This window comes from Benincasa hispida, chromosome 6 (genome assembly GCF_027475165.1).
Source record: "Benincasa hispida cultivar pf3 chromosome 6, pf3_genome.v1.1, whole genome shotgun sequence".
NCBI classification, from domain to species: domain Eukaryota; kingdom Viridiplantae; phylum Streptophyta; class Magnoliopsida; order Cucurbitales; family Cucurbitaceae; genus Benincasa; species Benincasa hispida.
In genome coordinates, this window is record NC_143483.1 from 40,393,336 (window position 1) to 40,465,424 (window position 72,089).

At 37.0% G+C, this 72,089-nt stretch overlaps 1 protein-coding gene, 1 long non-coding RNA gene and 1 pseudogene across 5 annotated transcripts; all 3 read left to right on the top strand.

Moving 5' to 3' along the window:
* Positions 1-7,606: 7,606 nt before the first annotated feature.
* LOC150035654 (uncharacterized) lies at positions 7,607-7,915 on the top strand. The gene has a single exon (XM_090314386.1). It carries the CDS (start codon positions 7,607-7,609, stop codon positions 7,913-7,915), a length of 309 nt encoding a protein of 102 aa, XP_090170512.1.
* Positions 7,916-28,366: 20,451 nt separating this feature from the next.
* On the top strand, positions 28,367-29,435 carry LOC150035655 (uncharacterized; annotated as a pseudogene).
* Positions 29,436-45,667: 16,232 nt separating this feature from the next.
* On the top strand, positions 45,668-48,160 carry LOC120080434 (uncharacterized). 4 transcript variants are annotated; one of them, XR_016530277.1, is made up of 4 exons: positions 45,668-46,052; positions 46,828-46,980; positions 47,088-47,138; positions 47,626-48,160. It is a non-coding gene; the product is annotated as an uncharacterized LOC120080434 (long non-coding RNA). The 4 variants fall into 4 exon arrangements; XR_016530275.1 differs by having other exon boundaries at positions 47,117-47,138; XR_005482511.2 differs by having other exon boundaries at positions 47,088-48,160.
* The last annotated feature ends 23,929 nt before the right edge of the window (positions 48,161-72,089 follow it).

Below are 72,089 nucleotides of genomic sequence, written 5' to 3' on the forward strand. Positions count from 1 at the left end.
AAGGAAATGTAGTGGGTTAATTGTTGTTCATTACCAAAGAAAGAAAGACAAGTTTTAAAAATTAAAAGAAGAAAATTGTAATTCATATTTTATTCAAACAAAGATGAGTAGAATTATTGAAAAAAAAATTCAAAACAAAAATAGTAAGAGAAATTTTGGACCAATCACAAGTTGTCACGTCATTTACTAAATTAATGACAAAATTTTATATCATTAAATTTGGGTCCAATTAGAAATTGACATATCTCCAAATTGAAGTTGAAGACAAATTTCGGTGATGCCACGTGGTTTTATCATGACCGTTGAATCAGATAAGATTAATTTGGCCCAATTTGATATTATTATTTGGATCAAAGTCCAATTAAGCCCAAAAATAGGTTGAATTTGATCTGAATGTCAAATCAGGTCTAAATCCAATTAATTGGGCCCAAAGGCCATGCCCATGAACCAACCAAGCCCAAACCCATGGGCTAACAAGACCCAAGCCTATGAGGGTCATCAGAGAGCCCTATAAATAGAGGTACTCTTCTCATTTCAGGGGAGGATTTTTCTACATTCAAAGAGCCTAGAGAATTCATCAACAAGCAGAAGACTCCCAAGACCCTTAAAGCTGCACTCCTAGAAAACAGAAGACCTTTGAAGACACAAAGACTTTTCCAAGACTTCTACTTCAAGAACGTTTGGTTTTTTTTCTTCTTCAAGTTAAGCACATTCACCCAATTGAGAGAGAATCAGAGGATCAAGTATTAGAGATCGAACCACATCGCATCAAATCAACTTCAACATCAACACCAACTCAAGTTCAATACCACGAAATGCGTTTCTCAGGAAACCTCGTGTGAACAAATTGGCACACCCAGTGGGACATCTCTACCTCTCATCTCTCTCTCAGCATCCAAACAAGGCAAATGGCACCTAAGAAGATGACATCCAAGGCTTCCTCCACAAACGGCTCATACATAGGACCTGTCACTCGCAATCGCTCAAGAGAAGTCATGCAAGAGCAAGAGCAGAGCTCCCTCATCGCTCACAACATCTTGAGGCAAATGATGGAATCCCCACAAGGCAGGATTGCCATTAAGGAAAACCCCCTATTTGACAACTCCATTTCCGCCTCCAGCAAGCCGAAAAAAGATTCACCACCAGATGTGATCTCTATCATGATGGCAGATGTGACGGCAGAAGCGGTCATATCAAAAATAGAAAGGAAGATTAACTTTCTGATGAAAGTTATCGAGGAGAGATACCATGAGATCGCTGCCATGAGAGAACAAATGCAGTCTCGAGAGGCTACTGAATTGAGCCAAGCACCTACAGTCAAAGCAACTGACAAAGGGAAGACCGTCCTGCAAGAAAACCAACGGCAATAGTCAGACTAGATGGCCTCTCTATCGGTCCATCAACTGCAAGACATAATCATGACCTCTATAAGAGCTCAATATGGAGGGCCGGCTCAAACTTCCTTCATGTATTCCAAGTCATACACCCAGAGGATTGACAATCTGAGAATGCCTGCAGGGTATCAACCCCCAAAGTTTCAGCAATTCGTCGGAAAGGGCAACCCAAAGCAACATATCACCCACTTCGTAGAAACATGAGAGAATGCGGGAACAAGGGGAGATCTACTAGTCAAGCAATTCGTCAGAACCCTCAAAGAAAACGCCTTTGACTGGTACACAGACTTAGAGTCTAAGGTGATTAATAGCTGGGAGCAACTTGAAAGAGAATTCTTGAATCGCTTATACAGCACTAGGTGCACCGTCAGCATGATGGAGTTGAAAAATGCCAAACAACGAAAAGGGGAGCCGGTCGTCGACTATATCAACTGATGGAGATCTTTAAGTCTAGATTACAAAGATCGACTCATTGAATTATCTATTGTAGAAATGTGCACGCAGGGTATGCATTGGGAACTCCGCTATATCCTGTAGGGAATAAAGCCCCGTACCTTTGAAGAATTGGCGACCCGCACTCATAACATGGAGCTAAGTATCGCCAACAGGGGAACGAGGGACTTCTTGGCCACGAACCAAAGAAAGACAAGAAAGAGGTGAAAGGCACCAAGAAAATTGTGAAATGTGCCACAATGGAATCAATGGTCGTTAATACGACCCCGTTGAAGTTATCCTCGAAAGGAAAAAAAAAAAGAAGATAGAAAAGAAAGACGAAGGAGGCGAAAGACGTCGCCTAACCTTGAAGGAGCGATAGGAAAAAGTCTACCCGTTCCTCGACTCTGACGTTGCAGATATGCTTGAGCAACTACTAAAGAACCACCTTATCTAGCTACCAGAATGTAAACGACCGGAACAGGCCGACAAAGTGGATGATGCCAACTACTACAAGTATCACAGGGTCGTTAGCCACCCAATCAAAAAAAATTTTGCATTGAAGAAATTGATCCTCAAATTGGTCCGTAAGAGGAGAAAGAGCTAGATCTAGACGAGGTGGTCCAAACGAATCATGTTGCGGTGACAGTAACTCCAAGCGTGGTGGCACCAATCATATATTATGAAGAAAGGGAGAGTTTGGTCTAGTTTGGGACCTTCGAACCTCTGGTAGTGTGGTTTCAGCAAGAGGTCCAAACTACAGATCCTCGAAACGGAGGAGAGTGCATTGACGATGACGATAACGAAGGCTAGATCCTTATGGTGCGTCGTAAGAAGGAAAGACTAAACTCTACCCAAAAAGAACTACGCTCCCGAAGCTACAAGAGAGGGAGCAAGACACAAAAAAGGAAGGGTAGAAAAAAAGCTTGGAGGCCCAAGGTTGTTGACGAGAGAGATGAGGATGTTCCTCGCCCCAGACGACAGATGGCATTAGCAGATTTCCTCTCGAAGAACTTCTGCAATTGGGGTTCAGAGAAGATACCAGAGGTTGCTGCATGTCATGCTGTCAGTATCAGGGAAGAAGAAGACCATTCCAGGCCTATTAAAGTCGACAGGAAAACCAAAGGGTTCGTCACCATTCAACATAGACGATCTGTTTTCACTCCCGCGAGAAACTAAAATGACCCTTATTGAGGCACTGTTAGAATCCAATGCCTCTTATGCATCGACCTCTGCAACACGTGCTTATGCCTCGTGTTGCACTTCCATAGGCTTCTTAGACGAAGATCTGCTACTGGGATCTAAATTACATAATAGGCCTTTGTACGTCTCTGGATACATTAGAGAATAGAGAGTGGGTTGAATCCTCATCGACAATGGATCCGCCATCAATATAATGCCTAAGACAACTATGAAACAGTTGGGTATACTCATGGAAAAGCTATCAAACAGCAAATTATTAATTCAGAGTTTCAATAAAGGTAGCCAAAGAGTGATAGGCATGATACGCTTGGAGCTCCTCATTGGCGATCTGAAGCCCGACGTGCTATTTCATGTGATAGACTCAAAGACCACCTACAAGCTGCTATTGGGATGCCCTTGGATTCATAGGAATGGTGTGATTACATCGACACTACATCAGTGTTTCAAGTTTTACCAAAAAGGGATTAAAAAAATTGAACCAGATTCTAATCTGTTTTCTGAGGTCGAGTCTCACTTCGCAGATGCAAAGTTTTACCTAAAGAGTGAGAATTTCGGTGAGACTATGCCGACAAAGAGAACTTGCTGGCAAAGAGAGCAGGTGGATCCCGGTCGAGGTCGCCAATAGACACAGAGAAAAGGGCAGGTAGCAAGGTATAAGCCTCCAACCCAAAGAAGAGTAGAATATCCCTCGGCATTGAAGAAACACCCATGGTGAAGGGCGAAAAAGCCTTAAGACCTCTAATTCTATGCTATGTCCCTTTGTCGAGACAAAAAAAGGGTGAGTCACCTTTTACAAAATGCTCAAAAGGTTTACAGGTTAGCGACATAGAAATTCTAAAGAGAGTTTTTTCATACTTCTCATGCCGATAACGAATCATGAAGTCCACAAGCCAGAGGCAGAATTGACGGGGTTAAAGCTGCTCGAGAGGCAAACTGAAGATGGATTCGATCCCAAGGCTTACAAGCTGTTGGTGAAGGCGGGCTACGATTTCACAACTCACACTGAGTTCAAGAGTTTGAAGATTTATGAGCAACCCCGACTCTCGCCAACCCAAAAGAAACCTTTTCAAGAAAGACACGCTATAACCACGTCGAGGGCTGGACTCAGATATGAGCCATCAGAGCCAGTCTGCATAATCAGAAAGGCGAAGAGGAAAGTGGCAAACAATAATCATATCAGTGCAGAAGAAGTCGAAGATACAAGAGAAAATGAGGGCAAATATAAAATAGACTCAGCCTTCGACCATATTGGATCGTCTACCACACAGGCCTTGGTATTCGAAAGATTAAACATGATAGAAGCAAAAAGGGGAAGCCCACATACTATTCCCAGAGCTACTCGATGCTCAGTCTTTCGAAGGTTAACTTTGCCGAATGAAGAAAATAAGGAAATCAGCTATCAATCGCCGGTGGTGGTGCGATCGAAAGACTAGGCACAGTTCCAAAGGAGAGCGAAGGAAAACCCCATGCTCCCATTTTTTATCGCTTGAAGCACAGAAGAGATGAAGATCCCCTCGACCAATATGTTCCTAGTAAGACAAAGAGGAAGGGAAAAGCCTGCGCTGACACCCCCGAAATGACTATAAGAAAGAGGGGGCCGATATCCCGAGCGTCCATCTGGCGACGAATCGCCTTAAAAGCATTGAAGGGTCATCAGGTCAGAAGCCACCAGGAGAGGCAAGAAATGATGGAGAAATAGTACCGTCCCCTCACGCATGAAGAGAAAGGCCTTTGTTACTCTAAACAAAAGTGAGGGCTCGCTCAAAGTAAATAGGTGTGACGTCGTTTTCACCATTCCTCAGAATGGAAATTTAGAGCAGGAGGAAGGCGAAACTTCGTGCCACCACATCACCATCACCGAAGAATCCGAAGAGGGTATGGCCGAAGAAGAAGTGGAGGACACTTCGCAAGGTCTAGAGGAAGATGGTCAATCCACGGTGGACGAGCTAAAAGAGGTGAATCTGGGCACTGTAGAAGAACCGCGTCCGACTTTCATCAGTGATCACTGAATACAGGGATGTTTTTGCCTAGTCATACAAAGAGATGCCGAGACTAGATCTAAAAGTAGCAGTCCACCAACTTGCGATCAAACAGGGGTGTCAACCCGTTAAGCAGGCTCAAAGACGCTTTCGGCCAGAACTTATCCCCCAGATTGAGGTCGAGGTCAATAAGCTGATTGAGGTCGGATTCATTCGCGAAGTTAAATATCCAACATGGATAGCCAAAATTGTCTCAGTTAGAAAAAAGAATGGACAGCTTCGTGTTTTCGTAGACTTTCGCGACTTAAATAGTGCATGCCCGAAAGACGATTTTCCATTGCCCATCATAGAGATCATGGTCGGTGTGAATTGGACATGAGGCCTTATCCTTCATGGACGGATCTTCTTAGTATAACCAGATATGAATGGCCTTCGCAAACGAGGAAATAACGGCATTTCGAACCCCAAAAGGGATATATTGTTACAAGGTAATGCCTTTCGGGTTGAAGAATGTCGGCGCTACTTATCAAAGTGCCATGCAGAAGGTGTTTGACGATATGTTGCACAAACACGTGGAGTGCTATGTGGATGACCTTGTGGTTAAGACCAAGTGACGACAAGACCATTTGAAAGATTTAAGAACCGTGTTCGATCGCCTGAGAAAGTACCAGTTAAAGATAAACCCCCTTAAATGCGCGTTCGGTGTAACTTCAGGAAAGTTTCTGGGCTTCGTTGTGAGACATCGAGGAATAAAGATAGACCAATCCAAGATCGATGCCATCCAAATGATGCCAAGGCCAAGGAATCTACATGACTTGAGAAGTTTGCAGGGACGTCTGGCCTACATCTGGAGATTTATTTCTAACCTGGCAGGGCGATGTCAACCCTTTCAAAGACTGATGAGAAAGGGAGAGAAAATCGAATGTGGTGAGGCTTGCCAGAATGCTTTAGATAGCATAAAGAGGTACCTAATCAGCCCTCCTGTCTTAGGAGCCCCAGTAGCGAGCAAGCCGTTGATGCTGTACAATGCAGCGCAAAAGCGATCACTGGGGGCACTATTGGCACAAGAAAGAGAAAAGGGAAAAGAGCGCGCTCTCTATTACTTGAGTAGGACCCTGAATGAAGCCAAGAGCAATTATTCCCTTATAGAGAATATGTGCCTTGCACTCTTCTTCGTCATAGATAAATCGAGGCACTAACTACAGCCTTTCACAGTCCACTTAATTGCGAAAGGCGATCCATCAAGTACGTCCTGTCTAGGCCAATCATCTTGGGACGTTTAGCCAAGTGGGCAATCATGCTTCAACAGTACGACATTCTTTATATACCGCAAAGGGCAGTTAAAGGGTAGACATTGGCTGACTTCTTGGCAGATCACCCAGTTCCCTCGGATTGGGAGTTAAGTAAAGACTTGCCCGATGACGAAGTTCTCTTCATAGAAACCTCAGGGCTGTGGGTCATGTTCTTTGACGGTGAGGCACGAAAAAGGGGTGCGGGGGAAGGTATCGTCCTCATTTCGCCAGAAAAGCACTTGCTGCCTTATAGCTTCGCACTTTCCGAGTTATGCTCAAACAACGTCGTTGAGTACCAATCCTTGATAATTGATCTCCAAATGGCCTTAGAGATTGGAGTAACTTGTATAGAAATCTTCGGTGACTCAAAGTTGATAATCAATCAACTCTTATGCAAATACGAGGGGAAGCATGACGACTTGAAACCCTACTTCACTTACGCTCGCCAGTTGATGGAGAAGTTCGAAAGCATGGCGTTGGAACATGTCCCGAGAACGAAAAACAAGAAAGCAGATGCCATGGCAAACCTAGCCACTGCCTTAACGAACCTGGATAATGTGCCCCTTAATATATTGCTTTGGCGAAGATGGGTTTTACCTCTGGTTGGGACTACATATGGGGAAACGAATGTTATATCAGTCAACCTAACCGACGAGGAAGACTTGCGATAGCCCATCATAGATTACCTTGAGCATAGAAAGCTCCTGGATGACCCCCGCCATAAAATCGAGGTTCGCAGGAGGGCCGCACATTTCATTTACTACAAAGGGGTCCTATATTGTCGATCCCTTGAAGGAATTTTCCTTCGATGCCTCAGTAAAGAAGAGTCAGCGAAGGCTTTGGAGGAAGCACACTCAAGCGTATGCGACACGTATCAAGCTGGACCAAAGCTACAATTCCAGTTGAAAAGAATGGGTTACAATTAGCCGGGAATGATCCAGGACTCAATGGATTATGCAAAGAAATATGAAGCCTGTCAATATCATGCGAATTTCATTCATCAACCGCTCGAGCCTCTACATCCACCATAGACTCGTGGCCTTTTGAAGCATGGGGGCTTGATCTGGTCGGCACTATAACACCTAAGTCGTCAGCATGGCACTCCTACATCCTTGCAGCCACTGACTACTTACCAAGTTGAGTTAAGGCTGTCGCGCTAAGGGAAGCTAAGAAAGAAAACGTGGTTGATTTTATCCGCACTCATATCATTTATCGATATGGTGTTCCCTATCGGATCGTGACAATTATCCAACAGTTTGATGGACAGGTTGTGTGAAAATTTAAATTCAAGTAGTACAAGTCGTCCATGTATAACGCCGCCGCAAATGGGTTGGCTGAGGAATTTAACAAGACATTGTGCAACCTGTTGAAGAAAATTGTTCCCAAGTCGAAGAGAGATTGGCAGGAGAAGATTGGTGAAGCATTGTGGGTTTATTGCACCATTCACCGTACCCCTACAGGAGTCACCCCGTACTCCCTCGTTTATGGGGTAGAAGATGCCCTTCCTTTGGAAAGAGAAATTTCATCACTAAGAATGGCGGTGCAAGAAGAGCTGACTACAGAGGACAACGTCAAATTGCGGCTCCAAGAGTTGGAAGCATTGGATGAAAAATGATTAGAAGCTCCACAAGCGTTGGAATGTTACCAGGCGCGAATGTCTAAATTCTTTGATAAGCATGTAAAGCCTCGATCCTTTCAAGTCGGTGATCTAGTGCTCGCTGTAAGGAGACCAATTATCACGATGAGACATACGGGGAATAAGTTTGCACCTAAATGGGATGGGCCCTACATCGTCAAAGAAGTCTACACAAAAGAGCGTACAAGATAGTTGATCAAGTTGGGCTAAGAATTGGCCCAATCAACGACAAGTTTCTCAAAAAGTTTTACGCTTAACAAATGTAACTTTGTACAAACTACGTTTTAACTTTATTCATTATAAAGGGTACGTAGGCAGCTTAAAAGAATTTAAGTTCCGTCACATGATAAAAAATATATATATGTGCATGTACATGAGTCCAATGAGAGATAAGAAAATAGAAGAAAAAAAATTTAAAGGAAGAAACTACAAAAAAAAAAAAACTTTCATATAAGAGACTTCAGTGCTACAATAGTTGACTCCGGTAGTTTAAAACAAAACTCCAAGGCCACTTCCTACTGAGGAACGCCTAGTCCAATAGGACAAACAACGTCAAGTTAGGGTACCCAGTTGTAGCTCCCCAGCCCCTGCTGCATGGCTTTTAACACATGACGTAGGGCATCCAAAGCTTTGATGTCCTTGTCAGAAAGGATTGGGATGGTCTCGAGCTCGTTTATCACCCCTCGCATCTTCGAGGCCTCAAGCTTATGCCGAGTCAAAAGGCCTTTGCTCTTGGAAATTAGCCTCGATATTTTGGCCCGTTCGACCCTGATGGCCTCCAACTTGGCGAACAATTTCTCTTCTTCTTGTAAGGCCCGAGAGTCGCGTTCAAGGAATGCCTCTTGTTTAGCAAAAGCAGTACTCTCATCGTACAGTATCTTCTCCAGATCAGACTTGGCCTCCTCCAAACGTTGCTTCTTACTTGTCTGAGTTAATTGAGAGGAATAGGATAACTGGAACTGATTATATTTGTCCACGTTTCAGTAATACTCATCTACAAGTTTTCTAAGAGAAGGGAGGTTGGAACTACAAATGTCAGAAATGGCTTGAAATATCTTATGTGTTTCTTTCACCAAACTAAGAACCTTCTCGAAAGGAGTACGCATGATCTTCTTGTGCATAGTCTCCCACATGGTCGAGGCTGCATGGCGTCAGACGTCAGAAACCACAGTGGCAGCACAGAATTCAAAAATCTCGAGAACAGTCGGAGGTGGTGCCTTATTTGCTCGCCTCGGGAGCCCATTGTCCATTGGAATTGCCAAGGCCCTCGACACTTCTTCGGGTTGGAGAACCCTTCCTGCCATAGGCGCCAAGGGGCAACTACTTTCCTTGGCTACTAAATCTGACATTTCAATGTTCCCGACAACCACCACCTCATTGGCACGAGGGATGTCTCTGGGGATAGCACGCACTTGACAGGACTTAGGCACGGGATCCACTGGCAGCGCTTCAGGGGTACAAACTCCCTTAACAATTGAGTCAACGAAAAAAGGGCCCATTAAAGATTCTTTGCTTTGTGATGCTTCAAGTCCTTGGAAAGAGAGGTTCAGAGGCGACTACAAAAAAGGGGGAGACTGAATGTAAACCGTACAAAAAATAATAATAATAAAAAATAATAATAATAATAATAAAAAGACGTACCAGTGATTTCAGAGCGTTAGAAGCCATCGAATCATTCTGAGCCTGCTAAAAAAAATTGGTATTCGATGCCCTGTGTTTTTTAGAGCATCGCTTCCAATATGTGTCACCGGTACTACTTCGACTGTCCTCCTCAATCGGTTTGGAGCATCTTTTTGTGCGATTGTTGCCGCCCCTTTAGTCAGGCGAAGCTGCTTCCCTCCATGGTTGGTTCCTTTACCTTTGGGTAGTCTTGGTGGCGTTGGGGGAGGGATAGCATTGGTCACTAATAGATGACGATTCTCTTCGAAGTAGTTCCCATGCTTCATTAACCATCAATCCTTGAATCACGGGGTAACATGGGTGTGCGGAACCAATGTACTGGCCGGCAGGAATACCTGAGACAAGGGCTTGCATCTTATACTCACTCTTCAATAATATAAAATATTTTTCGGCGTAAGGGTGGGAGGTATTCCCCCTATATCATTCAGAATATCCTGATGGAAGCCAAATTGTCGACCGAAGCGAAAGGGACTATACGACTCTATAATTCAGACATCCTCACACTGGGAGGATAAGTAACCTGATCGCATGCTGGAAAAATAACTAGACTTCGGGAGAGGTAGGTCTTGTGCCGCTTCTATTGTGAATGCTTGCATGCCACTAAATACTTGCGCCGCTATGATCAATTCCCGCGCCTCGTACTCGTCGAAGTAAATCGAGTCACCTTCACCAGAAAAATGGGCCATCTTGGGACCTCCAACATCTGCAGGAACGGGATAATGGGTATCGAAGTAATAGGCCAGCCAACCATGGACATAATGGATGGGGAAGTGAATGTCCATACGCCCAATGAGGTTTGAAGCCTCTGTTATCAACCCTAGGCCATGATAGATGTTGGCCAGGACTGGAACAGCGAGACTATAAACAGTTCCATGAGCCATCAAACAAGCCATTCTAAAGACCCCGGAGCGAAGATAACCTTCCTTTTGGGAAATACAAAAAGACATAACCAACAGGATAGAAAAACGGCTAGATAGGTCTTGTCCTTCAACCCGTCTCCTACCTCTAGCTTAGCGAATAGCATGTTCTCCCTGCTCGACCAATCTTGTAATGCGATCTGCGTACCGTCAGGATTTTGCGTGGACCGAGACCGGGAGGCTTTCTTTTGCTTCCATGTAACGGGCTTGTGATATTTGCGAGCCCAGGAACCAAAATGAGATCCATAAGCTGATAAACACTAAGGAATCATGTTTCGTGGGAGTCAAGCAATTTTCTCTCTGCGAGCACACTATCAAAAAATATGCCCGAAAAAGGTGTTCGCACGTTTTCGGCAAGTAATTCTCTTTGTCACAGTGACCAGTTAGTTCTTTGAGGGAGGGAATCACTTCTTTTAAAAGCGTTCTTTGATCAGAAGGCCCCTAAAACACCAGAGGTCCCATAAGGAAATTGATGCTTCGCCGGCCATAGTATGAAGAATGTTGGTTGAAGGGCACCAGGCTTCACAGAAAGCTCAAACTATGTCACCATTGTGATCATATGTGTACAGGGAGGAAATCACTACGTCAAGAAAATTAATGTCACGAAGGAATCGCTCGTTTCGACTTACTACAACCTCAAGCCACTCCCAGTAACAGTCAATGAAGCCGAATTCTCCAGTGACTTTTGTCACAACGCTCCAGTAGACCTGACCCTCAATTATGCGATGTCCGAGAGTTCGAACTCGATCTGGGTTAGGATTTTCCTCATGAATAGAAGATCACAGGATCCATGCACGCTCTCCTTGGATCATGGGTACTTCCGTCAATAATTTGGAAAGGATCATGTTGTCATTTAAAGTTGGCCAGCGATCAGTGAAATGATCGGCTAACGATTTTGCCATAGGAAGGTTAAGTCCTTCCTTCATGGGCTGACTCCGATTTTTAAGAATCACGAGGTGCCTCTCATCAGATGAGACGTGCTCGGCAAAGTAAACCATTGTTCTGCAAAAAAAAAAAAAAAAAAAAAAAAAAAAAGGTCACAGAGGAATGAGCTTCAACCATAGGGTTCAAAAAAAAAAAATTCAAATTATTCCTAGGGTGATTAGGATGCTCCCATGACAATCAGGATATATGAACAGTGCTATTAGGTAGACCTTATCGGGATCCTCCCTAGGGTGAAAGCACGAGAGAGCTGTAAACCTTGTAGGGCCCATTCCATGATAATTAGGATATGCGTACGGTGTTACAAGGTAGACCTTATCGGGATCTTCCCTAGGGTGAAAGCATGAGAGAGTTGTAAGCTATGCAGGGCCCCTCCCATGATGATCATGATATGCGAACGGTAGTACAAGGTAGACCTTATCAGGATCCTCCCTAAGGTGAAAGCATGGGAGAGTTATAAGCCTTGCAGGGCTCCTCCGATGAGGATCAGGATATGCATACGGTGCTAAAAGGTAGACCTTATCAGGATCTTCTCAATAGCGAAAGCATGAGAGAGTTGTAAGCTATGCAGGGCCCCTCCCATGATGATCATGATATGCGAACGGTGCTACAAGGTAGACCTTATCGGGATCCTCCCAAGAATGAAAGCATGGAAGAGTTATAAGCCTAGCAAGGCCCCTCCCATGACGATCAGGATATGCGAACGGTACTACAAGGTAGACCTTATCAGGATCCTCCCTAGGGTGAAAGCATGAGAAAGTTGTAAGCCTTGCAGGGCCCATCCCATAACGATCAGGATATGCAAACGGTGCTATAGGGTAGATCTTATCGGGATCCTCCCTAGGTTGAAAGCATGGGGCAGTTGTAAACCTTGCAGAACCCCTCCCATGATGATCAGGATATTCGAATGGTGCTACAAGGTAGACCTTATCATGATCCTCCCTAGGGTGAAAGCATGGGAGAGTTGTAAGACTTGCAGGACCCCACCCATGACGATGATGATATGTGAATGGTGCTACAAGATATACCTTCTCGAGATCCTCCTTAGGATGAAAGCATGGGATAGTTTTAAGCCTTGCAGGGCCCCTCCCATGACGATCAGTATACGCAAACGGTGCTACAGGGTAGACCTTATCGGGATCTTCCCTTGGGTGAAAGCATGGGAGAGTTGTAAGCCTTGCATGACCCCTCCCATGATGACAAGGATATGCGAACGGTGCTACAACGTAGACCTTATCGGGATCCTCCCTAGGGTGAAAGCATGGAAGAGTTGTAAGCCTTGCAGGGCCCCTCCCATGACAATCAGGATATGCGAACGATGCTACAAGGTAGACCTTATCGGGATCCTCCCTAGGGTGAAAGTATGGGCGAGTTATATGCCTTGTAGGGCCCCTCCTATGACGATTAGGATATGCGAATGCTAGTACATGGTAGACCTTATAGGAATCCTCTATAGGGTGAAAGCATGGGAGAGTTTTAAGCCTTGCAAGGCCCCTACCATGACGATCAGGATATGCGAACAGTGCTACAAGGTATACCTTATCGGGATCCTCTCTAGGGTGAAAGCATGAGAGAGTTGTAGGACTTGTAGGGCCCCTCCCATGACGATCAGGATATGCGAATGGTGCTACAAGGTAGACCTTATTGGGATCTTACCTAGGGTGAAAGCATGGGGGAGTTGTAAGCCTTGCAGGGCCCCTCCCATGATGATCAAGATATACGAACGGTGCTACAAGGTAGACTTTATGGGGATCCTCCCTAGGGTTAAAGCATGGGAGAGTTGTAAGCCTTGCAGGCCCCTCCCATGACGATTCGAATATGCATACGGTGCTACAAGGTAGACCCTACCGGGATCCTCCCTTGGGTGAAAGCAAGAGAGAGTTGTAGGCCTTGTAGGGACCCTCCATCGATGATCAGGATATGCAAACGGTGCTACAAGGTAGACCTTATCGGGATCTTCCCTAGAGTGAGAGCATGGGAGATTTGTAAGCCTTGCAAGGTCCCTCCTATGAAGATCAGGATATACGAACGGTGCTACACGGTAGACCTTATCGGGATCCTCACTAGGGTGAAAGCATGAGAGAGTTGTAAGCCTTGCAGGGCCCATTCCATGATGATCAGGATATGCAGACGGTGCTATAAGGTAGACCTTACCGGGATCCTCCTTAGTGTGAAAGCATGCGAGAGTTGTAAACCTTGCGGAGCCCCTCCTATGATGATCAAGATATGCGTACGGTGCTACAAAGTAGACCTTACCGGGATCCTCTCTAGGGTGAAAGCATGAGAGAGTTGTAAACCTTGCAGGGCCCCTCCCATGACGATCAGGATATGCGAACGATGCTACAAGGTAGGCCTTATCGAGATCCTCCCTAGGGTGAAAGCATGGGAGAATTATAAGCCTTGTAGGGCCCCTCCAATGACGATCAGGATATGCGAACAGTGCTAGAAGGTAGACCTTATTGGGATCTCCCTAAGGTGAAAGCATGGGAGAGTTGTAAGCCTTGCAAGGCCCCTCCCATGACGATCAGGATATGCGAACGGTTCTACAAGGTAGATCTTATCGGGATCCTCCTTTGGGTGAAAACATGAGAGAGTTGTAAGCCTTGCAAGGCCGCTCCCATGATGATCAGGATATGGGAATGGTGCTACAAGGTAGACCTGATCAGGATCCTACCTAGGGTGAAAGCATGAGGGTGTTGTAAGCCTTGTAGGGCGCCTCCCATGATGATCAAGATATACGAACAGTACTACAAGGTAGACCTTATGGCGATCCTCCCTAGGGTTAAAGCATGAAAGAGTTGTAAGCCATGCAAGGCCCCTCCCATGACGATCAGGATATGCGTATGGTGCTACAAGGTAGACCTTATCGAGATCCTCCCTACGGTAAAAGCATGAAAGAGTTGTAAGCCTTACTGGGACCCTCTCTGGACGATCAGGATATGGGAACGGTGCTACAAGGTAGACCTTATCGGGATCCTCCTTAGGGTGAAAGCATGGGAGATTTGTAAGCCTTGCAAGGCCCCTCCCATGACGATCAGGATATGCGAACGGTGCTACAAGGTAGACCTTATCGAGATCCTCCCTAGGGTAAAAGCATGGAAGAGTTGTAAGCCTTGCAGGGCCCATCCTATGAGGATTAGAAATGTAAACGGTGCTATAAAGTAGACCTTATCGGGATCCTCTCTAGGGTGAAAGCATGCAAGAGTTGTAAACCTTGCGGAGCCCCTCCCTTGATAATCAGGATATGCGTACAGTGCTACAAGGTAGACCTTATCGGGATCCTCCTTAGGGTGAAATCATGGAACAGTTGTAAGCCTTGCAAGGCCCCTCCCATGACGATCAGGATATATGAACGATGCTACAAGGTAGACCTTATCGGGATCCTCCCTGGGGTGAAAGCATGGGAGAGTTGTAAGCCTTGTAAAGGCCCTCCCATGACGATCAAGATATGCGAACAGTGCTAGAAGGTAGTGCTTATGGGGATCTCCCTAGGGTGAAAGCATGACAGAGTTGTAAGACTTGCAGGGCTCCTCCCAATACGATCAGGATATGCGAACGGTGCTACAAGGTATACCTTATTGGGATCCTCCCTAGGGTGAAAGCATGAGAGATTTATAAGCCTTGCAGGGCCCCTCCTATAACGATCAGGATATGCGAACGGTGCTACAGAGGTAGACCTTATCGGGATCCTACCTATGGTGAAAGCATATGGGAGTTTTAAGCCTTATAGGGCCCCTCCCATAATGATCAGGATATACAAACGGTTCTACAAGTTTGACCTTATAGGGATCCTCCCTAGGGTTAAAGCATGGGAGAGTTGTAAGGCTTGCAGGGCCCCTCCCATGACAATCAGGATATGCGTACGGTGCTACAAGATAGACCTTATCGGGATCCTCCCTAGGGTGAAAGCATGGGAAAGTTGTTAGCCTTGCAGGGTTCTTCCCATGACGATCAGGATATGCGAACAGTGCTACAAGGTAGACCTTATCGGGATCCTCCCTAGGGTGAAAGCATGGGAGAGTTGTAAGCCTTATAGGACATCTCCCATGACGATCATGATATGTGAATGGTGTTATAAGGTAGACCTTATCGAGATATGGGAATCCTCCCATGACGATCAGGATATGCGAACGGTGCTATATTGTAGACCTTATGGGGATCCTCCCTAGTGTGAAAGCATGAGAGAGTTTTAAGCCTTGCAGGGCCCCTCCCATGACGATCAGGATATGCGAACAGTGCTACAAGGTTTACCTTATCGGGATCCTCCCTAGGGTCAAAGTATGGGAGAGTTGTATGCCTTGTAGGGCCCCTCCCATGACGATCAGGATATGCTAACGGTTCTACTAGGTAGACCTTATCGGGATCCTCACTAGGGTGAAATCATGGGAGAGTTGTAAGCCTTGCATGGCCGCTCCCATGATGATCAAGATATGAAAATGGTGCTACAAGGTAGACCTTACCAGGATCCTCCCTAGGGTGAAAGCATGGGAGACTTGTAAGCCTTGCAGAGCCCCTTCCATGACGATCATGATATGTGAATAGTGCTACAAGGTAGACCTTATCGGAATCCTACCTAGGGTGAAAGCATGGGAGAGTTGTAAGCCTTGCAGGGCCCCTCCCATGATGATCAGGATATGCGAACGGTGCTACAAGATAAACCTTATGGGAATTCCCCCTAAGGTTAAAACATGGAAGAGTTGTAAGCCTTGCAGGGTCCCTCCCATGCGAATATGCGAATGGTGCTACAATGCAGACCTTATCGGACTCTTCCCTAGAGTGAAAGCATGGTAGAGTTGTAAGCCTTGTAGGACCCCTCTCATGACGATCAGGATGCCCAAACGGCACTGCAAGATAGTTAGTGATTGAATGAGGGGGTTATAAGCCTTTGTGGATCCCCCTTGACGATTAGGAAGCACGAATAGGCATGCAGTAGATAGACCATACCAAGGTCATCCTTATGTGCGCAAAATTCGATCACGCGGCTGGATATTTCTACAACAAAAAAAAATAGAGAAAGAAAAAGAATTGTTGTTACAAAACTGCCTAGGAAGAAAACGCTGGAAGAAAAGAGGAAAAATAGAAAGGAAAGATTAGAAGATGAGGGAATGAAGATAATGGAGAGATTTGGGGTCTAAAGGTTCCCTACGTTTCATAACAAATTAGGAAATCTAAATCAAATAAAAGATTTGTTTTAAAATATTAGATTTTTTTATCAGATTTCCTAATTTGATTCTATCCTAATTTAAAATTAAATTAAACAAATTTTCTATTTAATTTAATGTTATTAGACTTTGTTCTCAAATTTATCTTCAATTAAGATTTGGACATATTCCAAATTTTATTCAAAGTCAGATTTAAATTGTGGATAAAATCATAAATTAAAATCTGACAATACTCCAAATTTTATTCAAAATCAAAATTGTTCAATATTGAGATTAAATTGTAAATAAAATCTCAAATTAAAATTTGGGCATATTCCAAATTTTATCCCAAATCTAAATTATGAGACTTTTATCCTCAACCAAATTATTAAGGATAAAATCTCAAATTAAAATTTGGACATATTCAAAATTTTATCCCCAATCTAAATTATGAGACTTTTATCCTCAAGCTAAATTATTAAGGATAAAATCTCAAATTAAAATTTGGGCATATTCCAAATTTTATACCACCTAAATCACTAAATCATACTTTTATCCTTAAGTCAAATTAAAATTTGGGCATATTCCAAATTTTATCCCAAATCTAGATCACTAAATCACCCGACTTTTATCTCAAACCAAATTATTAAGAATAAAATTTCAAATTAAAATTTGGGCATATTCCAAATTTTATATCAAATTCATCTAAATTTAGTTCAGTTAAAATTTGGCCATATTCCAAAATTTATTCCAAATTCAAGTTATTTGAGTTTTTATTTTCAATCAAAATCAATTGTGGATAAGGAAAAAATCTCAATTGATCTTTTATTGAAATTTAGGCATATCCCAAATTTTATCTTAAATCCAAATCAAATTAAATTGGGACAAAAAAAAAAAATTTGTTCGTAAACTTGGCCATATCTCAAATTTGATCCCAAACTCAAATTAAACTTATATACTAAACTCATAGTTTGACTGACACATCAATTGAGATCAAATTCAAGAACATATATATTTGGATTTTGATTCCAACTTTATATTCTTTTTTCGATATTCATCACCCATATATGTGCATAAATCTCGGAAGGGGCATTTGTTGAATTAGAAATTTTGGACCAATCACAAGTAGCACGTCATTTATTAAATTAGTGACAAAATTTTAAATCATTAAATTTGGGTCAAATTAGAAATTGACATATGTCCCAAATTGAAGTTGAAGATAAATTTCGGTGACATCATGTAGTTTTATTATGACCGTTCGAATAGATTAATTTGGGCCAATTTAATATTATTATTTGGGTCAAAGTCCAAGCCCAACAATAGGTTGAATTTGACCCAATGTTAAATTAGGCCTAAATCACCCATGGGCTAACCAGGGCCAAGCCCATGAAGCCCATCTGAGAACCTATAAATAGAGACACTCTTCTCATTGAGTCCAGAGAATTCATCAACAAGGAGAAGACTCCCAAAACTCACTCGTAGAAGACAAAAGACCCTTGAAGATACAAAGACTCTTCCAAGACTTCTACTTCAAGAACGTTCGGTTTTTTTTTTCTTCTTCAAGCACATTCACCCAATTGAGAGAGAATCAGATGATCAAGTATTAGATATCGAACCACATCGCATCAAATCAATTTCAACATCAACACCAACTCAAGTTCAACACCACGAAACGCGTTTCTCGAGAAACCTCGTGTGAACAGTAACTATAAAAATAGATTATTTGGAGTTCACAAATCTGCACCAGATATCCCAGACACCCAAACATATGAACTCAACTCTACACCCCAAACACATATATATGAACTCAGACCAAATAACTCTGCACACTAAATGCAGATATATGGACTTCATAGACATATAAACTTTAGACATTTTATCTCAACTCAGCGCCCCAAACAACCCCTAAACCTTTTCATATCTATTCTCTCATGAAATTTTGATTGATTCAAATTTTTATAACAATGATTTTTCTTAAAGTTTTATCCAATAGTTCAAACTAGAAAACGAATTAGCTGCAATGTAAATCATAGAAAATTCTTATATAATTATATTATAATAAATTATATATTAAATATCAATAGCTAACAAAATCACACCAATATTGTATTTATTTACAAAATACTGAAATTAGTATTTTCTAATTTCAAATTAAAATTTATCGAATACTATTTTACTTTATTTCATAGTTGCTTTATCTATATATATATATATATATATATATATATATATATATAAAAGAATACAACTTCTAGAAATTATTTTAAAAATTACAATAATCCTAACCTAAGTTTAAATCAATTTTTATCTAAAACTTGGATAATTTCACTAATGATACAAATGTTAAAAAATTTTGTAAAACTAGTTCTAATTCATGATTATTCTAAAAGAACTATACAAAATAGTCAAGATATAGGATCTAAATATGGATGAAAAACCATAATTATATATGATATTAGAATTACCTAAACTTAGATCAAAACTTGCAAATGAGTTTGTGGTTTTCCTCAACTATGCAACCAAGGGAATAGGAGGCCGAAAGCATAGTATTTTGGGGACCATAACTTTATATTTATAAGTTGATCCTAAAATTTCTATAATTCTATAGAAGCAATAGACTTGCTTCTACTCGGCAAATCAGCAAATCACACTTCTATGTTGGCTTTTTAACTCTTAATCTCAAATTAATTAGTTTTAATAAATTCATTAATTAATATTTTGATGATAAAATACCTACTTTTATTTATCAATAATTTAAGTGTTTTGAAGTGTACATCATGTAGAGCTTGGAACAATGGTTTCAACGCAATTTGGAACACTCAAATTGAGCTTAAATGAAAAAGTGATAGTCAAAACGAACTTAACGGAAAAATTTCGAGCTGATACGTGAAATAATTTTTCTTATCACAGTAGAACATTTGGAAGGTGTCAATTGAAGCAATGGAGGAGTGATATTTGGTGGACTTTTGATTTTTGGATTGATTTTAGAAAGGAAATGAATTTAAAAAGAAAATGAAGTTTGTGCTGATACGTGAAATAATTATTTTATTTTATGTTTGTGCTTAACGCTAGTTTTGAACCCATGTTGTACATTTTTTTTTTGTTAGGTTTTAAAAGTTATATATTATTATATTTTTAGATATATACTATTATATTATTTTTTTTGCTTATTCCTAACAGCTAGTTGAGTTTAAATCTCTACCATTCAATTTTCTTTTACCAATATCCAATGACCCAAATTGAATGTGATTCGTATGAATCTTTTGTCTTCTCCAAATTTTTGACAACAATTACATATTTTTACAATACTCAAAATCACTATTTTATTCTCTCCAAACTCTTAATTTTTTCCTTTTCATCTTATTCTTGAGAGATTTATGTATTGTGAGGATTTATTTGTTGAGTACATAAATTTGTAAAGCTACTATTTAAGAGAATTTTTCTCATCTTGTTCTTCATTTCAAAATCCATTGTAAATTGTTACTCTTGAACCCATAACAAGAGTGTTGCAACGGTTTAATCCTCAACCATAGAAAGGATCGAGTTTGTTCGTCCAGAAAAGAAACGTTGTAGCGGTTCGACTTTAAGTCGTGGAAAGAGTCAAGTTTGTCGTGATATACCCAAGAGGAGCTTGGAAAGTGGATGTAGGTCGATTGTGCCGAACCACTATAAAATTCTCGGTATCAATTTCTCTATCCTTCTTCTATTTAATTTTGCAATTAATTTGTTAACATATTTCATTCCATAAAATTAATTGCTATAGTTTGTTCTTGAATTTGTTTATGTCAATCGCTTGATTATTTTGGGTTGATATTTTATCCTTGAAATTCTTATTTAAATTAATTGCTAGCAAAAAAGTTTATTGATTTATTTAATTGGGTCGATATTTTTTTAAAAAGTTTCATTAGTTTAAATAAACCATATTCACCCTCTTTACGGTTGTCATACTGATCATACAATCTATATGCAAAGTTATGAGCTCATAATTTAAACCACACAATATACTCATTACATAGCCCAAATGTACGTAATTGTTATTTAATTTGTTACTCACATATGAGTTAATTATTAAATTAAGCATAAAAAGCCTTAAATATAGGAGTTTTTTTTTTTTTAAATATTGTGATTAGGAAAATATAGTGGTTCTGAAACTATTTAAAATATATGGTTGTTTTGGAGTTTCTGAGGGGGGGATATTGTGTAAAATATTTTGTTGAGGGTTCAACCCTCGACTTGTCAAAAATTAAAGAAGAGGTCGATGGTTTGACCTTCGACCTAAAAGAAATTAAATAAGACGAAAAAATTGAAGAAATAGTCGAGGGTTCAACCCTCGACCTTTTGAAAATCAAAGAAGAGGTCGAGGATTTGACCCTCGACTTAAAAGAAATTAAAGAAGACGACAAAATTCAAAGAAGAGGTCGAGAGTTCAACCCTTGACCTAAATAGACGACAAAATTTAAACAAAAGGTTGAGGGTTCATGAATATTTTATTTAGTTTCTTTTCCACGTACACCACATTAATCGCACCCAATCGCTTAGTAAGCTATGTGATCGTTTAGTAATTATACACGATCGCACATAATCGCTTAGTAAATTATCCACGATCGTTTAGAAATTATACACGATCGCACACAATCATTTAGTAAATTACTATGTGATTGTTTAGTAATTATATACGATTGCATACAATCGTTTAGTAAATTACTATGCGATTGTTTAGTAATTATACACGATCGTTTAATGCATCATTTGGGAATATTTTATTTAGTAAATTACTATGCGATTGTTTAGTAAATTATACACGATCGCACAAAATCGCTTAGTAAATTATCCACGATCGTTTAGTATAATATACGATCGTTTAATGCGTCATTCGGGAATATTTTATTTAGTAAATTACATGCGATCGTTTAGTAAATTATACACGTTCACACATAGTCACTTAGTAAATTATCCACGATCGTTTAGTAATTATACATGATCACATACAACGTTTAGTAAATTACTATGCGATCGTTTCGTAATTATACAAGATCGTTTAATGCGTCAATCGGGAATATTTTGTTTAGTAAATTACTATGCGATCGTTTAGTAAATTATATACGATCGCACACAATCGCTTAGTAAATTATCCACTATCATTTAGTAATTATACACGATCGCACACAATCATTTAATAAATTACTATGCGATCATTTAGTAATTATACACGATCGTTTAATGCGTCATTCGAAAATATTTTATTTAGTAAATTACTATGCGATCGTTTAATAAATTATACACAATCGCTTAGTAAATTATCCACGGTCGTTTAGTAATTATACACGATCGCACACAATCGTTTAGTAAATTACTATGCGATCGTTTAGTCATTATACATAATCGTTTAATGTGTCATTCGGGAATATTTTATTTAGTAAATTATTATGTGATTGTTTAGTAAGTTATACACGATCACATACAGTCGCTTAGTAAATTATACATGATCGCACACAATCGTTTAGTAAATTACTATGTGATCATTTAGTAATTATACACGATAGTTTAATGCATCATTCGGGAATATTTTATTTAGTAAATTACTATGCGTTCGTTTAGTAAATTATACAGGATCGCACACAATCGCTTAGTAAATTATCCACGATCGTTTAGTAATTATACACGATCTCACATAATCGTTTAGTAAATTATTATGCGATTGTTTAGTAATTATACACGATCGCACACAATCGTTTAGTAAATTACTATGCGATCCTTTACTAATTATACATGATCGTTTAATGCATCATTCAGGAATATTTTATTTAGTAAATTACTATGTGATCGTTTAGTAAATTATACACGATCGCACACAATCGCTTAGTAAATTATCCACGATCGTTTAGTAATTATACAAGATCGCACACAATCGTTTAGTAAATTACTATGCGATCATTTAGTAATTATACACGATCGTTTAATGTGTCATTCGGGAATATTTTATTTAGTAAATTACTATGTGATCGTTTAGTAAATTATACATGATTGCACACAATCGCTTAGTAAATTATCCATGATCGCTTAGTAATTTATACACGATCGCTTAGTAAATTATACATGATCGCTTAGTAATTTATACACGATGGCTTAGTAATCTTTACACGATCGCTTAGTAGTTTATACACAATCGTTCACTTATCAATGATTTGTTTATCCAATTGTAGATCAATGGTGTTACTTCACATCTTTGTACGATTTGGTGGGGATTGGGATGAGTCTAGAAGAAATTATGTTGGTGGTCATATGAAAGGTGTAAAAGTAAAAAATGATATAATAGTCATCTAAATTTATCTACACGATCGCTTAGTTATTTATATTCTGTACAACACTAATTGTATTGTACAATATGTAATTTTAGCACAAATTTATCTAAACAACCGCTTAGTTATTTATTTGCTTAGTTAAATATACAACACCAATTGTATTCTACAAATTTGGCACAAATTTATCTAAATGAAAACTAAACGATCGCATAACAGTTAGGTAAACGATCGCTTAGTATTATCTAAACGATCGTTTAACAAAACCTAAGCGATCGCTTAGTATTACAAATTAGTACACGATCGCATAATGGATATCTAAACGATTGCTAACAGTTAGCTAAATGATCACTTAGTATTAGCTAAACAATCGCTTTGTATTATCTAAACGATCGCTTATTATTAGCCAAACGATCGCATAATGGATATCGAAACGATCGCGGAACAGTTAGCTAAACGATCGCATAGTATTCTCTAAACGATCGCTTAGTATTATCTAAACGATCACTTAGTATTATAAATTAATACAGGATCGCGTAATGGATATCAAAACGATCGCGGAACAGTTAGCTAAACGATCGCATAGTATTCTCTAAACAATCGCTTAGTATTATCGAAAAGATCGCTTATTATTAGCCAAATGATCGCATAATAGATATTGAAACGATCGCGAAACAGTTAGCTAAACGATCACTTAGTATTCTCTAAGGGATCGCTTAGTATTAGCCCCGTACGCCGCATTTTAAAAAAATGAATCTGAATCTCTGCAGTGTGGCAGAGTGAGTTGAACCCTCGACCTCTTTTAAAATGAATCTAAATCTCTGCAGCGTGTCAGCATCTCATCCCGTCTCATCCATTTAATTTTCCCAACGCCGAACGTCCGTAGGTCGAGTTTTCAAAACTCAACCTTTAACCTTATAACCCCCTCCTCTCCTTTCATTTTCTCACATTTTCTCAGTGCCTTCATTCTCTCATTCTCAGTGCCTTTAGCCTACGTTCTCTCGTTCTGCCTTCTTAATTAAAAATCTTACAAATTTTCTTCTGCCTTCTTCATTTCTTCATCAGCAAATCTTCTTCTTATCCCACATTCGTCCATTAAATTGTGAGGTTTGTACCTTTAATATACAAAATTTCATCTTTTTTAAATAACTATAAATTTTGTTTCTATTCTCATACTATTATATATTTTTTTATGGTTTTTGTTGTTGTTTGGGAAACAAAGAACAAAAAGGTAACGTTAACAAAAAAAAAAAAAAAAATCATATATTATCATAATATTTTGTTTTTTTCATAGTTTTTGTTGTAAATCCATATTCAAATAATATTTTATTTTTTCATAGTTTTTGTTGCCGGATAACAGAGAAAAAAAAGACCATTGTCACTTTGGGGGAAAAAAGTAAAACCACTATTAAATTTGTGAGTTTACTATTTATTTATTACTAGTTCTTTTATATTTAGTAGATCTATCATGTTAATTTTTAAGTAGTTGTTGAATTCAATAATATTTACATATTGATGTTAGTAGTTTTTTTCTCTATTACTGTTAATCTTAGTAGTTGTTATTAGTGTTAATCTTATTTATATTATGTCATACCAACATGTTAATCTTATTTATATTTTATTTGTTTTTGTTTGTATTTAAGTATAGTTTATTGTTAGTTTAATACAAAATTATTGTTATTTTTTGTTTAAATTTCTTATGATATTTGAAAAGTTTAATTTGTTCTTATGTGTAAAAATGGTTATAAAAAGTTTAATTTATTGTTATGTTTAAAAAGTTGATGTTCATAAATCTTAAAAAATTGATGTTTATAATTTTAAAAGTTTAACATTTTTAGTTAATACAAAATTATTGTGATTTTTTTAATATACTTCTTATAATATTTTATTTTATTTTTTTGTTTATAATAAATTTGAAAAAATAGTTTTAAAAAGTTTATCTCATTGTAATATTTAAAAAGTTGATGTTTATTTTTTTTTTTTTATCAAAATTATTGTGATTTTTATTATAGTTTATTTTTGTTTAAGTTTGATAATTAGTAGAACAATTAGTAATGTATTGTTTGCCTTTTTTTTTTTTTAAGAAAATGGTGGATAAATACTTGGGATTTATGTTGTTTACAAATGGTAATATGATTAATGGTATTGATGGAATTAACTATGACCAACCACCAAGTGAGGGTTTTAGCATAAATTTGAACAATAGAATTATATTTGAACAATTCATTGAAATGGTTGTGATGTCACTTAGTGTAGATATGGAAACAAATCAGTTAGAAATAATATATAGACATTCTAACCTAGAACCATCAGGATCAATAAGGTTTATGTCATTCCCTATTCCGAATGCCAAGCTATGAACTTGATGTTCTCAATCGCGATGCAACTACCGAATTTAGTGCATTTGTATGTAAATGTTAATAGGATAGGGTTGGATATAAAATTGAATGCACCATTTAGTCAGTTTGAAGATCCAATTGAATATATTGATCCTGATCCGGAGTCAGTTGCATCGTTATGTGATAATGAAGATATGACGGCTAACAACCAGTATAGAGATTTCAGAACTGAAACGGACGATGAATTGGAAGAGTTGGATTTCGATGGTCATAAACATGAGTTATCTTCAGATACATTCAACGATTTGGATATGAATGTACTGGATAGCATTAAAGAACATGACTCAATTGTAGTCCCTGTGGACGTTGACAATACTCAGTTGTATAAATGGATGATTTGTCAAGACAAAGAAATGCTACAACACACATTCAAATTTTTTTTATTAAATGTTACGCACCATTGAGGTTGTGGAATCGACACTAACGATTTGGACAATTCGGTGTAAAAAGTGGGAGAAAGGTTGCAAGTGGAGACTTCGTGCAATAAAGAAAAAATCGCATAGCTTGTTCGAGATCACTAAGTACGATGAGTAGCATACATGTTTTTATTTAGAACTGAGTCAAAGTCATGTGCAATTGGATTCATCAATGATTGCACTATAGTTCTGTGAGGCCATAACAAAAAAACCAATTTGAATATCATGTTTCTTACCATAGGGTATGGGAGGGCAAAAGATAAGTATTGGCTAAAGTGTTCGGTGATTGGGATGAGTCTTACAAATTGTTACCCAGGTGGTTGTATATGGTTAAGCAGACCAATCCCGGAACACGTGTAGAGTGGAGAGTGAAAGAAACGCTTACTGAAGGCCATGTTATCCTAACTTCTATATTTTAGGAATTTGGTCCTTGTATAGAAGCTAATAAATGTCCACACTTGTATGACAAATATCGAGGAAAATTGTTGATTGCTACATCAGTTGACTCGAACGGGCATCTTCTTCCACTTGCATTTGTCATTGCTGATGAAGAGTCCACAGACTCATGGGGATGGTTCCTGAAACAATAAAAATTATAACACATGAAGAGGTATGTTTAATTTCATATCAACATGCTGAACAATCCAGCAAATGGTTGGACAGGACCAAAATGTCACCATCGTTTCTGTTTACAACATATGTCGGAAACTTTAATAAAAAGTACAAATTTAATACATTGAAAAATTATATTTATCGTGTCGGGTGTCAGTTTCAAATTCAAAAGTTCAATAAAGCAATTGAATGTATCAAAGGAATAAATCGGAGCTGACTGAGTTTTTTTGACAATATTAGTTTAGAGCAATGGACTCAAACACATGATGGAGGGTTCAGATATGGGTGGATGACGACAAATCTATGCATAAATAGCATCCTCAAAGGAGCTCGAATGTTGCCTATATATGCTCTTGCTCAAATAACATTCTTCAAGTGCGTGAATTATTTCGAGAAAAGAAGAGAAGAAATAAGGGATGCATTGGAGCATCAAGACAAATACACCCGGTAATATTATTATTATTATTAACAATTTGTTTCAAGCATATTTTATAATACTAAGTGGAGTAAAAATTCAAGTACGCACACGAGAAAATAAATAAATCGACTGCAAGATCTAGTAAACATGAAGTACAATCATACGATCGGTATGAAGGTGTGTTTCATGTGAAGAGCGGACGTCATAGTCTTAATGCTAAATGAGGAAATGTTCAAATATTGAAGCTACACAAGTCCGAATGGTACTGTTCATGTAACAAGTGGCAAACATTCGACATTTCATGCTCGCATTTTATGGAAGTTTGCTCACATTTTAACATGAATTACGAAGACTTTATTGAGGACTACTATAAATTGTCAACGTATGTTGAATGTTACTCTCCTCAATTTCAACCTGTACCACATGAAGATCACGCACCCTAATATGTTTGTCTTACATCCTGATCCATCGTTGTTGAGAAAATCTAGTAGACCAAAAAGTTCACGTTATCATAGCGAGATGGATTGGACAGAACCAGTCACTCGACAACGATGTAGATTTTGTAATCAGTTGGGCATAATCAAAGGAAGATTAAGTTATACATTATTCTTCTAATTGAGAAATAAATATTTTTTTTCTAGATCATGGCTTTAAACCCAGGACCTGTTGATCCTGGTGTTTTGTACGATCAGTCCATTCATCGATCATCTGTTGTATGGCGAGATCATACTATTGGAGAAATATCTCGCAGGCGTTGAGAGTCAGTTCTCCAGCGCACTATCCCACTCCACCCTCGAATACTACCGCTACTCTGCATATCTGGATTCTATGGGATTTCCAGATTGGGATTTATTTAGTTGGACTGACATCTGATCATAACATTGGTCGAGAGATGGAGGCCTGAGACGCATACGTTTCATACATCTGTTGGAGAATGCACTATCACTCTACAAGACATAGAAGTGTTGTTGAGGATACGTGTTGGCGGTGAGCTGGTCACCAGAGTGATGTACGATGACTGGTCACAAGTTTGTCAACTGTACCTCAGTATGACCCCACCTGCCGACAAAATTAAAGGATCAAGGTTAAGTTTGATATAGTTTGGAACAAAATTCCGTGAGCTCGCAGATGATGCAGACGAGGAAACCATCATAAGATATGCGCGACCATATATACTACAAATGATGGATGGAAGTCTGTTTTCCGACAAATCAAGTCATTTTGTTTACTTGATGTTCCTGCCACTATTACATAACCTCTTTGATGCGAGGTGGTATTCGTGAAGTGGAGCATGTTTGGCATGGTTGTATAGACAACTATGCAAAACAACAAGACTAGAGGCTCGTGACATAGTTGGGCTCTTATACTTTTGCAACTATGGGCTTGGGAGCGATTTCCAACAATGGCTCCACGGCTACAACATGTTAATGACGCTCAGTTAGCTAGACGAGCCTACGGTTCTCGGTATGTTATTTTAATTCAATTTAATTTTTATATCATTGATCTAGTTAATTTAGAATCTAAATTATCAATTTAAAAATTTAGGTGGAGAGATAAATTCTGTGTGATTAGGACAGCCACACATGTGGTCAGCCAGTACAGATACATGTTTGATCTGCTTCAACCTGATTACGTATATTAATACTGAACCAAATTGATTATTTTATACATATTTTTATTGTATTTGTCTTTAATGTTCTCCAATATAATATTTTGTGTTTCAGGTTATTTGGGAGTCATACAAAATTATTATGCATAATTTTTCCAATTTCTGTATGAATGGTCAAAACATATGGCGGACGATGAGTCCTCTCATATATTTTCACATTGGTGAGTGGCATTTTCTTGACAGGATGATGAGACAATTTGGTTTTCAGTAGGATGTCCCATCGCTTTGTAATACTAAACCCATACTGCATGATATCGACTTAAGGACTGTAAATTGGTCTGAAAAAGTTGCACATTTGATAGTGCGATGTCACTATCATGCAAGGTTTATTGCAGTGGGGGTTTCTATTAAACAGTTTGACAGAGATGTCACTCAAGGCTACATTCATTGGTATAATAATATCACAAGGCGCTACTTCACTCATCCGAGAGCAGCTGTGGGTCATCTAGTAAATGAATGAATATTATCTAATTATTTGTAATTTAAATTTATTTTAAATATTATCTAATTATTTTATAATTCACAGAGATCGAACAACAGTAGACTCCGTGATGTTGCGAATGATCCGAACCAGGTTCTTACTATATTTAGTGACAACCAAAGCTATATAGAGGAGATACATTATATGTACGATATATCTATTGTTCCTCCACCAGCTCCTAAACGTAGAGGACCTGCTCGGGAAGAGGATGAGTTTGATGAGGTTGCCCATAATGTGGAAGAGTTGCCCCATGTGATGCAGACTCAGAGTCAAACTGATTATGTTAGTCCAATGATGATGATGCCAGCATTTGGTTCAGGACATTATGACTTAGAGGCTGGTCCTTCGTCTTCATACGTGCATGGACATGGTCAGGGTCGTGGAGAGCATAATGAATATTTATATTATGAAGCGCCTGTAGAGGTACCAGAGCAACATCAAGAAGAACTAGAGCAACCTCAAGTTCGAAGTCGACGATGACAACCAACTCGAAATCGACGAAGTTCGCTTTGTGGGACACATTGATTTTTGTAATTATTATATAAATGAGATATTTTAGTTTACACTTTTTATTTTTATGAGATATTATTTTTTTTAATTTGTTCTTTTTATAGTTAAGTTAAATAAAATAATAAAATATTTTTAAAAATTATTTTTATAAAATGGAAAATTAAAAAAAAAAATGAAGGTTGAATCTTCAAAATTTGACCTAGGTTGGTCGAATTTTGAAGACTTGACACATTAAAAAAAAAAAAAACAACCGTACTTTTATAAATAGTTTCAAAACAACAATATTTTTATAAACTTTTTAACCCAACAATATTATTTTTATTTTTTCCTTTAAGTATAGACCTATATTACATTAATGACTTTTATTTATTTATTTATTTTTTTACATAAATGGCCTATTAACTCCATATTTTTACTAATGTCAATGTCTTTTTACTGTTTAAGTCTCGTCCATATATATATAAGCACTGCAATTAATTGTTTTAAATGCATTTTTCAAATATTTTCTCCTTAAAAAATTGTTCTAATCTCCCATCCTCTCTCCCCCATTAATGTTTGTCTCCCCCAATTTCTCTCCCTCGTTAATGTTCATCTCCTCCATTCTCTCTCATCCATTAATGTGTCCATTAAGAAAAAAAACCACATTTTCATCGTTGGTTGTTTATTCTATATAATTTGTTTGGGTTAATTCTATATATACTAAAGTCCATATGTATGTATAAATATAAGTTTATCTAATATAAATTGAAATGCCATATAAGAAACATGCAGTTATATACGTAGTTAAGATCTTGACATATGTTGGTATATTGTATACAAAGACAGATTATATTTAAGTTAGTAGAGCAGTTGTCAGGTATATATGAAATACACTATTTTTATGATTGTGAAAATTTATTGATATAGTCTTTGTGAGTTATGTTTATTTTTCTTGATCCACTGCTTATATTTTATATTCATCGTCATCTATTTTACCCATTGAAAATATAGAATTTCGAAGGTATATGTTTGAGTTCCAACGTACTTAGCAAAATTTTCTTACTTGAGCTAGAAAAAATAGAAAATAAATACCTATAATATAACGAATCAACTTAAACCATTTTTGTATGCATGGTCTATATTTGCATAATTTTACATAAATATCTAAATATATTATATATCTTGGTATATAAAAAAATTAAAAAAAAAAAAACAAAACACCTATTATATATACAACTGGATATATTTGTCACATTGTACATTAATCGTATCCCCATATATGAAATATTACACCTTACCTGTTGATAGACAAAATCTATATAACTATCACTAACCCAAGCAATATTTAGCAACAATGTTTGCAAATCCTATTGGATCTGTAGAAACTTTATTCAAGTAAGTATATGAAATGAAGCACACAACTCGATTAATTGGAAAAAAACATATAGAAAGTCACTCTATTATATACCAAATCAACTTAAACCATTTTTTTATGCATGGTCTATATGTCCAAAAATTTATTTAAATATTTAACCTGCAACATATTCCTTGGTATAGAAACAAAAGATAAAACGAAAAAAAAAAAACACCTATTGTATAAACAATTGGATATCTATTTTACTCATTATACTTTAATCATATCCCTATGCATATTACACCTAATATACCCATATATACACATAATATATACAACCGTCGCCAAGTTGTTTTTAAATTCGCTTTTCCTTATTAAAATTCAAGGACTATTACTTCAATCTGGCAATTGTTTAGAATCTGATTTTGACATTGGTGTGGCAAGTGCTTGAACCACCACTTAATTATGTAAGAAATTACATGGATTCTCGAACCATCAGATCGTTGGAATGCTGTCATGGGAACTTCAACAAGTATTTCACCTCACGGTTTTTCGGCACGTTTCTTGGCTAGATGCTTTGTTACTTCGATAGGGATTGAATATGAGTGAAAGCGTATGAATGTCTTACATCTCAGAAATCGATTTTTGAATAAACAACAAAAAGTTCTAAAACAAAACATATGAAGGATAAACATATGAAATAACATGATTTGGAGAAGGGAAACTAAGAGAGAACCATTTTTACCTTTGAAAATTCTCGAACTCCACGAAAAATCCTCTCGATATTGACACGAACTTCTTCTAAATCGAACTTGAACATGACCACGAGAATAACGTTCTTATTCTCAAGGATTGCAATAGAAGGATAGGTGGTATCCAACTAATTGGAATATGAAGAGGTTGAGAGATTTCTCTTTAAGAGTAAAGAGAGGGTTTGTATTATGGTGGCTAGGGTAAAGTTCACAAAATCAATTCATGCCCTAAAAGAGCCATAAAGAAGAATTTATATGGAGAATGGTTAACCCATTCTCCAAGTTTTTCCCAATTTACTCTTGTGCTCAGTTAATTAAATAACGTCTATTTAATTAATTAGCACATTAATTAAATAATCATCTATACATTAAATCCAATTTAACGTATATATTCAATTAATATAAATGAACATCGTATGTTTATGTGCATCATCTCTCTATTAATTTAATTAATTAATTTTTTATGAATCTAATTCTCTTGAATTAAATATTTAAATCCCATTCAAATATTTCTCTCCAACTTAATTTAAATTATAAATCACATCCATAATCAATTACATATTAAGCACATTATTATACAATTTTCTCAAATTGATTTGAACAATTCAAATCATTCCTCTTTAATATCCTCAAGTGAGCTAATAAGGGGATCTGATGGACCTACAGATCAGAAACTCCAACGATATGATATTGTTTGGCTAAACTCATTAATAAAATCAATCTTAACTGTGGGTACACTCCACTAAAGACCCACAACATCATTCTTCTCACTGTATATATATTTTTGCGTCCACGAATATAGACCAATAATAACAAGTTAGTCCATCATGAGCGTTTGTAATACTAATTGGGTTAAATTACCGTTTTATTCATGGGTTACCTCTAACTCTTTAAGTACTATTGGTCATCTAATGAACAACCTATTTATGGTCCAACTAATAAACAGAAACCCTCTCGAGCCAATGAGAGGGTGGAGCCCTTTGTTCATGTCCCGGAGACACAACTTAAAGAACACTCATTTACTTACCATAAAGTCGAAAAGGAGTGAATTCCATATTATATTATTATGTTTCCAGCTCCTCACTCGGTCTTGTCCCCAAAATAGTAGACATACTGAGTCGTTAAACTGGCCACCCTCACCCATACAAATCAAGAACAATCCCTCATGAATAGGAGTTCATAATACACTCAGGATTAAGACTAAGTTGCCTAGGTCATCAATTGAAAGAGGAACTAAACTAGTTAGCGATGTTACATCTAATGGTTACTAATTGGTGGTCCGGTCTTATGCAAACTCATTAAATAAGATACCCTCCCTCGCATGTCACCTATACAAATGTGTTGGATCATTGCATTTATATCAAATACAAAGTAGGCCGTATCCATAGTGTCACCAGGATAAGGTACCCAACCTTATCCTTATACTATAGACCCTTTAGGCTGTTTCTAGAACATTGATCCCTATATGTCTCTACATATAGTTCAAGACTCATAAGACAACCTTGGATGTTAGTTTATTAGATTTAGGGTTATTAAGACAAAGTAGAATACAACACAATCAATAACATTTATTGAATTAACATCAATAATTTTTTATTGATGACGGTCAATTGATAACATTTACTATCTATAAGTTTTAGTGTATAAAACCGACTACTTCAACAACAGCGTGATGGTCATAGATTTCGTTAAATGGCAACGAACCGACTACTAGAAGCGAATTGGAAAAAGAACTCGAAAATTGGGGAAAAACAAAAAATCAATACAGAAGAAATTAAAAAAAAAAAAAAAAAAAAAAAAAAAAAAAAAAAAAAACCTATGTGAAGAAAGGGAAGATGCCAAGAGTGAAGATGAAAGACTCCTTATTCAACGTGAAGGAATTGGTGAAAAAGGATGAGAAGATGAAACAAACCCCCGATAATTATGACCAAAAAAATTTAATTAAAAAGTTTAATTTATTATTCACGTATCATTGGAGCTTCAAGTTATAGATCCATAAGGTTCTCTTGGTAGGTCAAAGAGAATAAATGAGAATAAGTTTTTGGATTAAATTTGAATTATGCAAATTAATTGAGGGAATTAATTATATATGATATAATTAATTAAATTTAAATTATATGTGATATAATGACTATAATGTATTTGATATATTATAATATTAAGTATTTAAGAGAGGAATTAAATATTTGAATATGATTCAAATATTAATTATGTGAATTGGATTCATATTATTAAATATAATGTAAATGTGATTTATATTAAATGTCATTAGTGAAAAGAAAAAAAACTATGGTTATATTGTATATGACACAGTATTAAAACTATAAGTTATATGTTATATTTGATATAACATATAGTTTAATATATATTATATGATAAGGTAGTTATCATATTAATATATATTTATTTATTTATTAAATAAATAAATAAATTATATATATATATATATTTATTTTATTTTATTAATTTTTAAAATTAATTAATGGGAGGGAGTCTCCCTCCCCCTCTTTTCTCTTCATTTTTTTCATGTGAGTGGAAAATAGTTCCCGTAGATTCTTCTTCTTCCTGCAAAATGAAAAAAAAAAAAGACGAAGGATGAAATACGACGAGTCGAGTACAACAATAGAAGAAAAGTGTTCTTCCAGAATATCACGAAGCAAGAATGGGTTTTATCGGATGTAATACGCAACTACAATTATGCATTAGTCTTCAGTATATTATTATTTTTTACTAATATTTCTTTAGTTCAGTTTTGAAATATGTTGTTGTAGGACATGATATTTTATTATGTTCGTGAAGTGCAAATTACAATCGCGACCTGAACTTTGTCAATACACTTTTACTATTGTTGACACCACTTTTATGGTATGGAACGATTAACCATTTCCTTAAAAATGTTTTATGTCAACGTATATCATATTGTTTTCACCTGACATGAATTTTTTATGTCAGTCAATGATCATAGAAAAGTAATTGCATCGAGGGATGTTGTTGGGATGGTAGAATGGTGGAGTGGTAAAGATGAAGCCTTCATAGTTTATGTGCTTGGGAAGGTCGAGGGTTGTGGACCTGCATGGAATGAATTTAGATACGTGTACGGGCCCATCAATATTAAAAGGCATTGGATTTTGACAAGCAACGATATTCAAAAGGGAAGGGTGGCTATTTTTGACTCAATGTCACGGTACATAAACAATATTCAGGTAGAGAGTGCTACGCGCTCCTTGTCCTAAGGGTTGCCATCACTTTTAGCTGCATGTGGATTTCATGCAACCGACCATCAAAGTGAAAACACAAGTGCATAGTTTCCACGCTAACCACCACGAATTGACAAACTAGTGGCCTCGACTACGAGTATTATTGTGTGAATTTAATAGAGTTTGATGTGAGAGGAGTACAATTAGATAAATCAATGCGATCAAAGATACCGCTGTTTAAAAGGCAATATGTTGTTCAATTGTGGGCAAATAAATTTGTATGATTATGCGCCATAATCCTGATCCTGTATATATTGTAGAAATATTCGTATATAATTATAGAAACATTGTACCAAATTAATATTAGGAATACTTCATTGTGGGTTGTTGCTCATGAAATATTAAATCAAGGTAATTGAGTATTAAGTGTTAAATGTATCCAGTGATTGAACCCGACAACATATACGTAAATAAAAACTTCATAAACATAACTCTGTGTTCACGAAGAGTACAAGTTTTTATTAACGCTATTTATAAAACAAAAGGAAAAAAGATAATAAAAACAAGAAAAAAAATACTACATATTAACTAAAAAAGCAGGAGGTTGAGTGGGAGTCAGAGTCAGATTCAAATTCGGAGTCAGAGTCGAAGGAGAGGATGACAATGTCAGAGCTTTTGTCTTTCCCTTTCAGTCCATTCGCACCATGATTATCCCGTCTTGTTGTTAGGGCTGATCTATTTGACGGGTCTTAAGGCCCATCCCTTGTTTCTTTCGTGGTTGGGGGAGGTACATAGTTAGGGTCTAATGACATATCTAACGTATCCTTGTCGAGCTCTTCTTTCTCCAGCTCTTTCTTCGAATCTTCCCATGACATGTCATTTGAAACGGAAGGCGTCATTCCAGACAAATTTTTTTCCTCATTGGACAAGTTACTGGTTGTGGGATTGTTGTAAAGATCCTGTCAATTCTCTGATACTCGTAGAAGTTCTCTTCTTCTAGATCATGCTTCAAAACATCTTTTCTTCCTCAAGCCATTTACGATACACTAAAAAATAACTTTTTGGATAGGTTGTCCATGCATGGGGGTGGAGTGGTTAATGTAAGAAAAAAACAATGAAGGAATTAAATTTGTTTGATCTTCTTAATCGATATCCCGAAATGATGTATTGCTATCTAATAAGTACATGCAAACTCTTTGGGTTTCGAACGGATGCAATTGTTGCACGCGTAATTTATATCGCGATAAACCAAATATCGCAAAATAATTATTGCAATGATAGAAAAGACATGCAATAAATATTGGGTTTAGGTTGTTGCTCGCGATAACGGGAAGTCATCAATCTCGAGCACAGTATTTATGTGATTAACTCGTTTAGTGAACAATATTCCTACATTTCTGGCATCCGAAAATGCATCGCGATGTACAATTTCATCGCAATATAAATTACAAGTTCAATGGTTGCGTATGTTCAAAACCCAAAGAGTCAACATGCACTTATCACATAGCAGTTCATCATTTTGCAATAGAAATTGGGAAATCAAATGACTTTAATTTCTTCAAGTATTTTTCTTATACATGGACAACCCACCAAAAAAATTATTTCTTCATTTTATTGTACATGTCTTGAGGAAGAAAAGATGTTTCAAAACTTGGTCCAGAAGATAAAGGACTTCTACAAGTATCATTGTGATATGCCGAAGTATTAATGGGATCTTTATGACAATTCCACCGCCAGTAACTCGTTTGATGAGGAAAAAGTTGTGGACGAAATGACGTCTTCTGTATTAAGCGACACGTCATGGGAAGAGCAAAAGAAAGAGCCAGAGAAAGAAGAGGTCGAGAAGGATATGGCAGATATGTTGTCGGTGAAGATCCCTTTAAAGGGAACCGTAGTAGAAGTAGGATCGTCCAAATTTTCTCAAAATTTCAAACACATCTATACATTGTAGATGTGTGTATAGTCTCTAATGTATAATCCTCTGATGCTTTCTCTCAAATGTTGACTTTGATTTGAAGGTTGACCTTCTCTATTTTAGACTACTTTTAAGGACTATTTTGAGGCATTTTTATTCCGATCTTTAGACCTAAATTCAACATTTTTCAGATCTAATTAGCACTAAAATAACACCTAGGTTTGTAAATAAAAAAAAACTAAATAAAATTGAAAGTTATAGAAAATGATCCTTGTAGCATAGTTATCACCGTTAAGTTTGTCGGCAGTAAGAAAATTTAATGTAACAGTTGTCATATTTGAAATTGCTGAAAACATACAATTTAATGTAACAAACATTAACCAATTTTAAAAACCAATCAATTTAGTGAAATAATTTTAAATGTACCCTATGTGACATCTATTTTGCAATGATGCTTCAGTTGAGCAAGGTGAAAGACACCATAGGGTGATTAGTTATTCTTTCACTGAATTGAGACTATCTCAACCAATAATAACACCAGAAAACTCTTGTTCCTATAATTATTAATCACCATCATTTGGTCAATAAATTTTTAACTTGCTCAATATTTTCTTGTAAATGTAACCCCTCATTTTAGATTCCAAAGCTCTACCCCAATGATCCAACCGTAGGAAAAGACCAATTGAAGCAAAAACTAAAGCAATCATATCCATTCCTGGAGTTTGAGTAAAATTTCATGCAAATTTCATCCGTAGGGGGACACAAGCAAAGGTGTCTTGAGGCTGAGCATGAAAGTTTACTACAAACTAATGAGAGAGACCGTGTGATTTGTTGACACATGTCCTGCTCCCATTTACTATAAACACTCTCTTCATTCACCTTGTTATTGACCTATACAAAAACCATCCGTAGGAGGACACAAGCAAAGGTGCCTCGAGGCCAAGTATAGGTCTCACAGTGTGATCTTTTAGGGAGAAACATGATAGAAAAAATGAAGTATCATATATCCCATTTTCCTCTCACTTAGTGTTTTACCTAGGGTTGATCAACTTAAAAAAAATACACCTAATTATTTTTACTAAGTGTTTGTGAACTTTGCCCAATGTAACATTTACTTTGGATAGTTTAACAATATTGACTTATGTTCATTAAACATTTTAACAAACATTAATCATTTATTGCATGCTTGTTACAAATCTATCTAATTCACATTTTAGGTAGGAGTATTCTGTTTCCATCAACTTAAATACCTCAACCTAGACAAAGTTGTCCTTAGACAAAGGTCCCTTATAGATACATTTGTTACAAATTTAATCTTTTATAATCTTATTAGAAATATGTGTGAAGGATCCCTATGAAGGGACCTTGAGCGGAAGCCGTATCGTCCCAATTTTCCAAATTTATAGAAGAATAATTTTTCAAACAATAACATTCAGATCGTGCATTTAATTCATAATATAGCATGCTTCTAAAACAGAAAGAGAGAAATAAGAAGGGTTTCCAAAACCTTTACCTTTTGAGGACATTCTTCAAAATGAAATCCCAAAACTGAAATGTACACGATCACGAGATAACCTCGGTATTCTTTAGTAAGAATCTAGGAGTTTGTGGTGCTCTGGTGATTTTGGTGAGGGAAAGGAGAATTGAGAGGAAAGGAATAAGATTTTTTAATTTCACAAAACTGTTCTGTGTGTCTCTGTTTTTTTTTTTTCATTTTGCAAGAAGAAGAAGAAGAATCTACAGGAACTATTTTCCACTCACATGAAAAAAATGAAGAGAAAAGAGGGGGGAGGGAGACTCCCTCCCATTAATTAATTTTAAAAATTAATTAAATTAAATAAATAAATATATATATAATTTATTTATTTATTTAATAAATAAATAAATATATATTAATATGATAACTACCTTATCATATAATATATATTAAACTATATGTTATATCACATATAACATATAACTTATAGTTTTAATACTGTGTCATATACAATATAACCAAGTTTTTTTTCCTCCCTCTAATGACATTTAATATAAATCACATTTACATTATATTTAATAATATGAATCCAATTCACATAATTAATATTTAAATCATATTCAAATATTTAATTCCTCTCTTAAATACTTAATATTATAATATATCAAATATATTATAGTCATTATATCACATATAATTTAAATTTAATTAATTATATCATATATAATTAATTCCCTCAATTAATTTGCATAATTCAAATTTAATCCAAAAACTTATTTTCATTTATTCTCTTTGAGCTACCAAGAGAACCTCATAGATCTATAACTTGAAGCTCCAATAATACGTGAATAATAAATTAAACTTTTTAATTAAATTATTCACCATTTGTTAATTGTCGGGCTCTCCACTAAAGATCTACAACTGCACTCTTCACGCTATAGATATATTTCTGTGTCCATTAGATATAACCAATTAACAGTATGATGACCGTTCACAAATTGCTTGTAAGTACAGCTAGGCCAAAATTATCTTTTTGCCTTTGTATTTACATCTAACTCCTTAAGTACTACTAATCCCTCTAATGAACAATACATCATAGTCTAACTAATACTAAACCCATCTCGTGCTAGGAGAGGATGTGACACCACATTGTTCAAGCCCTGAAATCAACCCTTAAGGAAACAATTTATCTACTTACCTCCTACATTAGGGAATGAGTGAATTCTTCCTTGTGTAGCTGTGTTCCTAGCTTTGCAATCAGATGAATTGTGAAACCCCGAATGTTTATTTTTGTACTTAAAGCTTGGTCAATTAAAAATTTAACCTAAAGGACTAAATATTAAAGTGAAGGTTTTGGGAAATAAATTTGACTAAGTATTAAAACATATAAACATCTAGTATTGATATGTTACCAAGGTCAATAATAGTTTAGATATGCTACTTAGAAAGGTGAACGTGTGAAGGCTCCATGGGTTCCATGCGTTGGTGATAGGTATTGAAGTTTGATGCAAGGTAAAGTGTGAGCGCTAGGTAGCCGTGTGATGACATGAAGGCACTGGCCAAGTGTTGGCATGAGTAGGCTGATCACACGTTGGAATGTCGTTGGGCGTGGACAAGGTATGCGACAGCTAAGGGGCTTATGAGGTTAGTAAGCATGCGGGCAAGGTATGTTGTGCATTGGTGCAAAACTAGATGCTAAGCCTAGTGCACGTGTGCGAGTGATGCACGGAGGCTTGGGTGCATGGTATAGGCATTGCGTGATCGAGTAGCGAGGAAGGGCTATCGAGCAACGAGTATAGGTGAGGCGCTGACGAGCGCACACGAGCAAGACGATTAACGCAAGGTGCGAACATTCGACAGCATGCGTGGAGTCACGCGAGCGAGGGCACAAGGCACCGATTGTGGGGTGTTGAAGCGTTGCACGGAGAGTAAACGCATGGCTTAGCACTGAGTGATGAAACCAAAGCGCTAGGCGAGTGATGCAGTTATGCAATGGCTAGGTTGATTTAAGGTTGGGGAACCATCCTGAGCGCTTACATGCTCCATAAAAGTGGCCTAGGCATAATGTTGTCATTTAAATGTATGGTATGCGTCGGCCTAGGTGAAGGGGTTGAGTGCATGAGTTTACGATGAAGGCCATCATGCACCAAATAGAAGCCATCGTGCGTCGAGTAATGGCTATCGTGTAGCGAGTAACGACAATCACGTATCGAGTAATGACCAAACGCAAGCGAGGAAGCACTTGGTTATTTTATAAATCTTGAGAAATTTAAAGGTTTTGGGCTGTTAAGTTGTGATTTGAGGGACAAACGGTGGGTGATTCACCAGCTTAAGAGTTGGACGAATTGAAACTTGGAGCTGTCAGCTAGAAATTTAAGGATGGAATGGAAAGAATTAAGGTGGGCTCACAAGAGGGCATGGAAAAGAAAGCTGATGTGTTGGCTAAAGGAAAGGAAGGCACTTAAGGACTGAGGTGGAAAAGGGTTGTCGTGGGAAACACAAGTTGAGGGCACATTGAGATCCAGTTAAGCTAAAGGTGTCAAGCTGGGAAGAACTTAGGACTCCTATAAATAGGACAAGTTGAGACGATCAACTCTCACAATCCACTCGTGCCTTTTGAGTGAAGTTAGTGAGGAAGTCCTCAGAAGGGAGTATAGAGAAAGGTCTCGGGCTGCCGTCTCAATTGAGGCGCTGAAGAAAGAAGAGCTTGCGTTGGAAGTTTAGTGGCCTAGCTGACTCCATATTCTGATTGCTTAGACCTATCATTTAGCCCTACCATGCATCCCTGCCAGCGCGCGCGCCTCGCTAGACGCATCCGAAAGAACGCATAGACGCATCCTAGCGTGCATTGCACGAATCGTACCGCCCAGCGGTGCCTTGTGCAAGGTCTATCACCCAGCTGCATGCGTTCTAGCCACCTGTACACTAGACGTGCCCACCCTACAGCCCAACACCCATCAACTTGCCAAAATAACCTCCAACGAATTGTTTTGAAAAAAGTTAGGCCTATTTTTAGGGGGTAAGCTGGTCTTTCTAACTTTTAAATTTATTTGTGATTAAAACTGGGGTTTTTGGAAGAATTATGAACTAATTTAGAATTTCTTTGAAAGAAAAAGAATTAAGAAGAAACAGGATAAGAAGATGGCTAAAGAATTTTCTAAAAAATCGATCAGGAGAAACAGTGAATGGTTTATTTTGAAATGTTTGGTTGAATCCATATACATATATGGTATTATATATATATGTGTGTGTGTGTATGTATGGTTTGGAAGACTTGTCTTGATCTGAAAATATGATTTCTTGGATTATAATTATTGTTCTTTGGTTTGGATGACTATTTACTCTGTGTCTTGATTTGAATGTTTAGTTGTTTTGGATTGATTGGAAATTTAAAATTGTACCCAGATATTATTAGCATATTTCGTGGACGTTGGATTGAAATTGTCAGGGTGTCTGATTGGGATTATCCATGTACCCGAGTATATCTAGCAGGAGTAGTCGACATGTGCACATTCGACGGGTTGTTTGGGGTACTGGAAATTGTTTTCTCAAACCAGTCTTTTGGATTTGTTATGTATTGATAGATTATGTGATCATGGCAACCTTGCTTCATTTATTATCCGTATATGTATAAGTTGGATGGTTGTTCATGTTGTGCTATTGCTTTCCCAAAAATGTTTGAAAGCGAATAATATTTAGTTTAAACCTACCACTCATTGAGCACTATTGTTCACGTTTTCCAAATGTTTTTTTTCTTTAAATTCCGACCCCCCCCCCCCCCCCCCCCCCCCAGATGTCAGAAGAAAGTGATGGAATTGGCTTAAGAACAAGTCGACAGGGATTGCAGAAATCATTCTGTCTTGACAGCTATATCAAAAGGGTTCAAACATATGGTGGTATTGAAAGTGTAAAAAATTGATAAACATTAATGTATTGTATAAAATAAAAACTTAGATGGTAGATGTTCTCAATATCTATAGTCTTCACACTTCTTTTTGGGTCTTAGGGGTCGACTCGGGAGGGGGTGTGCACGAATCCCTAAAATGGTAGGCTTATTGAGTTGGCGATCTGGTCGACTCGTGGTCCGATCTTATACAAACTCCTTTATATAGAATATCTCCACTCACATGTTTCCACATGAATGATCATAATCAGATCATTTGTAGCACTTTACAACAATTGTAACATCTATAAAGCGGGCCATACTCATAGTGTCATCAGGATAAGGTATTCAACCTTATTCGTCTACTACAGACCATTTAGGTTATCACTTAAACATGATTCACTCGTATGTCTCTACATATATGTTTAACCTACAAGATAACCCTGGATGTTAGTTTATTGGTTTAGGGTTAATGCAACTAATTTTGAAATAAAACATCACATATTTTATTACATAAATAAAATGTTTGTACATCACAATTACAAACTGTGGGACCCTACGAGATTTAGGGCATCAACCCCAATATTGTGATCATAGGTCTAATGTGAATCAAATTTTAAACTATTTTTAAAAAATGATTTTAACCTATGTTAGCATGTAACTCTTTATCATAGATTTTAATTCTAATTTCATTTAACTTATAACTATTATAAAGTATAAATAAAATAATTAAAACATAAAATTACATCTAATGACATACCTTGAAAAAATATAACAATTATAATTTACTTAAGTGGTGTCATGCATCATGTAATTCCATCTTTCATACATACATAACAATTATATATTATAGTAATGAAATATAATTAAATAATACATCTATACATTCTTACTATATATTATAACGTTTATAATAAAAATGATTCACGGTAATGTTATTTATGCATGTAATCATATATTATAACTATTATACTATATGATGCATGAGTATGCTCAAAATAATTTATGTAACTATATGTTATAACATTTATAATAAACATGATGCATGAATAAGGTTTATCCTAAGGTGGGATTTTACTATATAGCATACAATATGACATATATATATATATATATATATATATAACCATACATCACATGTACAATTAAATAAAATAGCAATAATGGACTAAAATTATCATTTCAAACCTTAATTAAATTAATTATTATAATAATAATTAATTAATACAAAATAAAACAAAGACTGCAACGACTGCTTTCCAGGTCTCTTGAACGCACGTCGCTAGAACTGCTCAACTGCACGCACACGTCGTCGGAGCACAACGACGCTCTGGTCCATTTAGCCAAACCATTGCAGTGCTATGGCCAGAGCGCAAGGGCATTCATCGGAAAGACGGCAGTGTCGCTACGCTCTACACATTTTCCCCTGAGCGTCTGCACTCTGGGCTATTGTCTTCTTCCGAATTCATCCAAATTTCTCTAATCTTCTCCAATTTGAAGTCAAAATCAGACCCGATCAACACAGACACAAATAAAGACTCAATAGCAAGATTATATGCCCAAAAAATACAATGGACCCTTACATACTAAGTAATTTAAAGCAGTAAACAACCTAAATGACAATTTCAAAACATCCAAATTAAAATCAACAGAACATACATCCATTATACAAATCTAGTGCACCCACCTTAAAACTCTGGTTTTAATGTTCGAAAAAGAAATTAAGAGACTCAACCTAGCTCTGATACCAATTGAATGTTTTGAAAACCATAGTGGAAGCGTGAAAGGTTATCGTGTCTCTCAATTTATTTTACAGAACAATACCAAATAAGAGATGGCGAAAACTTATGGTAAATATTTATACATACAACATGCTAGTTACACAGTTAGAGAGAAACGAAGGGGAAATTATTACATACACTTGAAGACCAAGTTCTTCACGTCTTCTCTCCAACGTACTGCTCAAACAACAACAACCCAAACTCTTCTCTTGAAGCCACAAACTATGCAACCAGACACCACCACTGGGTTATCTTGGTATTCTCAAAGGGAGAGAATTGACGAGAGTGTGTGAGCTTCACTTTAATTTTGGAAGATAGGAAGAGTTTTTGGTTAGAGAGATGAAAGCGTGAGATTGAGATGTGCAAAGGAGATGAATCTCTGACCTTCTTCTCTTGAAACTAACTCTCAAGTTGGTCGTATGAGAGAGTGAGTTGAGAGAGTTACAATAACTCCCTCCCCATTATTTATTTTAAATTTAAAAAAACTTAATGAAATATAAATATAAATATATATATATATAACAAACTTTATACTATATCAGACATAACACATAATCTATAATTTATATTATATCACATTTAATATAACTTATAGATTATTAACCTCTCATCACTACAAGAAAAAGACCTTTCTATAGTTTTTCACAGTAGCCTTTTTCAATATAAGCTATAAAAAAAACCTAAAACTTTCAAGACAATTTGTGTGCGCATAAAAAGAGGTGAGAGGGAAAATTTTGGGCTGAAAATTTATGTTGTTGAAATTGGGGGTAAGTTCAAGAATAATGTATTTTTAAAAATAAATAACAAAAATAGGGTATATAGGAAAGAAATTACAAAAGTAAGGTGAAGGGAAAAAGTATTGACAAAAATAGAATAGCAAAATCGTGTACCCAGTACACGATTTTTATGTCAGCTAACAAACTCGTGGACTCTTCCACGAGTTCCATATTTTATTATTTTTTATTACTTTTTGATTTAAGTGGATATAAAGGGGAACAAATATATTTGAATTTCACGGTAAAACAAATTTATGTAAAAAAAATCTACTGTAAAACAAATCTATGTGAAAAAATGATTTAGTCTTCATTCGTGGCTAGAAATTTGATTCAATTTTTATTTTACCGTAGACTTTTAAAAATTTAAATTTCACAATAAAAATTCTCCAAAAATTAAAAAAAAAAAAAAACACTAAGAAATAAAAGAAGACAGAAGTTGGGAAAAATGTGAAAAAAATAGATTTGGCCTTAATCCATGGTTAGAAATTTGATTCAATTTTTATTTTATCGTAGGCCTTTAAAAATTTGAATTTATTCTTCGAAAATGCAAAAAAACACTAAAAAATAAAAGAAGAAAATGGAAGTTGGGGGAAAATGTGAAAAAAAAATATAGATTTAGTCTTACTTCGTGCTAGAAATTTGATTCAATTTTTATTTTACCTAAATTTGAATTTAAAGATTATCTGAAAATGCAAAAAAAAAAAAAAATAAACTAAAAAAATAAAAGAAGAAGATAGAAGTTGGGGGAAAATGTTAAAAAAATATATATATTTAACCTTAATTCATAACTAGAAATTTGATTCAATTTTTATTTTACTATAGTCCTTTGAAAATTTGAATTTCACATTAAAAATTCTCCGAAGATGCAAAAACACCAAAAAAAATATAAGAAGACAGAAAAAAAAAATTAACCTTAATTCGTGGTTAGCCTTAAATCATGGATCGGGTGCACGATTTATGTGCCGAAACTCATGCACCCCATCCACGATTTCACAATCCTATTATTTTTTGTCAATAGTTTCAAACCATCCTCATTTTTGTCAATAAATATTAAAATAACATTATTTAAAAAAACAAAATCTTGAAATTGTCCCTTTCTTTTTCCAACTTCTCTCTTTTTTGTAAACGTTGAAAGTAATTTTAGCTGAAGTTCGTTCTCTTCTTCCAAATCTCTCACAAAAATAGTCGACACCCATGTCTCTTTTTTCCTCATTCCTCTCTTCTACCTTCTTCCCCTCTTTCCCCTCACATCGACCATGTTTATTTTTTCAATCAACCACACAAATTTCACTCGATAGTGAAACTACGACTTCAACCTCCAAACAAAGATGAAGTTGAAATTTATTTTCAGGTCCTTTAATTTTTCCCTTAATCTTTTCGTTTCTCCTTTCTACTTTTTGGAAAGACCATGTGGTATCTTGGTATTGCTTGAAAATGATCGATAGTGCTTGAAATCGCTCGACAGTACTTGGAAACCCATCAGAATGCTTTTTCTTCCACCTAACAAGAATATGGAAGGTGCGTTGTTTGATCTTATACGATTAAAAATTCTCTTTTGTCAGATTGTGGGTTTTCTTCCTGAATTCTTGAAAAAAAAAGAAAAGTATGGGATATGTAGTTTACTTCTATGTGTAGGTTGTGATGGTTTTTGTGAAATTTGTTCTTCCCCCAACTTTCTTTGAGAAGTGGTCCTAATAATGCTTGTTTTTTATGGGTTGGTTCCTATACAAAGATGTTTTATTTGGAGAATTAGATGATCGGGATGTTGAGTCGGGTTGCAGAAATCGAGTTGAGGTGGGGAGGGATATTGCATGCCAATTGTTTGTTAAAGTGGTTGAAGAATTTAGACAATGCTTGGTTTATGAAAGAAATATACAATATTCTGCTTGCGGGATGTTTAGTAACCTTAAACAAAATATTAGACAACGACTTGAAAACTTTCAAACATTTGTCTGATTTATAATTTTGTTTTATTTCATATTTGATTGGATATTGCTAAAATACATCTAAAATAATATTTTGATTTAACAAAAGCTAATTTTTTTTTTTTTTTTAAAAAAAAACTTTTCTAGGCCATGTTTAAGATCCCATATCATAGTTGTTAGTCATCAAGTTAAGAGAAATTATACATGCTTGAAAGATATTCGTAAAGGATCAATTTCATTTGCTTGGACAATATTTCGATTGTCTCTTAGCTTTTATACACCAGAAGGAAGAAAAAAAATTGAAGATTTACGATGCAAGTTGTACAGTGGTTAACGATTGAGTGATGGTTTTGTTGTTGATGATTTAGAGCTATTCTTCAAGTCTCTACAAAAAAATGAACCTTGATCCAAGAGGTGACTTACCAAATGGCAATTCCACATGAACAAAAAAACCCAGAAGGCTCTGACTCACAAAGACCTCACATCGAAAATTTTGCCGTCTTTTTTGTCATCTTCGCAAGGTTTTTCTCTTTCTCCCATTTCATTACTTATTTTGACTTTAAGTTTCATAAGAATTCATCAGTAATGGTAAATTCTTGCTTTTATTTTGGTGGCATTGATTATATAGGTTGTGAATATTTGTGGCTATTGTTGCAGGGTTTTAGATCCCCAAAATCTGGTAAGTATCTAGTTGATGCTAGTTTTTGGTTTTGTTAGTTATTGATTTATTATTATTATTGTTGTGTAGTATTGTAAAGTTACTTGATATGTTCGCTCATTGGAGGGGGGAAGGTATGCATTCTACTTTGGTCTCAGTCATTGGATTTATTGTCCTTTCATATGAGTGTACATGAACTTTGAGATGATGCTTTCTATTATTACACCTCCAGTTTTTGTTAGTTTTGTTGTGCCTTAGAGTACTCGAAAAGTGTTAATGTGGTTGTTGGTTCCTTTGTGAAGTTTCTATTGATTTTGCTAAATATGTTGAGACCACCAAGCCTTTCTCTACTTCTTATCCCCTCCATAATTCAAATTCTGCAATTTTGCATGTTAGGTTCTCTCACTGTCTTTGTACTTATTTGCTCAAACATGTCAGTGTTCATGTTTCTTGTTTTGTATATAAAATGGTGAATTAGAGTCTATGTTTTGTGGTTGTTATCTTGTAGAACATTGGGATTGATCTGCTCTATTTGGAGTACACCTTCAGAGATGTGGAAGAATCTGAGAGTTTAAAAACTAGATCTCAAGATGGGAGTTCGAACAAGAATGTAAGCCAAAATAGTCAAATTGAATTAAGATTGTTTCCCAGTACACCAAATGAAAATAACTAGGTTCTAAATGGACCGTGAATTCTAACATTTAAACAAAATTTGATATTTACACATAATTAATATCCATGTTATAAATTTTTAGTTTTCAATTTATTAAATTTAGAAACATAAAGTTTTTTCTTTCCTTTCCATTTGTCTTTTGACTTGGGATGGTCGAATTTATGAGGATCTAGGACTAATCGGAAGTAACTTGAGACATCTTTTTCTCTCATATAGAAAAGAATAGATGGGTTTCTAGGATGATGTTCTAATTACTACTTTTTTTTTTTTTTTCGTGCTTTAGGTATTCCTCAAAGGAATTATGACACATTAATCATGTTGGGGTTGATGTCCTAAATCTCCTAGGTCTTGTACTTTGTAATTATAATATACAAACATTTTATTTATTTAATAAAATATGAGATATTTTATTCGAAATTTATTAGCATTAACGCACAAACCAATAAACTACCATCCAAGCTTATCTTTTATAGCTTAAATATATATGTAAGGAGTGGATCATGTTTAAATGATAATCCAAATGGTCTGTAGATGGATAAAGTTGGATATCTTATCTGAAAGAAATCTTTTATTCATAGAGATCCAGTGAGTGAAAGCGGATCATTCCAAATTTCATTGTTAAAGAACTCAAACAATTACAGTCTAAACGGAATAGATTATGCATATACTATAAATTACAACATGCTTCTTATAAATGAACAAACAAGGGATAGAGTATACAAACCTTTGAAGAACCTTTCTTCAAGTATCCCTCTGATCGTTCAGCCACTGGTTCAATAGCACGAACTCGAACGCAACGATCAAAACTCGATCTCAACGAACGTCTGGATGAACCTCGATCGCAATCGAGTTCAACTCAATCCTCGATCCTCGAATGGAACTAGAACACCACCACAAGAGTTACCTTGGTATTGGGCTCTGTGTGACTTTGGATAGAGGAATCAAGGAGGTAGACGATCGAATAAGTGGGAGATGGATGAAGTCTATCGTATAGACTTTACTACTCGATCGTGTAGTACTGAGTCACTATCGTATAGTAAACTCGATACTTGATCGTTTAGGCTATGAGACACTATCGTTTAGTAAAACACTTTTACTCGATAGTTAATTCTTTTGTCAAACGACACAAAATGAATCATCAACCAATTTTGGAAAACCATTTTCTTTTTATCTCACAATTACCATAAAACTTCCAATAACCTCTCACTCAAATCGGTTATTAAAGAAAAAGAATAATTATCATATAATTAATATATTATAAATAAATATGATAACCAACTTATCATATTATATTTATAACCTATAGTTTTAATATTTCATCCTATGAAACATATAAATCATAGTTCTTTTTCTATGTTTTGGTATTTAATATAAATCATATTTATATTAATTCCTCTATTTAATGCATCTAATATATCATATCAATTATATCACATATAATTTAATTAATTTAATTATATCACATATAATTAAATTTCCTCTTGTTAATTTGATCACTTCAAATTAACCCAAAATCAGATTCTCAACTTGAACCTATTGAGCTACCAAGGGGATCTTATGAACCTGTAACTTGAAGCTCAACGGTACGTAAATAACTAACTAAACTCTTTAATCACGAGGTTCACCATCCGTTAACTGTTGGTCATTCTACTAAAGACCAGCAGTTGCACTCTTCGCACTACAAATCTATTTTTGTGTTCATATGACCAATCAATAGTGCGATGACCCATCATAAATCCCTCGTAAGTACAGTTGGGTCAATTTATCGTTTTGCCCCTATAGTTACATCTAACTCCTTAGTACTACTGATTCCTCTAATGAACAATAAGTCATAGTCCTAGTATGACTGAGTCCTCTCTTCCTAAGAAATGGTGTGACCACTATATTCAAGACCCGGAATCAACCCTTATTGTAGTTGAGTTCTGTCTTGTAGTTGAGTTGAGTTCCCCAATTAGACGAATTTCCAAAATGGTAGGCTTGTTAAGTTGGCAATCTGGGCACTCTCACCCATACAAATCAAAGGACTGCCCTCATGAGCAAGATTTTTCAACTCACTTAGGATTAAGGTCATGTCACCTATGGTCATCCTAGTGAAATGTAAGTCTCAATTATGAACGGCGTTATATAAAGAGACTAATCATTTCGTGGTCCGGTCTTATACAAACTCTTTATATAGGATACCCTCGCTCGCATGTCTCCACATGAGTGGTCAGGATCAGACCATTTGTAGTACTTTACAACACTTGTAACATCTATAAAGCAGGTCGTATCCGTAATGTCACCAGGATAATGTACCCTCCTTTATTCTTATACTACAGACCATTTAGGTTATTACTTTTAAGACATGATCCACTTGTATGTCTCTATATACATGCTTAAGTTACATGAAATAACCACGGATCTTAGTTTATTTGATTGAGTAAATGCTTATAAAATAACACTTATTTTATTAATAACAATATATTCATAAAGTGTTTACAAACTATGAGACTACCAGGAGAATTAGGACATCAATCCCAACATTATCCTTGTGACACTACGAATATGACCTGCTTTGTAGATGTTACAATTATTGTAAACTACTACAAATGATCTGGTCCTGATCATTCATGTAGAGATATATGAGTGGGGTGTTCTATACAAAGGAGTTTGTATAAGACCGAACCACGAAATGAATAGTCTCATTATATAATACCGTTCATAATAGAGACTTACATTTCACTAGAATGACCATAGGTGACATGACCTAAATTCTGATTGAGTTGTGAACTCTTGCCTATGAAGGTGGTCTTTTGATTTGGGGATTTGTCTGATTAGGGAGCTAAAAACACAACTACACAAGACAGAATTCACTTCTTCTCTAACGTCTGGATAAGTAGATAAATTGCTCTCTTAATGACTGATTTCGAGGCTTGAACAATGTGGTGTCACACCTTCTCTTGGCTGGAGAGGGATTTAGTCATAGTTTGACCATGACTTATTGTTTATTAGAGGGATCAGTGGTACTTAAGAAGTTAGATGTAACTACAAGGGAAAAATGGTAATTTTGGCCTAGTTGTACTTACAAGTAATTTGTGAAGGGTTATTGCGCTTTTGATTGGTTATATCCAATGGATAAAGAAATATATTTGTAGTGCAAAGAGTGTTATTGTCAATCTTTAGTAGAGTGACTGACAGTTAATGGATGTTGAATAATTTAATCAAATGAGTTTAATTAATTAGTCACGTAACTTCAATCTACAAGTCCATAAGATCCCTTCTGTAGCTCAACCGGGATTATTGAGAATTAGTTTTGGATTAGTTTGAATTGTTCAAATTAATTGAGGAAATTAATTACATGTGATATAAGTAAATTAATTATGTATGTGATATAATTATATAAGGTATTTGATACATTATAATATAAAGTTTATTTTAGAGGAAATAAATATTTGAATATGATTCAAATATTAATTATATGGATTTGACTCATAATTAAATTTAGCATAAATATATTAAATACCACAAATGATTAAGAGAATTAAAAACTATAGGTTATATTGTATTTGATACAATATAAAAACTATAGGTTATGTGTTATATTTGATACAACATATAGTTATATATATATATATATAGTTATCTACATTTATTTTAAATTTAAATTTCAAAATTAAAGAGACGGAGTTACAATTTCCTCCCTGTAATTCTCTCCATCAATGAGTTGGTGGTGTAGTTTTTTACGTAGAAGTTTTTTTTTTTTTTTTTTTTTTTGGTTCTATCTTCTTCTTCAATGAGAAGTGTGAGAAAGCTTATGGTCCTTATCCCTAAGAAAAAGAAACCCCTCTCTCCCAAAATGTCTTCCCCTTCAAAAATTCAAAGGCCACACACTCCTAAGAAATTCGCATCCCAAAAGAGAATACGGAGGTCTCACTTGTGGTGGTGCTCCTTGGATTTTTGTTCGTTGGATCGTGGCTGGAAGAGGATTCGTGAAGAAATTTTTTGTCTTCAAGGGTATGTATTCTTGTCCCTTTTCCCTCTTAACGTATGCTATGAATTTTCTGAATTAATGCATAATTATTTTTTCGTATGTAAAATTCTTGATTCTGTGAAAAATTTAAAATTGGGTCGTTCCCCATTTCCGCTATGGAATTTCACAGTTCCTTCAATTAGTATGAGTGTGGTTTTGGTCCCAATTTTTTTTTTCCAATTTTCTAGAATGAATTTACAGATCTGATGGTGGGTAGCATTCAGTATGTTTTCATTAGGTGAAGGATTATGATTTTTTTTGTTTGCAATTATTGAAATTTTTTTGGATTGGATCATATTTTTACAGCTTTATTTTACAAATTTTGTTTGTAAGAGCCCTTTGTCTTTGGGCATAAATTGTTATAGAGCCTGTATTTCTTTGTTTTTGAGTCGATCGTGATCATTCCGGTGGTTTTCTAGAGAAATTGAGGCCAAAATCAAAGAAATTTTGAAGGAAATCACAACTGTACATTGGCTTCTGTATAGTAGCATTGCAACGTTAGGTTACAACATTGCAATACTCCGAGACGGAAAGAATGAACCAGTTCGCATGCAGTTCAGTTTGTGGCTCAATTGGTATGTGTTTGGTTCACTTGGTTCAAGTGGTTCATGGCCGATTTGGGTGCTCGATGGTCCAGTTCGTATGGTTCAAGACCTGATTCACTTGTTTTGAACCCGTTGACTAATAAGTTTGTAACAGTTAGTTTTTTTAATTAATTAAATTAACATAAGTATTATATTAATTTAACAAATTTTTTAGGTGTCCAATCCCGGTCCAATAATTGTTTTAAATTATACATATGATGTATGATTTATTTTATATATTTACATGTCATAATGTATGTCATATAGTAAAATCCTATCATTGGTTATGCATTATTCATGCATCATTTATATTATAAATGTTATAATATATAGTTGAATGATTTTATTTTATAGCATACTCATGCATCATATAATATTATAATGTATCAAATACCAATGTCTATGTTTGTCTTAAAGTTTGATCTAGGCAAAGCTTACAACTTTGTTGATGTGGATCACCAATGTTTGTAGTTTTATTATTTTCATTATGCATTGTTGGGCTTATTTTTTAAGTTTTCTTGAGGATGCTTCTCTTTTTACCTTGAAAACCTTCTATTTTTCTTCAATCATCTATAACTCTTTCCTCTCTTGTTTTAAATGGAGTTGAACTTTAGCAGTTTAAAAATGAATATTTGAGTAATTATTTGTGATTCTTTTGCTACTACCTTCAACTTATTGATGCTGTGCATCTTAAAAAAAAAAAGTCATTAATTGGTTGCACACATATTTTTTCACCTTAGCTTGGTGGCATTGAAGTTTGAAAACAAAAATCATTACTTTTGTTTATTTGCATCACTGAGGGGTGAAAAAATATTTGGCTTCTTTTACAGCTTCTGTCAAAGCAATAAATTTTGCTTCTGTGGTAGAAAGTGCTACTAATATTTCCTTCAAACTAAAAAATATACCATGTTAATGATATTCTCTTGTCCATGGCACCAGCAAAGTTAAAATCTGATTAACCTATTAGATTCAGACTAGTTGTGTCAGGATGTTTGTATAGAAGTCCTCTCTTCTGAGTACCAACAACGTATCTTAGTACCCATTTAGTAGCTTCCCAATGTGCCTTCCCTAGATTCCCCATATACTTGCTCACTAAGCTGGAATATTGAGCTAAATCAGGTCTTATACACACCGTTAAATACATTAGGCTACCTATTGATGGGATTAAAATCCCGAGCGGAAGCGTGTGAACGCCTTGCATCCCATAAATCGATTTTTACATTAACAAAATCAATGTACTAAAACATATTATGTGTAGAATAAACATGTGAAATAGCATGCTTTAGAGAAATGAAAGAACCATTCTTACCTTTATAAATTCTCAAGCTCCTAGAATGATCCTCCCGATATTCCAACAAACGATGCCTCCAACGATCTTGAACACGAACGTCTCATCGAACAATCTTAAGCTCCTAGAACGATCCTCCCGATATTCCAACAAACGACTCCTCCAACGATCTTGAACACTACGAACGTCTCTTCAAACAATCTTTAACACAACCACGAGAATAACCTTGTTATTCTCGAGGATTCCAATAGAAGGATAGGTGATATCAACCTATTAGAAGAGGGTGAGGAGGAAAAATCATTGGGAGAGTAGAGAGGATTTCTTTTAGTGGCTTAAGGAAAAATTTGCACAATGAATGCTTCTTTTTTCAAAAGGGTCATAAGGAAGACTTTATATAGAGAAGGGTCAACCCCATTCTCCAAGTCTTTTTCCATTTTTCTCTTGTGCACAACTAATTAAATAACACTAATTTAATTAATTAGCACATTAATTAAATAACTATTTATACATTAAATCCAATTTAACATATATATATATATATATATAATTATCATAAACATCGCATGTTATGTGCAACACCTTTCTATTTATTAATTAATTTTTTGTGAATCTAATTCAATTAAATTAATTATTTAATCTCATTCAATGCTTCTTTCCAACTTAATTTGAATTATAGATCACATGCATAATCAATTACATATTAATCATATTAATATACAATTTCCTCAAATTGATTTGAACAATTCAAATCATTCCTCTTTAATTCCTTTAGTTAGCTAACAAGGGTATCTGGTAGACCTGTAATTCAGAAGCTCCAACGATATGAGATTAATTGGCTAAACTCATTAACCAAGTTAATCAATATTCGTTAACTTTAGGTACACTCTACTAAAGACCCACAACTGCACTCTTCTCACGACAGGATTGAAGGATCTCAATATGAGAGTTCCATGAGCGGGCTTAGATCTATCCGATTTCACAGTGACCAGAATATAAACAATATATATTCTATACTAACAGTTATGCATAATAAACTTATCAATAGCATGCTCAGAGTACGATAAAATACAGAGAAAGGGGTTCATACTAGAGGAAGACGATCTTCTTTTGTGTGAACCTACAGCAGTGGAAAACTCCATCAATCTACTAGCACCCGGCAGTCTCTCGACTGTTATTGCATAATCCGAATGTACACGAACGAGGATTCGGGGACAACACCACCACCAAGGAAACCCAGGTATCCTCGGCGTCAAAAACCAAAAGTGTGGGCTCTAGTTAGTTTGGTAGAGGACGGAGGAAAGAGTATCGTGTAGACGATAAGCGCACATAAGAAGAATGCTGTTATCGTATAGTGGGGACGCTTCTCGTATAGTAAAACTACATGATCGTTTAGGAAAAACTGGACGATCGTTTAGAAAGTGGTATACGATCATTTAGGGAACGAGTGAACTATACGATCGTTTAGACGAAAGAGAATCTATCGTATAGACTTTCGGTGATTGATATTTCATGGTTTCTTTTGGGGCGCGAGGTTTCAAATTGCACGAATGAATTCTCTACAAAAATGAAAACGATTTTTAAATATCAACCCACGGTTACCTTAACCTTCACAGCCCACGTTCACAAGTTCATACGTGAAAAAAAATTGGTTAATTATTAAATAATTAATCAATTCAACTATTTAATATATATAATCATATTATATTTATATCCTATAGTTTGATATCATATATCTACTATAGATTTTTCCTCTACTTGATATAAATCATAGTTATATCTAATTTCCTCCAAAATAATGTATCTCATACATTTAGCCAATTATATCATATATAATTAACCAGTCCAATTATATCATATAGAATTGAACTTCCTCTTGTTAATTTGAACATTTCAAATTAACCCAAACACTAGTTCTCGACTTTATCCAAGCTACCCAAGTGACCTAATAAACCTGTGGCTCGAAGCTCCAACGGTACGTGAATAACTGACTAAACTCTTTAGCCACAGTGATTCAACCGAAGACCAACACCTGAACTCTTCTCACCACAGATGTATTTTTGTGTCCATTGGATATAACCAATCATGAGTACGATGACCCTTCACAGATGCTCGTAAGTACAGTTGGACCAATTTACCATTTTGCCCCTGTACTTACATCTCACTCCTTAAGTACCACTGATTCCTCTAATGAACAATACAACATAGGCCAACTATGCATGAACAACTCTCGGGCCAAGAGAAGGTGTGTGGTGCCACATTGTTCAAGCTAGGAATCAGCCCTTTAGGGAGTCATCTATCTACTTACCCCTGCCTCAAGGAAGGAGTGAATTCCATCTTGTTTAACTGAGTTTCCAGCTCCCAAATCACACGTATCCCCAAAATTGCAGGTTTGGATCGGCGACTTGGCCATTCGCACCCATACAAATCAAATGACCGCCCTCAATGGCAAGAGTTCCCAACTCACTCAGGATTGAGGTCATGTTACCTACGGTCATCCTAGTGAAGTGAAGTCTCTATCATGAACGATGTTATATAATGAGACATTACCCTTCGTGGTTAGGTCTTATACATTCTTTATATAGGACGCCCCCGCTCTCATGTCCCCAACACGAATGATCAAGATCAGATCATCTGTGGCAAGTCACAACACTTGTGACCATTCCACAAAGCGGGCTGCGTCCGTAGCATTACTAAGATAAGGTTTCCCTCCTATATCCATATACTACAAACCATTTTGGTTATCACTCAAGACATGATCCACTTGTATGTCACAACATATATGCTTGAGTCACATACAGATAACCAGGGATTTTATGTTTATTGGTTTGTGGTAAAGCAAATAAAACATGTAAATGAGCAAAACAACAAGATGTGAAGTAAATATCATATATTAACAATCACAGGTGTTCATATAGTTACAAACTACAGGACACGAGACTTTAGGGCATCAACCCCAACAAGGATATTTCTGTGTCCACGGATATAGACCAATAATAGTAAGTTAGTCTTTCACGAGTGTTCGTAACTCCAACCAAACTCCTTAAGTACTAGTGCTTCTCTAATGAACAACTTGTTTATGGTCCAACCAATAAATAGAAACCCCTCTCGGGCCAATGAGAGAGTGGGGTCCTTTGTTCAAGTCCAGAGACACCATTTAAGGGAACACTCATCGACTTACCCTGAAGACAGGAAGGAGTGAATTCCATCTTGTATTATTATGCTCCTAGCTCCCATTTGATCTTATCCCCAATAGACTTATTGAGTTGGCGAACTGGCCATTCTCACCCATACAAATTAAAGAAAAATCACTTGTGAACAGAAGTTCATAATATACCCAGGATTGAGACTAAGTTGCCTAGATCATCCTAGTGAAGGAGAAATCTAACTAGTCAATGGTGTTACATCTAATAGTTACTATTTTGTGGTTTGATCTTATGCAAACTCATTATATAGGATACCCCACTCATATGTCACATACACAAACACGTCAGATCATTGCGTTTGTATCAAATACAAAGTAGGTCGTATCCATAGTGTTCAGAATAAGGTACCCAGTCTTATCCCTATACTATAGACTACTGAAGTGTCGATGATCTTCTTATAGACGCAAGATTCATCAACGTTTTGGTCAAAGCCATACGACTTGATCGCAGCATCAAATCGTACGTTCCAAGATCGAGACGCCTATTTTAGTCCATAAATAGACCAATTCAATTTGCAAACCTTTTGCTCTTGACCTTGGGCTATGAATCCCTCGGGCTGCACCATATAAATATTCTCCTCAAGATTGCCATTCAGAAAGGCTGTCATGACGTCCATTTGCTAGACCTCATAATTATAATAAGTTGTAAGGGATAGGAGGATACGGATCGACTTTAACATGGAAACAGGCGAGAAAGTCTCCTCATAGTCGAGTCCCTCTACCTGGGTATAACCCTTTGCCACAAGTCGAGCCTTGAAGGTCTGTACCTTCCCATCAGCACCCCGTTTGCACTTGTAGATCCATTTACAACCTATAGGGAGAACCCCATCAGGCTGATCTACAAGATCCCATACTAAGTTGAAGTACATCGACTCCATCTCGAGATCCATGGCCTTGACACATTCATCCCGGTCAACATCCTTCATTTCCTTCTTATAAAACAACGAATCCTCAACATCGCCATCTGCTACCATAGCAAGGATTTTCGTGAAACCCAGATAGCGAACAGGTGGGTTCGCAATCCTCCCACTACGTCGAGTTTCCCTCAACTGTTAAGGTGGAACCGACCTACTGGATGAACTCCCATCAACAACTCTTGTTGATGTAGCAGGCTCTTCAACAACTCTTGTTGAAGTTTTAATAGTTTCATTGGAAAGCTCAAGTAACATGACTTTACTTCGTAGACTGTGCTCCCTTATATGATTCTCCTCCAGGAAAGTAGCGTTTGTTGAAACAAACACCCTATTTTCCCTCGGATCATAAAAATAACCCCCTCGTGTGCCTTTGGGGTAGCCTACAAAAAGGCATAACCTCGATCGTGGTTCCAACTTCTTTGGATTAGCCTCAAGCACATGTGTAGGGTAACCCCATATGTGAAAATGACATAAACTACGCCCATTCCAAAACTCCAAAGGTGTTCTTGTAACACTCTTGGAGGGAACAAAGTTGAGTATGTACACCGCAGTCTCCACTACGAAACCCTAAAACGAGTCCGGTAAGGAAGCATAACTCATCATCGAACGAACCATGTCTAACAAGGTCCTATTTCTCCTCTCCGCTACACCATTATGCTGAAGTGTATGTTGTAAAAACGTTGATGTGTATGATTGATGATGTTCTATGCTCGAAATGATGCGATACTACTTCTAGATATGCGTTAATATGAATGTTCACGTAGTATGTCATGCGTTGTCACAAGTTTCCTTACAATGGAACCAAGTGTAATTCCATCGCAAGTTTCTCGGTATGATCCGAGGTAAAAAAACAGGGACTGTTTTAGGTTATTGTGGTATGTTCGTGATATATGTGACCAGGTTTTTCAATCTTTAAAAATGGGTTTGTACAAGTATATAAATTGCGGTAAAATAAAGTAAGCAGAAAAATGCGATAATAAAATAAAATACAATAAACCTAAGCTAGATAATACAAGATACAGGCTCATGATACAAGATGCTGGGGTCCAGGCTGGTTGCGAATGTTATGCAAAGAACGTGGAATGCGGCGGCAAGTCTTATGAACAGAATAGAAAGAAAAAGATAAATAATATAAACAGCTTAAGTTCTCAATTGCGTTGAAGCTAGAAATACTATTCTGCTCTAAGTTCTCAATTGCGTTGAAGCTAGAAATACTATTCTGCTCTTCTCTTGGCGTACACCTTTCAATGATCGGCCACGCTCCCACATGTCTGTAGTGAAACAGAGAATAACGTAATGAATACAAGGTTGCTTCCATGTCTGGAAGTACTACTTTCTTTAGTTAACACATTCTTCTAACCTTCTCTCGATAGATCAGAATGGCATTTTCACTTCTGCTCTCACAGGTGAAGATGTCGTTTAGCATGTCTTAGCTAAAAACATTTTATACCTTTAACCCTGATTAAGTACTTGTTTGATTCATATTAACTATCAGGGGATTAAGAAGACATCATGGAGAAAGTGATTAATGGAGGAACGGAAATAGACAAAGAATGGTATATGAAAGCTATCGAAATATTTAATGTCTATTAAGCGTTTAATACATGGTGTGTGAATGAAGAGATAAAGAGAAAGTGAAATACAACGATGAAAGAGACAAAACAGATACAAACAAGTGCTAATGTCTTGGCACCGATTCGATGGAGATCTGCTTCAGATCGGGTATTTGGCATATTAGATCTGACACTCACCTCTCGGCCTTGTCTTGTCTTCTTCCCGGATTTCTTCATTTGAGCGCTCAGCTCAGCCTTTTCTCTCAACACTTTAGTAGCAATTAGCCCCGTATCAAGTAGCATAAGTTTTCTCTGAAATCTATGGCGTATTTATAGGTGCAGGTCTTTGACTCTGGCCTTGTGGTCCCCACTGATTGTTATGGTAATTCTGAAGATGGAGGGATATTATTCCTTCTTTTATGCAATCAGACCGTCAATTCTGTACAACCGTTAGTTGTACACGTGTCTCAATCCTCCGTTTTTGCATTGCTCAGCTGCATCTTTCTATCGTGAGTTCGCATGCGGTGTTGTTTTTATTACCACCTGCGGTTGAAAGGCAGCTCTGCATCGACTGTCGCATTGCGTCATCATTGCGGTAATCGTCTCTTCATTGTTAATGGATGGGCGCAATGTGACAGAGATGCATTGATCAGCTTTTCATGAGCCTTGAGCACACGCGATGACTTGGTTTCTTACAAAACAAAGTAAAATTCGGCTTATCTTCCATCTTTATGGTGTTAGTGGGTGTAATCGCGATCATTTATAATCATTGTAATTCTAAGCTAATTTTCATACAATCGGCGCATATTCACTAACTTTTGGCCGCAATATCTAGATAAGGTGGCATAAATAACTTGTATTTCTACAATTTATCACACCCCTAAATTTAGATATATGCTTGTCCTCAAACATATCTTTTACTAAGGCAATTATGCTCAATTCCTATCCTATATTTTTGCGATGATTGGTTGTTCCGAATGTTACACTTAGGCATATTACTTGACATTGGAATTTCCTTCTAACCTTGCTAATTCTTAGCAAGCCCTACTTTATTCTTCTATATGACAAAATTCTGCTCAAAGATGCTTTTCTAGTTTTCGAAATAGAATGTTTATCTCTTCTTTGTCAAAACAACTTGATGTACCTATATGCGGTGAGCAAAACTTTGCGTCGTTTATTTACTTAGAGATTGTTGGTCATGGTTACACTCTTTGTTTTGGCTTATCCCCATGGGTGCCATACAAACATCCAACTACGATTATGTGTCAATTTCAACTTTAACTCATGACATTCAGAGGAGTTGTCTCTTGCATTCTTTTATTTTTCTTTCCATACTGCGTTGTTCTTGGAAACCCACCTTCGTTTTGGCTTGCTCCTACGGGTGTCATACGAACATCCAGCTACGAGCAGGCTCCTTTCACAACTAAACTCTTATCAGGTTGGGACAGTTTTGAGGTTTTCCCTTGCGCTGACATTGGAGTTTTGCAATTTTTTTTTTAAATGAAAAATGGACGCATTTTCTTAAATACTGCATAATCTTGATCTCATCTGCTCAGACCTTCCCCACCCTCAAATTTAAAGATGAGCAAGGTCCTCATTGCGTTGTTTGGATAGATTAGACAAACACTTAGAAGAAAATTTCAAAAAGAAGGTTTGAGCAGAACTTTGAAAGATAAAAGGTAAAGTGCTGCTAAACTAAGAATTAACTAAGTGTTAGTCATAATTTACTAAGTATGGGAAATGTTTCTAAGTATAAATATATAATACATCATATCAACACAATGAAGATTGTAAAAATAAAAGATTAAGACATCACAAAAATTAACAAAGGAAGATAAAGAAAAAGAGGCACAGGCAAAAGGTAGAGTGAATCATGTACTCTAATTGTATTGAATATTAACAAAGTGTACAAATAAGTATAAATAAACGCAATACAAAATTTTTTGTTGCCTGTACAAGAGTCAAAGAATTTGAGCTTTTCTTTCAAATTTGATTGAGAAGGATGCACGATTAAGATTCGCACCCTGCTTCCAATAAACACATATACATTTTTGCCAAGGATGGGCAACACACATACATCCCCGCAACACACCCATTAAATAAACACATTTCTGGAGGGTACCTCGACATAGTGTATTTAACTAAGGACGGGCAAAGGACATATACGCGCGCAACACACCCCTCACCGCAATGCATTTGGGTGTACTGGATGAACAATGTTTCTTGGTACCACTTGCTACACCCATCTTCTCATTACATACTAGTTTACTTTCCTTTCTTCTTACTTCATCAAAAACACAAGTCGAAAAGACTTTGCGGTGATTCATCCAATCATTCACAAAAATTATACAACCGATGTTACCAATGTTAAGGTATGGAAATATATGATAGAAATACATGCGAAATTAAATTGGAAGGAAATACAAAAGCATTAAAGACTAATCCTACTAGAAAGTAATTAATGGAATTTAAAAAATAGTGAAAGAAAGCTGTAAAGAAAGCAAGTAAACATAAAAAAGGAAGCTGATTGAAACAAGTTCTTAGAATTACCGCAATCACTCCCCCTGTAAGCGGTTTAATCCTGCTTGCCCAAGTCAATGGTGTCCATGCGTCGATCGAAGTCGCCTCCATATTAGCGCTTAATCCACTTACCATTGACTTTGAATGCACTGTTCCCGTCTAAAGTTGTTAGTTCCACTGCGCCGTGAGGAAAGATTGTCTTGATTCGGAATGGCCCAGACCAGTGAGACTTCAACTTTCTTGGGAACAATCACAAACGTGCGTTGAATAGTAATACCTGTTGACCTTCAGTGAATGTCCGGTCATTTATGCGGTCGTCATGCCATTTCTTTGTTTTCTCCTTATATATCTTGGCATTTTCATAGGCATCCCTTCGCCATTCAACCAATTGATTAAATTGCAGCTTCTGGACTTTTCCCGCACTAGCTAAATCAAACTTCAGCTTCTTACATGCCCACATCGCCTTATGTTCCAACTCAAGAGGCAGATGGCAAGCTTTTCCAAAGACCAAGACATATGGGGACATGCAATTGGTGTTTAATAAGAAGTCCTATATGCCCACAATGCTTCATCAAGCTTGGGTGACCAATCCTTCCTGGAAGTATTGACTACCTTCTCTAAGATAGTTTTGATCTCTCTGTTAGAAATCTCTGTCTGCCCATTAGTCTGTGGGTGATAGGCAAACACAACTTGATGGCTGACGTTGAATTTAGTCAATAGGTTGGCAATTATACGGTTGATAAAGTGAGAGCCCTTATCGCTGATTAAGGCCCGTGGCGTCCCATATCGAGCAAAAATGTACTTCTTTAGAAACTTCGCCACTGTGGCCGCATCATTCTTGGCACATGCGATGACCTCAACCCATTTCGATACATAATCAACCACAACCAGAATATATTGATGATTTTTGGATGATGAAAATGGGCCCATGAAGTCAATTCTCCAAACATCAAATAATTCAACTTCTAAGATTGACGTCAATGGCATTTCATTTCTTTTAGACATATTCCTCGTCCTTTGACACTTGTCGCATTGCACAACATGGGCATGGGCATCCTTAAACAGTGTTGGCCAAAAGTAACCGTACTGTATGACCTTTGTTGTTGTCCTTTGCCCCCCAAAATGTCCTCTATATGGGGACTCATGACAGAGCTCTAAAATGTGCTTGGCTTCATGCTCAGGAACACATCAACGTAATATATGATCAGGTCCTTGTCGATATAGGAATGGATCGTCCCAGAAATAAAATTTAGCATTATGACTTAGCTTCTTCTTCTGCTGGTAAGTATAGTCATCCGGTATTTGATCATAAACTATGAAGTTTACTATGTCCGCATACCATGGAACGTTAATGTCTACTGCCATCAGCAACTCATCGGGGAATCTCTCCAAAATATCTTTTCTGTCCCTTGAACCTCGCAATTTTCCAATCTTGACAAATGATCTGCGACTTGTTCTCGGTGCCCTTCCGATCTTTAATCTCTAGGCCAAACTCTTGCAGGAGCAACACCCACCAGATAAGCCTCGGTTTTGCATCCTTCTTCATTATTAAATACTTAATCGCAGAGTGATCCGTATACACCACCACGTTTGTTCTGATTAAGTACTGTCGAAACATCTCTAGTGCAAATACCACTGCGAGCATTTCCTTTTCTGTGGTCGTATAGTTCTCCTGGGCATTGTTCAGTGTTTTGCTTGCATAATAAATAGGATGCAATACCTTATCCTTGCGCTGACTCAAAACTGCAGCCACAACATATCCGCTAGCATCGCACATCAACGCAAATGGTTGCATCCAATCTGGCGCAATCAAAATAGGTGTGGAGATAAGCACATCTTTCAAGGTGTTAAATGCTTTGGTGCAGGCGTCATCAAAATTATACTCGCGGTTAGCTTCGAGGAGTGCACTTAGGGGTCTTGCGATCTGGGAGAGGTTACGAATAAATCTTCTATAAAACCCAGCATGTCCCAGAAAGCTCCTAAGTGTTTTTACGTTCACCGGTGGGGTAATTTGGAAATTGCGTCGATCTTTGCCTGATCAACTTCCAATCCTACCTTGGAGATTTTGTGAACCAGAACTATTCCTTCTTTCACCATAAAGTGGCATTTTTCCCAGTTCAAGATAAGATTTTTTGCCACACATCTCTTCAAGACTTTTTCAAGGTTAGAAAAACATGAGTCATAATTATTGCCGAAGATTGAGAAATCATCCATGAATACCTCGACTGACTCCTCCAAATAATCTGAGAATATCGCCATCATGCATCGTTGAAAAGTGCCTGGTGCATTACAGAGTCCAAATGGCATGCGTCGGAATGCGAACGTAGTAAATGGGCACGTGAAGGTTGTCTTGTTTTGGTCCTCCAGCGCAATTGCTATTTGGTTCTACCCTAAATAGCCATCAAGAAAGCAGAAATATTCATTCCCCGCAAGTCTGTCTAACATCTGATCAATAAACGGGAGTGGAAAGTGGTCCTTTTTAGTGGCCAAATTCAGCTTGCGATAATCCATACAAATTCTCCACCCCGAAGTCGTCTTTGTGGGAATCAATTCATTCTTGTCATTAGTGATGACTGTCATCCCTCCTTTCTTTGGAACACACTGCATTGGACTCACTTAGCTGTTATCAGATATCGGGTAGATGACACCTCCGTCTAGCCACTTTACTATTTCCTTCTTCACGACCTCTCTTATGGTAGGGTTCAAACGACGTTGCCTTTCTACTGATCCAGTCTTTCCTTCTTCTAGACGAATCTTGTGCATACAGTACGAGGGACTAATTCCTCGAATGTCTTCCAACGTCCATCCTAAGGCCTTTTCATTATTTCTTAGGATCTGTATGAGTGCATCTTCTTTCTCCTTACTCAACGATGAAGAAATAATAACCGGTAACGTGTCGTTACTCCATGGTAAACATACTTTAGGTGCACGAGCAACGACTTTAACTCTAGCACAGGTGGTTCTTCTAAAGATGGCTTAATGCGCTACGATGTTCATTCAGATAACTTGAGTGGTTCAAAATTCGATTCAACATGAATTACGGCGCAGTCCTCCTCCAACATTGCGCTAATTTCAAAATCTTCCTCCTCCAGTTCCTTCAGGGGTTCGTACCACTGTTCTCCCCACAGTTCCTCGATATATTAACAGTTCTCTATATCACTAGGGTACTTCAACGCATTGAGTACATTGAATTTTACTTCCTGATCGTCGATCCTGATGATTAATTCTCCTTTCTGCACATTAATCAACGCTCGCCCTGTGGCGAGAAATGGGTGACCCAAGATGATAGGAATTTCTCTATCGGCTTCATAATCCAATATGAAAAAATCTGCTGGGAAGATAAACTTGTCCAGTTGCATGAAAACATCTTCTATCTTGCCCTCAGGGAGCTTTATCGATCTATCGGCCAGCTGTAATATGATCGTGGTTGGTCTTGCTTCGCCGATATCCAGCTTCTTAAAAATTGACAAGGGCATCAAATTTATGCTTTCCTCTAAATCGCACAATGTGTTCTCGACCATCTTCCCTCCTATAGTGCAGGGCAATGTAAAAGTCCCAGGGTCATTCATTTTAGTAGGGAGATTGTTTTGAAACAGAGTGCTGCACTCATATGTTAGCGCAACAGTTTCATTTTCCTCAATCTTTCTCTTGTTGGCGAGAATATCCTTGAGAAATTTTACATAACTCGGCATCTGCTCTAATGCTTCTATCAATGAAATATTAATGTGTAGTTTTCGGAGAACGTCCACAAACCTCTAAAATTGCTTGCTATCGTCTTTCTTTTTCAGCCTGGATGGGAAAGGTGGAGGATTCCACCGTATTTCTTGTTCACTTGGTTGTTTAATGAGGTCCTGTGCTCGATGTGCTTCATTAGCTGAAGGTTGCGTTGATTGAGAATTCATGTCTTGAGGAGCTTCATCTTTTGTAGATGAACTTACTTCTGAACTGGTATTTCTTTCGTTATTAGGTAACTAGTCATCATCAATAGTCAAATCTGCCGGTGTTGTTGCCGCATCTGGTACTTTTGGCACAATAGAAGCTATCGTTCTGCCACTCCTCAATGTCACTGCATGACATTGTTCTTTACCTCTTGGCTCCGATACTCCTGATTTTTCGTGCCACGTACAGGGCGCTTTCTTCTTTAATTCCCTCGTAAGCTGATCTATCTGATCTTCTAATTCTTTAAGAGAGTCAGCTTGCGATTGTCTCATTGCCTCGTTCTTTTCAATATAATGTTTTAACGATGTCTCAAGAGACGAGGTACTGCAAGAGGTATCATATGCGAACAGTTGGTCACAAGGTGGCGTACCTTGAGAATTTCTTGGCCTGCAGTTCGAATTGGTGAAGACCGGAAGGCTACCTCGATCCCCTTGATAACTGAATTGATAGAAACTATGACTTTCCTGATTGAGATTCTCATCCAAACCAAAAATTGGGTGACCCCAACAACCAGGGTTGTGGATGTTGCCCAATGATTCATCGTAAATAGCATATACAGATTGTTGATTCCATGGGCAAACGTCTACTGGATGTACCTCACCCCATTGAGTGCAATCCATTGCGGTCACATGAGTCACTACATTAACTTACGTTGTTCCTTGAGAGAGAGTTCTCTGCTGATTAGCCACCGCCTGGAGAAGTGAGGTCATTGTTGTCATTTGCTCGACTAATGCGCTCATTGTGTCCATTGACACATGGACCCTTTCTACTCTTTCTTGCTCTCGACCTCTTACCTCAAGCCCGTTATCAACCCATTTGTCAGAATGTCGCGAGATGCGGTCCAATATGTTCTTTGCTTCCGTATATGATTTATTCATTAATCCTTCTTCTGCGGAGGCATCGACAACTGCTTACGTTGATTGGTCTAAGCCATTGTAAAAGGTTTCCATCAAAATACTATCAGGAATCCCGATATGTGGACAGCTCTTCACTAACTGCCGAAATCGCACCCAGGCGGTGCTCAAGGTTTCGTAACCCTTTTGTTTGAAATTCAGTACATCCCTCTGTCTCCTTGCGTTGACGGCTGAAGGGAAGAATCTGTTCATGAACCTATCAACCAACTGTTCCCATGCTTTAATCTCATTCGGCTCGAGTGACTGAGCCCACCTCTTTGCTTCATCGCACATTGTGTACGGGAAAAGATATAACCTAAGTCTTTCTTGAGTCATATCAGGTATGGAGAATGCGCTGCACATGTCTACAAAATTTGTCAAATGAGCGTGTGGGTCTTCTCCCTGTAAACCCCCAAATTGTCCCACATTCTGAATCATTTGTAGCATAATAGTTTTTATTTCAAAGCTTGCATTCCCCTCAACCATGGGTCTTGAAATTCCTGGTGAGAAATTATAAAAATCAGGCATCGCATATTCCCTCATAGAGATATTATGGTCAGCAGAAAGAAAAACTGGATCTTGCGCTGGTAAATTTCCCATTTGGTTTCCTGCGGGTGCCATATCTTCATTAGTCATACTTCTTCACCAATTACTTTGGCCTTGATGAACTCCTGCACGAATAATACACTTGATCTCTAGGTCCGCTTAGAATCACTAGATCACTCCAGCGCTCGCAAGCTGTCAGACTGCTCTCTGCGTTGAACAGCCAGTACAAAGAGATCTATCCTGCAAAATACCAAAAACACACTCAAACAATAAACCGTTAACCAATCTCCAACAACAGCACCATAAACTTATTGTAAAAATGCTGATGTGTATGAATGATGATGTTCTATGCTCGAAATGATGTGATACTACTTTTAGATATGCGTTAATTATGAATGTTCACATAGTATGTCATGCCTTGTCACAAGTTTCCTTACAATGGAACCAAGTGTAATTCCATCGCAAGTTTCTCGGCATGATCTGAGGTCGAACATAGGGACTGTTTTAGGTTATTGTGGTATGTTCATGATATATGCGACCAGGTTTTTCAATCTTTAAAAATAGGTTTGTACAAGTATATAAATTGCGGTAAAATAAAGTAAGCAGTAAAAATGCGATAATAAAATAAAATACAATAAACCTAAGCTAGATGATACAAGATACAGGCTCATGATACAAGATGCTGAGGTCAAGGCTGGGTGCGAAGGTTATGCAAAGAACGTGGAATGTGGCGGCAAGTCTTATGAATAGAATAGAAAGAAAAAGATAAATAATATAAACAGCGTAAGTTCCCAATTTCGTTGAAGCTAGAAATACTATTCCGCTCTTCTCTTGGCGTACACCCTTCAGTGATCGGCCATGCTCCCACATGTCTGTGGTGAAACAGAGAATAATGTAATGAACGCAAGGTTGCTTCCATGTCTCGAAGTACTACTCGCTTTAGTTAACGCATTCTTCTAACCTTCTCTCGATAGATTAGAATGGCATCTTCACTTCTGCTCTCACAGGTGAAGATGTCGTCTAGCATGCCTTAGCTAAACGCATTTTCTACCTTTAATCACAGATTAAGTACTTGTTTGATTTATATTAACTATCAGGGGATTAAGAAGAAATCATGGAGAAAGTGATTAATGGAGGAACGGAAATAGATAGAGAATGGTATATGAAAGCTATCGAAACATTTAATATGTCTATTAAGCGTTTGATACATGGTGTGTGAATGAAGAGATAAAGAGAAAGTGAAATACAACGATGAAAGAGACAAAATAGATACAAACAAGTGCCAATGTCTTGGCACCGATTCGATGGAGATCTGCTTGCCGGATATGAGGGATTTTATGGTAGGAAGAGGTTCCCTCTCAGGCTTGCTCCATCGGTAGCAGGTTTCTGTGCACAGAGCTTCAGATCGGGTATTTGGCATATTAGATCTGACACTCACCTTTCGGCCTTGTCTCATCTTCTTCCCGGATTTCTTCACTTGAGCGCTCAACTGAGCCTCTTCTTTCAACACTTTTGCAGCAATTAGCCCCGTATCAAGTAGCATAAGTTTTCTCTGAAATCTATGGGGTATTTATAGGTGCAGGTCTATGACTCCAGCCTCGTGGTCCCCACTGATTGTTATGGTAATTCCGAAGATGGAGGGATATTATTCCTTCTATTATGCAATCAGACCGTCAATTCTGCACAACCGTTAGATGTACACGTGTCTCAATCCTCCGCTTTTGCATTGCTCAGCTACACCTTTCGATCGTGAGTTCGCATGCGGTGTTTTTTTTATTACCGCATGGGGTTGAAAGGCAGCTCTGGATCGACTGTCACATAGCGCCGTCATTGCGGTAATCGTCTCTTCATTGTTGATCGACAGGCGCAATGTGACAGAGATGCATTGATCAACTTTTTGTGAGCCTTGAGTGCAAGCGGTGACTTGGTGTTAGTGGGTGTAATTGCAATCATTTTTAATTATTGTAATTCAAAGCTAATTTTCATACAATCGGCGCATATTCACTAAATTTTGGCCACAATATCTAGATAATGTGGCATAAATAACTTGTATTTCTACAAGTTATCAGTATACCTGGCGTTGAGAGTTGGGAAACGATTCCATGTTCTATCAAATAGTCCTTGAATGCGGAGTCCAAAAACTCTCCACCTCGATCTGTAATCCGTCTATCCAATGCGTTTCAACTTCAGCCTTGAACTCTTTAAACTTTTCAAAGGATTCAGACTTCCGTTACAAAAGATAAACATACCCATACCTGGAGTAATCATCAGTAAAACTGATAAAATACTCATAGCCACCCCAGGCTCGCACATTCATGAAACCACAAAGGTTAGAATGTACTAACTCTAGAGGCTCAGAATGTACTAACTCTAGAGGCTCTTTGGCTCTAAAACCTTTTCCAGTAAAAGGTCGTTTAGTCATCTTACCCTCAAGGCAAGATTCACACACAGGTAAAGAATTGTATTCTAACTAACTTAGAAGTCCATTCTTCACCAATCTCTCATTCCTATTGAGATTGATGTGTCCTAAATGTAGATGCCAAAGTTGGGCATTTTCTTTTGGAGAAATTTGTTGACGTTTTGATTGAGTTATGGCAGTTCTGAATATTTCAGTATTATGAAGGGAACTAATGGCTAATGACCTTAGTACATATAAATTTGATTCCATAATTGTTGTTCAAACAAAGACTCCATCTTTATGAATAAAGATTTACTCAAATTGAAAGAAATAGTGTATTTACATTGTAATAAGAACTTTACAGAAATAAGGTTTGTTTTTAGTTCAGGAATAATATATACATCATTTAAATTTAGAAACCTATTATGTAAAGTCAACTAGATCCCTCCCACTTCCATTGCTAAGACGACATGCCCGGTGCCTACTCGCATCGTCATCTCACCAGCCTCCAGCTGTTGCCAGGATCTGATCCCCTGAAAAGAAGAACAAACATGGTTAATGGCGCTTGAATCAATTATCCAGGCAAATTTATCATTCTCCACTAAACAAGTTTCGAGTACAAGTAAATCATATTTACCTTTATCCACCTTGGTCTTAGCCTTGGCTGCTTTCTTCTCCTTCTGATACCGAGGACAGTTCCTCTTCCAATGTTCATCTTGGTTGCAATGGAAACACTTTCCCTTAGCAACTGGTGGATGCCTCCTCGGGGCGACAGATGGTGGGCATGCCTTCCTTTTTCCCTTACCTCCCTTCTTCTTCTTCCTCTTTACAGAGTTAGAAGTAGAAGGTGCAGACTTCGTTCCTGAGGTCGAACCTCTATGGAACGTCCTTGAGCATGAAGCAATATTTGCCTCACCCTTCTGCCTCTCTTTACTTTTCAGTAAAGATTGGTATGTCTGCAACTCGTTGAGGAGAGTTCTAAGGTTATATTTCACTTTGTTAAGAATCACATTGCTAACAAAGTGCAGGAAGCTCTTCGGAAAAGAATGCAGGATTATGCTAACCTGGCTACCCTCATCGATGGTAGACCCATTCAACTCCACCATATTGAAATGGACCATCATGTTTAGTACATGTTCACGAACAGAGGTGCCTTCTTGCCTTTTGGAGTTGAATATATATTTAAGAGCCTTATGCATAAGTTGTTTAGACGGTTGTCCAAACATCCCCCGTAAGGACTTCATGATCTCATGAGCTAAGACCATAGACTCATGCTTCTTGGCCAAGATGTCAGAAAGACTTGCCAAGATATAAGCTCGGGCCTTCTCATTCACTCTTGTCCATCACTCGTATGTGTCCCGATCATTTCGAGTGGCATTTGGAGCTGGAATAGGAGGACAAGCCTCCGTGAGAGCGAACATGAGATTCTCAATGATTAGGATCGTCGTGATCATATGTTTCCATGTTGAAAAATTTTCGCCAATCAATTTTTCAGCGCTTAACAAATATAAGGTGGCTGTAGCCATTTGAAAAAGTTGCTGAAAATACGAAAAATCTTGATTAGATTTTGCTAAACCACTTTTAAATCAATTTGTTTAGCAAAACAGTTTCAAGTGCCCTAAGTAATAGAATTCTAATTTGCAATGATGCCCTAGTGAGTCAGGACAAATGGCACCGATGGGGTGATCAATTGCCCCTACACTGGGATGAGACATTCTCGACCATTATTCAGAACCAACTCTTGGAACTGAACCTAACAACTACCATTTTTCGGTCCATAATTGTTAACATTTAACTATTCTGTATAAGTGTAACCCCTCGTTTTCGGTGCCAGAGTCCCGCTCTAATGCGCTTACCGTAGAAAAAAGACGGATTAGGACAAGAGACTAAGTTACCTTATCCTTTTACAGGAGATCAAATAAAGAAACACGCAAAACTGCCATTCTTTAGGGGGACACTTCCAGGGTGCCTCGAGGCGATGCGCAGTAACTTTATTCAACCTAACGAGGGAGACCGAAGGATATGTTGTCGCACTTCCCGCTCCCACTTACTATGAACATTCTCTCCATCTACCTAGATATTAACCTACCCAAACACCATCCGTTGGGGGGACACGCCAAAGGTGCCGCGAGGCCGAGGATAGATCTCACGATGTGGACATAAGAAGAAAAGTGAAAGGTTTAAGTGAAGCATCTTATGCCTCAAGTACCTCCCACTGAATGTTCTACCTAGGGATTCATTAACCTAGACAATCTAACTACTGATTTTAGTCTAAGTGGTCTTTTTAAAGTTTGCTCATAAACAACGTTTGTTTATGAAATGTAAACACGTTCAAGTAGTCACATTTAAACACTTTAATGGACTATCCTTAACTTGTATGTATGCATCAAATCTATCTAATTCATCTTTTCAGGTAAGTTCTCAGGTAGAGGTGTTACATTTCCATCAACTTA

Coding starts and splice junctions, on each gene's coding strand:
- LOC150035654 (XM_090314386.1), top strand. CDS start 7,607: ATGTATAACGCCGCCGCAAATGGGTTGGCTGAGGAATTTAACAAGACA.